This window comes from Buteo buteo, chromosome 10 (genome assembly GCF_964188355.1).
Source record: "Buteo buteo chromosome 10, bButBut1.hap1.1, whole genome shotgun sequence".
Taxonomy (NCBI): Eukaryota; Metazoa; Chordata; class Aves; order Accipitriformes; family Accipitridae; genus Buteo; species Buteo buteo.
This window is the reverse complement of record NC_134180.1, coordinates 21,392,512-21,455,117: the sequence shown is the minus strand read 5'-3', so window position 1 is coordinate 21,455,117 and position 62,606 is coordinate 21,392,512. Positions and strand designations below refer to the sequence as shown.

General features: G+C 36.1%; 1 long non-coding RNA gene across 1 annotated transcript; it reads left to right on the top strand.

The window, feature by feature from the left end:
• Positions 1–10,900: 10,900 nt before the first annotated feature.
• Positions 10,901–61,254, top strand: LOC142036017 (uncharacterized). The gene is made up of 3 exons (XR_012652034.1): positions 10,901–11,138; positions 27,522–27,656; positions 60,806–61,254. It is a non-coding gene; the product is annotated as an uncharacterized LOC142036017 (long non-coding RNA).
• Positions 61,255–62,606: the final 1,352 nt, after the last annotated feature.

Genomic DNA, 62,606 nt, shown 5'->3' with positions numbered 1-62,606 from the left:
AGCATTCCAAGCAATGGGCAACAAACCATCCATTTTCTGTGCTGACTGCATTTTTCTCGGCTATCTACCTGTCCCCCAGTGTTCATCCACGGACCAAAATCCCATCTTTTAACCCGTCCATATACAGGGGACCAAAACTGAACACAGTACTTGAGGTGTGGCCTCACCAGTGCCGCATATAGGAGAACAATCACCTCCCTGCTCCTGCTGGCCACACAATGTCAACAGCTTCCCATTTGATTTTCTCTAAGTAAACTACAAAACAAAACACCAGTTTTTAAAATTTCACTTATTAAATTTGTGTGTACAGCACTTTCACTGAAACTGTTGTGTCAGGGAATCTAGTGAGAGAAATCAAGGTTGCAGGAGGGTCAACAGAAGAAGTAATTCAGCAACTCCAGGCAGCCAGTCTGGTTTTTTACAGAGCAGGACAGCGCTATGAGAGTTAATTTAGAGAATGATGCATGTTAGTTTTCAGTTGTGTCTGAAATGGCTAGTAATTAGCTAGTAATGGCTAGTAATACAGCTCAGTTAAACTCCCTTTTAGGGAAGGACAGCCAGCAACTTCTTGTTTGATTATGCATGACTCAATCTCTTCTGCTTCTGTGTTCAAATGTAACAATGAAGGCAGTAATATAATGTGTCTCCTGTTACTGTGCTGCTTTGTCATGTTGTACACCTCTAATTGTTTTCTTGTGCACGTTTACACATGCATTTAGTGCAACATGGTTCTATTTCATGTGGGCAGAGTTCTGAAGCAAAAAACAATTACCTGTAAATCTAATTATCTTTTATCTATTGTCAAGGTGTCTGATGAAAAATAATCATTAATGGTTGTCTATATTTTAACTTTGCCCAGCTGATATCAGGTAAGCATTCTCCAGTGGTCTCTCTGCTATTGATAATCAACTTCCTGTTTATAATCACATGAAGGATGAATGCATTTATCAGTCATGCTAAAATGTGCTTTGATTGTCATTAACCCTCTACAGCAGGGTGATTGTATTTGTGTAGCAGGGGACGTGACCCATTGGCTCTTTCTAGCGTGGTGAAAAGATAGGCAGAAAATATCAGCTCTGAGGGACTGATGAAAATTCTGAAGAATTTGCAAAAATATTTTATTAGAATTTTTCCTGAATTGTGTTGGTATTTTCTGGCACAAATATATGTTATAAGAAAGTATTTAATATTACACAAGATATCTAGTCTGGTTACAAAACTAGAATATCTGCAAATGTAGGAAATAATATGGTGATAACACAGTTATTCTGCCTTACATGTTCTGTTTATGTTCTTATGATGGGGTGAAGCAAGCCTTTTCCATGGGATATAAAAATAACCAAGAAGGAAATCTACATACTTAAACAAAGCTTAGAAAGTAGAACCTCTGGGTACTTCTTTCAGTGAATGACATTTCATGAGTTGCTACGGTAGTTCCCAGTGTGAAAATCAACAGTGAATGAATGAAAGAATGAATGTAGCCATATTCTGGTTCTGTACCATTGAAAAGAAACAGTCACTGGAAACAACAGCACCTTTATTTCTTCAATATGTTAAGCAGACTTCAAAAGCAAATATGATTTTTTTTTCCCCTAAACCAGAGCTTCTAACTCTATTGGAAGAAGCTCTCTTTCATTTTGTGACTTTTTCCCAGTTACAGGGCCATTAATACATTATCTAAATCTTGTGCTGCACATGAAGGTAAAGACTGTACCAAATCAGGCCCAGGTGATAAGCCAGCTACTGTCTTTGATACCAGTGAACTCCTAAATCACCCTGTATAAAAGGCACGTAATGCTTCCTGGACTTAGTATCCTGTTTACCTAGGAAATTTTTGTAGGACAGCTGCTTTGTCTGTTTCTCAAGAGGTGATCGGTGTCCTGGTGCCTAGATCTAAACAAGGAATGTCAGCAGATTTGCAGGAGGAATCATTAGCAGGGGAGCTGAAAGTAAGAAGAAAGAGAAGAGGGAGCTGCCCAGGGATGAGAATAAGAAATCAGTGGAACACGAATGGGTGTCAGGTATTAGGTGGAGCTTTTTGTCAGGGATAATTTGATAGGGAGAAAAATGGTAGAAAGGAAGGTGAATGTATCTAGATGATGTGTATCATCATTCACAACTTGAGGGCAGAGACACATGATTAAGTCACTTTTCTTGTTTTACCTAAGCAATCTATTCATCACTGCCTTGTTTGTGTGTGCTTAAGAAAATACTAGTATATTATTGGCCACAATAAATGAGGTACCATAAGTATACCTTCGAGTATCCTAAATACAAACTTATTGAACCAAACTCTGGGATTTAAAACCATCTTTGGAACCTGTTTAAATCAGATGAAGCTGCCAAAAAAACCAAAACAAAAAACAAAAGTGAAAATTGTTGTGATGTATATTGCTCTGAGGCTATATCAAGTGTTTTGGTATTTATTCAGTAGCATTTTGCTGTATGATTTCTGGCTTTTCTGTGAGTCTTATCTTCAAAATTCCATTTATTCAAGGGTTCTGTTTGTTGTTATCAGGCTGTTCTGTGAGAGTTTATCCTATTGCTCCCTCAAGATCAAATTTAAGCATGAAAAGAATTGCTTGCTGTTTCTGGAGTGTTAAGTTTTTATACAAAATTCTTGTAATTTGTGTGCTTTCCTTATGCTATAAGAACACCACAAACTGCCTGACAGGTGTGCTAAGAATAAAGTTGATATAAAAGTAGGAAAATATTTGCTAGGACCATACGAATTTGATAAAGTGAAGCTTATTTGTCCACTTTTTCTGACCACTACAAGTTATTACTGATCAGTCATAAGCCACCAGGCTCAGTGGTCTGAAATTGCCTTTCCCTCACTTCAGTAAAGCAGGGTCTTCCAGTTCAATATGCATCTCTCTCACATAACAAGATAGGTACAATTTACTGTAGTCTCTCAAAAGGCAATAAATTCATTAGTAAATATACAAAGGATGTATTTGGCAAAATAAGTGTAATTTTGGAGTTTATTTCAATCATCAGCCAGTAACATGAACGTAATATACAGGAACTGCACTGTACACTTTAACACAGTCTTTCAGATTTTGAAAACAATCTGAACCCTACTAGAGAAGCAAGATGTAGACTAAATATGGATGGTGCATGTAATTAATAACGGCAAGTGCATGGCTCTGCTAACCACATCTCCACTGCCATCCCATGCAGGAGCTCTGGGTTGCAACCTGCACACTGTTTATCACACTCACCATGCCTCCAGCATGGTGACACTTTGCTCATAAACTTCCAGCTCATTGCCTGCCCTTGGCTTGTCTACAACACGCAGAGCTCAACAGAGAGAACAATAATTTCACCACCATCTGTGGATGCCTCTGAAAGAATGGGCATCTGGGCCTCTGGAAGAGCAGGCAGCTCTTTGCATATGTCTTTCCATCATATTATATATGTATTCAAAGAGGAAAAGTTGAAATACTTCTATATACCTTCTAATTTTTTTTATCACTGCCTTATTTGATCCCTTTTAGGTGTATTTACGAGGTGTAATGGAGCATCATGTGTATCTTCAGCATAGCTATTGGCCAGTTTGTACTTCTACACAATATAGCAGTGCCACTTAGTTACAAGCTCAGATTTTGCAAATAGAACCACATTAGTATTGCTATTTAGTGTATTTTGTCTCTTGATAAAGCTTAGTAGCAATGCCAAGCTGATGAGTGTCTACTTCTCTAGCATCTATCATGTTTGGCTCTGGCTTAGGGCTGTCTTCACCATGCGGTGTTGCACAGTGTTTTTATATGAATACTGCAGAGCAATTGTATTACTAGCTGATGAAGACATCCATCAGTAAAAATATGAGCTTTCTTACTTCTGTTTAGGGAACAAACTTGAGTTTACAAAACGTTATACAATTCATTTTACAAAGTTTTCAATACACTGTTGTATGAGATGTGTAGTGTAAGAACTTCTACTCCCAAAGCCAGACAATTTTCTGCACAATTTCTAAAATGTATTCTAAAATGTATTCCAAAATGGCCAATAATTTTGAAGACCTTCATGAAAAAAATTAACATTAACACTGAATGATAGGTCAATACCTATCTCATCAGCATATTTGCTGAATTTCACTTCAGCATGCTTTAGAGAGCAATTTACTAGTAAGTTCAAGTAAATTTTAGCTAGGAAATCATTTGCCTCTATGTTACAAAAATAAAAAATGCAAAGAGCATTATTGTAGTATTATATTGCAAATAATGCTATTGCTTTACAGGACCTCCTACTTCTCAATGCCCTTTCTGCTGTTTCATGCTAGTTACCTTTCAGCTCCAGTAATAAAACATGATGAATTAATTAGTTCAAATGTATGATAATTATTGTCAGATGAAATAAACATAAAACACAAATGGTTTATAACTAATCAATAATTATGTACTATGCTCAATCTTCAATATGCAGGGCATGTCTAAATAGCGTCATTATAATGAAAATCAAATTATTGCACAGCTGTGTTGATTATGAAGCACCATTATAACTTTTATCCTCTTCATTTTGTTCCTGCTTAAGTTATGCTTTTGTGCCCACTTCTTAATTCTGGAAAATGTCTCTCTCTTCTATGCATTGATTTATAGTTAATATTGAGGCATAAAATTTCCTATTATTGTGGCTTTCTCAAGGTCTTTCACAGGTATATACAGACAGGCTCCAAATTCTTTCACTGCAATAATATGGAAGCATGGAAGCAATATGGAAGATTAAAGACAAACTTAAATGATATATGTTCCTGTGTTTGGATTTAATCTGTGCCTGAAGATATTTTGACCTAAATTACCAAATATATTGCAGTTTCATAAGAGGCAGCTGCAGCCAGCTCATTCTGAGCTACTCAGATTTAACTTCATGGAATATGGAACAGGTAAAATTATTTATGACCCATTCAGTCTTCCATTCTTGCTTTGGATTGAATAGAAGTCTATACATTTGTATTTGTATGTCATTTGACTATTCTTCTGCTTTGCCTAAAGAATGAGAGGGAGGGAAAAAAAAGGACGATTAATATTTGACAAATCTCCAAAACTAAAATGCTGTAGGAGTGAAATATTTGTGATATATTCTTTTTGGCATATGTTTAAGTTTGTGTATAAAGTTTAAGGCATTCTCTGATGAAAACACTACAAAAATATGCTATCATTTGAAATCCAAGCCTCTTTCTGGACCTGAAGCTTGCTTGCAAGTGGTCTCTTATTTTATAATGAGGAGTCTACACCATAGCACTGCAATAAAAAACTCGTAAGACAGGGATGAATTTCAATGTTCATATACCTTTAATGTTTGACATGCAAGCACAATAGGCATTTCTTTTAAATTACTGTGAATTAAAGTAATGAACTTGTTATTTCTAAGGTATATAAAATAATTATAGTACAGAATACCAAAAGATCTTATGTTTTCCTGAGAGCTAACCATTGAAGAAGACAGTTAATACTTTTGGTGAGAATAAACAAGCAACATTAATCATTCGGGCTGAAAGGAATCAGTAAAATCAACAGTTTGGCTCCCATTCTGCCCAGCAGATTTGCGTTGGACATGGTAATTCTAACCTCCCTTAAAAATTGTGCTAAGGTGGTGGTTGTTTACCTAATGGGTGACTTTTCATATAGCTTAATGAATGAGGCTGTTGCCCATACAGTATCTGCTTGTAGGCTGCTCTGTCTCTGACTAGAATTGAAATTCATCAGTACTGATCTAGGTGGTAAAAATTTTAGGAAACAATGTGTTACTAAAGAGCTTTCCAGACGTACTAGCTTAGAATTGCTATTGACAAATATTGCTAACACTTTTCAGACACAAAAGTGATTCTTCTAGTGTTTTCAGGTGGGAGAAAAAGAAAATTGAAAAGCCCAAATCCAGATTTTTGTTCTTCCTTAGGTTAAATGTTTGCAGAGAACTTCCCTGCTTATCTTGTTTTGTAACACAAATATTACCTCTTCCCCTTGGCCTTATCCTGTTGCTTTGTAGTGAATAAAACTGTTGAGGTTGATGTTATTGATCTGGCTCCTCTACATTTGAAATATCTCAGAAGCATGATTGTGGAAAGGCCTCTGCTGTAGAAGTTGAACATTGAATTTTCTTCCAGGGTAAATTTGAATTTTATTCAATTAGTTAAAAGGTATCTGGTGGGGCCAAATATGGAGACTGGGAACAGATTAATCTATGGAGGACTCCAACAACCAAGGCTGCCAATTTTCTCTGTACTATATCCACTGATTTTTGGTTTATGTTTTGCCTGGAACTCTCTTTTGTCCTTTTCTGGCATTTTCATTTAGATTTTGGTTGAGACTTTCTGCCTTTGTGCCTTTTCTGTGTTTAATATTCTGTTCCTGTGATTGTCTGGAGGCAAACTTTGGTACAAATCTGGAATGAGGCTCGAGCTCGTAAGTGTGGGTGCTTGGACAGATGCCTTCATGAACCCATGAGAAGCTAGTGTGTTGCTTTTTACTTGAACGCATTTCAATACATGCTTGTTGCTAGTCACTTCACTAGCAGAGTCCTGAGCAGCAGGCGGTGGGCTTTACCAGCATCTCTGTCTCATTCTGCATGTCTCAGGGTTTCCTTTGTGACTCCTTACACTTTCCTCCTATGACCCTTATTTTGTGGTCATTCTCCTGAGGTTTCAAACAGGTAGCTAATTTGCCCACCAGTTTGAGCCTTAGAAAAATTATGACAGAGATGTGCCTAACTTGATTCAGTTAGTCTTCTCTGCCATTTTAAAAAATAGAAATGAAGATGGCTCCTATGGAAAGTATAAATCAAATATGCTTTATTTATGTCTAACTTGTTCATTCAAGTAACAATTTAGGAAATGAATGAAGAAAATTAAGAAACTACATTATCTGAGTAATTAATTGTGTAAATAATTAATTTTAGCATAGAATTTCATATATTAATATGGTATCATGTATTCCATTACACACAAGATTGAGATAAATTATTTGGTAATATCTTTCTGAAAATAAACATCTTATATGGATTTAAGCAACATCAGTTAAAAATCTGAGATGACTGGAAGGCAAAAGCTAGCACTGTTATAGAACTGTTTGGTCTTGAATAGACCAGATGCCAGGAAGTGTCTCTGAGGGGGCATACGTGTCTGCCATAAGATTTTAATTCCAGAAGTGATCTTTTCTGCTCTTATGTACTAAATCATATGGAGAATTCCCTTTAAGCATTCTTTAAGAATTCAGGCCTTAAACTGTAGCAAGATGCTGGAGATGTTTTAAGTCCCTGCATCTTACTTGGCAGAAGTTTTTGATTTTGCCATATTACATTAGAGGCATTTTATATAGGTCATTGATATAAACCAAAACAACCTATGGTTGAGGATAAAATCAAGTTTTGATAGTTTTGGACAGAAGAATCAGGACAGGTTAAAGATCAGCATTCATAAATCTTTTATTAGACTCCATTCCTGTACTTTAATTGAAGCAATAATTGTATTTGTAAGCAATTTACTTGAAATTAGGGATAAATACATTGTTATCAATTTATTAATTTTAAATACTTGACTAATTTATTGCCAAGCAAAACCAAATATACTTACAGAGAAGTACCAAATCCCACATAATTCAAATCACTCAATTATCTTAATTAGTAATAGTTTTACTTAAAGAGTGCACAGTGCTAAGCAAACCTGTATAAGTTACAAGGCAGACAAATGTCTAACCAGGGATTCTATGATTGTAGAAATTGTGAGTGAAGCATCAGTGGTGTTAGAGACAAGGCTGCATGCATTAGTCTATATTCCAGACACCTGTCTGTAATCTTCTAGTTGTCTTTTTGTGCTTAATATTTGTTTTTGTATTTACATGGAATTTAAAAATATTCTTAGAGGAATTTACTGTTCAGCTGAAATAAGCTACAGGTAGTCAAGAATTCAAGAATGAGCAGTGTTTCTTCAAAAGATGTTGAATAGCTGAAATTGGAATATTTTTTCTGTTTTATAGTACCAACTGAATTGCATTTGTCAGGCAAGCACCTATTGGAAACCAGTCTGCTTTCTAACAAACTCACTTGGCAAGCTTCTAGGCTTCCTGGAGCTGCAATACTGAAACAGCTCTACAGTTTGGGCTGCAAGGGCCAGGTATTGTGCATTTGTGCAGCCTCATCATGCAGAAATGCTAGACGCCTGAAAGTCCTGGGAGCTCTGACTTTATTCCCAGCTCCTCCACATAAACTGTGGAAGTGTTTGGAAGAATCCTGATGGGAACTTTGGCTCCCAGATAGCATTGGCTCTTGAAACCACAGCAGTAGGCTCTGGACAGTCTGACAAATGCCCGGTCGTCAAGGGCTTCGTGTTTCCTTTCATTTAGGAAATAGAGAATTGACACAGTTATGCATTTTGTGCAGATGTATATTTTAAAGTTCCTTCCCTTTCATTCCAGGGCACAACAAATCTTCTAGTAAAGCCTGTGTTTAACCGCAAAAAGGGAAATTCAAGGTTTTGATCAATTCCAGTTCCCCTGGGGTGTTCAGAGTTCCTAACATTATGCTCTTTGTAAAGGCATGGATCTGACCACATAAACAGTGAAGTGAATTAAATGGACAAAGTAACAGCCTAGACTTCTTGAACCTATGAATTTGAGTCCATAGGATTTATTTTATTTAACTTTCAGCTCCCAGACTTTCTTGTGATCCCTATGCAGTAGGAATCAGTTTGGGATCATCAAATTCATTCCCTTGAAACACAAAGCTATTAAACAGTATCAAATCTTATACTGTTGTAGGCCCCTTATTATATTCTTCTTTTCAGAAATGTAAATAAATCCGTCTTAAAGCAGGCAAGGTTTTCCCTCTGATATGCCAAATGGAAGGCAGTTTCAAGATGTTTCTCCTGTCATGGTTAAAAACCTACCAATAATTCCAACTCTAAAGGTAATGGCCAGTTTTCATGGCAATGTTTTCATGACCCCGCATTGCCTCTTAGTTATCATATATTCTCTCTAAAGGTACCTACACCTTGATACTTTTGTAGACTTCTTCATGTCTTAGCCTCCTTTCAGCTAAATAACCTAAGTTTCATGGGACTGGTGCCAAACTGACTACACATGGAGAACAGCTAAGCAAGTTGTACCACAAAGTGCATAAAATAAACTGAGAAAATTGATTTTTTTTTTCTTCCATGAATCCTTGCCTGAAATTGCTTTCAGATAATTTCAGGCATTATTAAGAACAATATTAGATAGAAACATTTTATATTTGAATGTGATTTTTTTATTATTTTTTTTATTGACAACTATGCTTTAAAAGTGCTATTTCAGTAGCCCCAGCACATCCTTTCCTAATGTCTTACCTTTCCATAGGGCTGTATCTCTTGCTCTTTTATGTTTACAGTGCTGTTTTGACAGTTAATCCATTTTCCTTTTTATGTCTGATACTTCTTGAGAAAAAAAGGTCTCTCTGAAAATGCTCACTTTTTTTGCCCTGTATTTCTCATACTGCCTCATACCTTTTCAGTCTGTTTCTCTTCTGAGAGCAACCCTGGAGGAGCTGTTTTTGCAGCATGTTCCAAGTGGTATCATTTGTGATGGAGGGATCTGTTCTGAACTCAGCGCTTCATTTCAGCAGTTCTGCTATGAATTCATGCTTGTAAAAACATGTATTTCTTGCTGGCTCGCAGGCTGAAATTTCCATATACTCTTCCGAGCAAACCTAATGGATGACGTTAATGCTTTGTCTGAATGATAAGTCAGCCTGCTGGATAGCTAAAGGCTTGCAGACCACATCCTCAGCTAGGATACAGTGACATAGCTCTATTTGAAGTCAATGGAGCTGTGACATTTCACATCAGTTGGAAATCTCTCCTGTGAGTTTTAAGGGCGGTTGTGTGAATCTTCCTGCCTTGTTAGTATGTGTCATGTAGTGTGAAGCCGACCCACTGGAGATGGTAATTTTATGAGCTGAATAAGATATTACCTAGTGTGAGTTAGGGTATTTTGTTAAAGGAGGGGAAGAAGATGCATACAGCCCAAAGTGCTTCTGTTGACCTTAGGAATTCATCTAGTATACAGATTTGTTCCAACAAGGCTATGTTGGTTAGGCACAGACTGAGATTGCAGTAAAATTTTTCTCTCTAATCCTTTGCTTTAACATTGGCTCTGCAAATTTGGTGTCTTTTTTTTTTTTTAATCCATTTAGTTTTGATTTCAGTGTCCATGTTGATTTGTGTCGAAGAGCAGCAGGTGTGGATGTCCTTGGGAATGTCAGAACTTCAGCTCACCAAGTTTCCTATGATGCCTGAGAGACTCTCCTTTTTGTTTTGTTAAGTTCATCCTTTGTACTACCTTTTAAACAATACATTTTCATATTTCTTCTCTCTGTATGGTTATACAGACGGCTGGGGAGAGGTAAGAAAGTCCCACAACTTTCTCCATAATGCTTCTGGCTCAGGAAATTTGAAAGAGGTGTATATGTTCAGAGTTTGCCAGCAACCTTGCTGGCCTGTATTAGACCCAGGGAGAAGAAAATAACCCTGAAGGAAAGGGAGACAATGCAAACTTAAATAAACATTTTCTAGTCATCTCATTTGCTTCTAGTAATGATAAAAATACATTGTTGCACATATTTTAGTGAAGTTACTCTTGCTTCACAATGAAAGGCAGAGTCATATTTATTTCTGCAATAAAGAAAGGTTGTTCAGAGAATAACTTATATTTTCTGGAAATGTTAAGAGTACAACTTACATTTCTGTGGGTCAGCCTTTCTATAAGCAACATAGATTTTATTTCCTCTTCATATAATAAATAAGCTCTTGGACACTGCGGAAATGTTTACTAGTTGTGTTGGATTTAGAAGCACTTCTGATTTGGATCTGTAAACCACTATTGGGTAGAAATTCCTAAATGAGAGAGAGGGAGGGAGGAATGACTGTGTTGTTAGAGTGTTTTTTACACTATTGAAAGAAATATATGTCTCTTTTCCTAAACAGAAAGTATCTTGAAACAACTTCTCAAACATAACTACCTGGCCACCACTGCCTGGAACAAATAAATCTATGACCTAGATGAAGGGAGGAGACAACTGTGCATCCACGTGATCACAGCAAGATCTGGCACATGATGATATCAATGGAAGGGTAATGCTACACAAAACGTTGCTAATGGGGGATGAAGGTAAGCATAGAAAAGATATAAAATCATGCCTTTAAAAATGGTCTTGTAATTAAATTTTTTTGGTCTGAATTTACTTTCATGTGTGTATGTGTAAGAAATATATAATGAAGGAAAAGCAGGACCATGACACTAAAATGTAGGCACTCCGTTATTAATTTTGTATTGATATGCAGATATTATACACACACACAAATCTATGCTAGTTATTCCAGTTGCATAGAACATTCAGAATAGGTGGCAATAAACCAAACCAACATACTTTGAAGCTATAGAGTAGTTTGGATTCATTTTACTGAAAGCCTTTCTCGAATGTATAATGCTCTTTTGCATATAAATAAGATTTGAGTCATGATTCTCTGTTTTGGCTATCAAGAATGGGGGTATGTGTGAAATGTAAGTTATTCTTTATCTGAACGCCATCAGTTTTGATTTTTAAGGTATGCCTAAAGCCATCTGATTTTGATGGAAGGTTTTAATATTCTTTGGGGTTTTTTTATGTAAAGGCTGCAAGAACAACATATCATAATGCTAGATTATGAGAGCAGTAGGGAGACTTTCAATGAGATGGTCCTAATTGCCTCCAAACACTCCACCCTTTATGACTTTTTTAGATATCAACAGTGAAATCTACACTTGATGAAAGTGAGCAGCTTGACTGTAGAATACTAAAGAACAGCATCAGCTAAACTAATCTTGTGCACTGTAGTTTGTAAGTATTGCCCACCTAGAACAGGTCTTTAACACAAAAACAGTATTAAAGGGGAAAGTGAATTAAATGAAAGTAGTTAGGGAGTAATAATTGTAATGAGTAACCAATAAACAAAATTATGCTACTTTGGCCAGTTCAAATATTCTTGAAACTAGCATCAACACTAGAAGTCATCTGTTAACTGTATGTTCAAAGAGGCTATGATTAAAACAGATTAACTGAGATGAAAAAAATGCATGAATAAGAAATGCATCATCAGAACACAGGGGTAATATGACTATGTGATGAAGTCATTGATACATAGGCAGATTTAATTAGTGCAAGAACATGACTCAAATGTCAGATCAGAATCAAGAAGAATTTCTGAGCTCCTTTCTGCATGGAAGGAATATATTATGAGACACTTAGAGTAGATGCTTTAGTCGGCTCTGAGTAGATTTTTTTTGCCTGTGGTATTGGTTGTGCAAAATTAGCAGATGTGTGTTCTTATCTCTACTGTGACCTTATAATAGAAGGATTCATTTTGAAATACTATTTCTGATGCTAGAACAATAAGGAAGCTCAGGATCTTGCATGTAGACTGACTTGCTCATGAGAAAACATACACATCAAAAGAAGTTTGAAAATAAAGAATATCTATGAGCAGAGCCTTGTAGAGGTCAATACTTTTATTTAGGAAAACAGTTGCTCTACTCAAAATGAAACATTAATATAAGGCTAGTTGTCAGTTTCTAAGTAACACTAGTACAGTAAGTAATATTTTGAGGAAAACCCTCTTGCTGCAGTTTGCTTTGTTTCATGTGCTCCTTACATTAGCATGGATAACCAACCACTATACCATGTTGCTTTCTCACATTCAAGTTACACCTCTCAGTTTCAACCCATTTAGGACACCTTTCATGCAGTCTATCCTTTATTCTCACATCTTTTCCTAGGGTAGTTGGATGAATTTTGTTTTTTTTTTTCTATGCTTGATAAGCTGGCACTATCTCAAATGCTCACATTATTGTTCTCAGCCAGTTTCCTCTCTCTGTGAAATGTTGTTTGTTGCTATGTTTAAAAGCATTGTTTCTCTGGCTGAATGATTTGCTTAGATGGCTCAGAGCAATGCTGTAGGCCAGTACATTTCTGCAGAAGAGGTTCCGCTTTCTCTTGGTGACAGAAAAAGAGAGAGAGATCTGGCTGCTTGAAGCTGCCATCTTCTGCTGTGCTGAATGGGTAGGTAAGGTTTGGCAGCTACAATGGAACTTTTCTTGCACCAAAAGCAGCTTGATCACAAAGGGCTATGTATAATTGGGGTTATGTGTACAGGGAGAGATTAAAAAAACAGAAGACATGTTCTTCCAAACCAAATCTGCCAAAAGCTGCTTATTCAGAAGGACTGCGTGTCCTAACCCCAAGAAATTATCTGAGATCAGGTTCCTTTTAGTGCCTGCAGAGCTAAAGCTTTTGGAATTATTCAGCTCTTTCTGTCAAAATATGACCCCTAGGTTTTGAGCTTGTGTTGGTTATCTGCCTTGCTCAGTATGTATCTCCACACTGAAATCTGATCATGGTAAGTTTGTTTCTGTGGCAGAAGATATTTTTCAGTGCTAACAGATATTTTTTATTTAATTGACACTTGAAGTGACAAAGCTGATTTCTGTCATTGATTAACTGCATGGTTGTTGTGAGGTTTTTTGTTTGGTTGGTTTTTTGATATTGGCAATTATAAATTTGAACATCTTTAGTATAGATCTTAATATTGTTTGTGAAATACTGCTGTGACGGTAAACTTTCTACTGGCATCTGTTGTGTGTTTGTCCATCTGTCCACTCAGCTCTTTAATGCCAAAGCATGTGTACGGTGCTGCCTATGTACCCATGTGAAAAACAGCTGAATAGAACAGAGCTCTTATAGAGCACCTGTTATTTTGTTTCAAACCTTACTGCTATTTTCAGCTATTGTGATTCACAAAGGTTTCAGTTGTTATTTATAGTATTATAATAATAGTAATAATACAAAAGTTCTCATTGATTCATTCTCATTGATTGACTTTGTGGATGCAAGCAGACCGTTTCCTAAGATGGAGAATCCTTTCTACTTTTAAAGACTAGTAAATGAACAAGTGTCAGAAAATCAGCTTGGAACAGCAATAAAAACTTATGTTTATAATGAGACAAATAATTTAAGGAAATAAGCCACCTATAACGTTTGAATCCTGAACAGTTTTGTTACATTTGCATAGAAAGATGTACAGAGTCAGGACTCATGCCTGAATCTTTATTCCAGTTTCTCAGTGAGCTTAAAATCAGATGATAGAACACTTGTTAACAGTGCATTAGTGCTGGTGCTGTGAGGGCACATAGACATATAGGAGAGATCAATCACAATTTAAAACTTGTCCATTTGTACATGTCAATGCATCCATTAAACTTCTACTCTGGTAATTGACTAAGTTTTTTTGCATTTCTATGCCTTTTGCAAAGATGATGAGAATGGGAGGTAGCAACAGCAGGAAGCAGGAGGTGTTTGCTTGGTTCTCTAGTGTAGATATGCTTCAGCTGACTCTAGCTGGAATGGCCAGTGCCCAGCACTTTTGAAAATCAGGACTTCTATTATTGTCCCTGAAAGTGTCTGAGGAGTTTTTCTTCTTAAGTTGCATATCTGAATAAAAGTGTCTGTCTTTTTGAGGCTGCCCATGCATTAGTGTGTCTTTAACACATTTGTACTACGGAGAAAAAAAACCAGAGGGGAAAAGGGATGCTGGAGGGCTCATGCAGCAACTAGTACATGTCATTATCAGCCTTTATCAGATTTTTACAAAGAACAAAAGATAGTAAAATGGGATTTCTCCATGAAATATGTACAGTTAATTGTCACTGGAGAGGAGAATGAGTATAATACTTCATGTGCTTCAGTGATACATTGAAAGGTTCTTAAATATAGGTATAAGCATATATAAAGGGAATTGGCAATCACCAAAAGCAAGATTAGTTACATCTCTATGTGATTAGTGTTTGGCCTCTAGAGCAGACAGTCTTACGTGTTGTATGGGTTTGGCAATAAATAGGGAGAGTGTTCTTCACCTATGGTAAATTTAACTAAATTGAAACTAATGGTAAAAATTCTGCTCTCAGTTCTGCCTATCTAACAGGATTAGATTGAAATCATGGAAAATGTTATGGGAACTAGAATGTGACTATCTTTACAGAGATTTAGCAATGTCTTTCTTGTAGTTAGAAAATAGTCGGTGTTACTATGGGTCACAGTTACTATATTTAGCATAGGATTTGTGGGCATCAAATTTTCCTTTTCCTGTGTCTTAAAAACAAAGACTGGCATTCAGCTTATGGCTTCCAGATTTAAAACACAATTTCCTGAAGGAAAAAAGTCTGCTCGGTTTAGTAAAATGTTTCTGAAATTTATATTCTTTTAAAACCAGTATTATATGCATGCATTCTTTTTAAACTTTCCCTTTTCCTGTGGTTTCTTTGGAAATATTTTTTAAATTCAAAGGCTGTGTTCAAATTTTGTATCTTGGATCAGGCAATTTGAACACAAACTAGGAAACATCAGCCTTCATCTTATCTGTGATACGCCTACTGAAAATGATCCAAGTATCAAGAAGTTGAGTAGAGCAGCAGTAATTTTAACAAAGTAATCTCTTTTTTCCTCAAATGGTCAAGAAGCAGAAGGTCAAGAAACTATGTTGCATGTTCAGTCAGTAAGCTCTATTGTGTAGGTTTGGGGGAGGGGGGGTGTTATTTTTTGTCAGGTGTTTACATTTAATTTTCAGGATCTCCAAATACTTGAGGACCATTTTTGCCTAACTAGAAGGGATGTATATTATGTGTTTGCACAAATGTCTACCCAGCTTCTGACAGGAATATTTGTACAGTTGTTTTTTTTATTGTCTCTCTATTGCAGCTTCCTCGTGTAGGATAGATTTGGCTATATCCGTTAGCAAAGGTTGGGTATTTTTCACAGTATATATAATCATGAAACAGGCTTTTTGTTGTTGAGGTTTTGTAAGTTTTACTAAGAACACCACTAAAATGTGAATGTGTAAAATCTTGCTTTCTTATTTGCTCACATTCTATGTAATAAGATGAAAAATCTTTACATATGTATATAACTTAAAGTTAACAGTTTAATAGTGTCATGAAAAGTCCTGCTTCATTAGTAGCATCTGTACTACTGGCTGTGTTCTATTCAGTTAGAAAGTAATGTTTAATTAATAATGTTACCAATGTTATGAAGGAGGTTTTGTGGTTTATTTATGGCATGGCTGCGAGTCAGATATATTTTGAGAGCCTAAGAGGGAGATATTGGAGTGGAAGTTAGACTCAACAACCTCATAACTTGACTGTGTCTGCAAGAGATGCTTAATGGATAACCAGGTTTTTATTTGCAAGTTGGTTCTTGTTCAGCATTGAAAATTTAAGATGCTCATCCTTTGATCACTATGTCTGGAAGTGTTATCTGCAAATAACCCAGTTCAAAGGGAAGTTATCACACAAGCCTCTACACTTATTTGTGGTTTTGATGTGCCTTACATTCCCTAGTTGAAGAAATGTTTACATGTTGGGGAAACTAAAGAATAATGAGGGTAGGAGTTGCCTAAGGCCATACAATAGAGAACTGATAAAAGTGGGGACAGACACTAGATGTCTGAATAGCCTCATTCTGCACTGAAAACATAGCCTAAAACAAAGTTCATTGAAGCCTGAAGAAATGGTCTCATTGACTCTGACACATAATAATTTAGTTTCATGGTATGTGGCCTAGGTTGCACAACACCCTAGAGATGTAAAATGTTCACATTAAGAGCAGAGTGTATTCTCCAAACATTGCTTTATTTTCATAACTCAGCCTTTCCCTCTCTGGATTTCCTATAATATTAATTTCTTAAAAGACAGTTAAGCCTTTTGAAACATTTGCAGGCATGTGGGAGTGTGTGTAGAATCAGTCACTTTCTATAAGCCTGGTCTCCACTTCTATTACTGCTACTTAAAAACAGGCATTTAAACAAAAGTGGATTTTTTTTTTCTCAAATAAGATTCTGTGCTACTAAATACTTGCTTGTTTGTTTTCCTGTTTCTGATTAATACAGGCCTATCTCAGACAGAAGGGCAACAACAATCATGTTTATAACACCGCATGATACATTGATCTAATCTTGAAGTTTGCCCTTTCAGTTCAGCAGCTTCATTGACTTTTAGATAGTATCCATTTGTATTTCCAGGCATCTTAGAGACATTTTTGCAGCCTAAACTTTTAGGCTGAAGGTGTACAAGATTATATGACAACTTTAGCATTGATTTAGCACTCATTTTAGATAAACCATTGGGAATACCTTGTATTTCATTCTTTTATAGGCTCTGCACCTAGGGAAAGCAATGCATAAATTGTTTAAGAGGAGGAAAAAGCTTAAATAATTTTATTTCATTTTTAATAACTAGAAGTGAAGGACTTCTACAAGGAGTCCTGGAATTAGACGTCTTGAATTCAGCTTCTTTCTCTGACACAGATTGGCTTTATAAACACTGTTTAGCTTTCCTGTGTTCTTGCTTGCAGTTGGTAAAATGAAGGTAATAGAGCCAAATCAGATCAAGCAAACAGTTGACTTTAAGCCTGTGAATGCAAATGTTTAAGCATTTTGCTATAAAAGGATTAACATTACTGATCTTGGAGAGTTATATAGCTAAGCCATGTTGTTATGAAGAGTTCTGGGATCTTCAAGTTATAGAATCAGGCAGTTAAACTGCTGAGAAGCATTATTATTAGTTGTGGAAATTATTCCCTCATATAATTCTGAAATGCCTCTTATCTATTTAAAAGCAACTATTTCTTAAGATAAGTTGCACAGAGGTAATTTGATTATTTTTTTTTCCTTGTAATTTATTAATGACTGCTTGATCATTAACTCAGGTACTTCTGTTGATATTTTAAGAAATTGGAAAAACGTTATTTGAACATTTAGATATTTGAGCTTTATAAATTAAAACAAACAAAATAGCTCAAAAGGGTTAACAAAACTCTTCATGGAGTAGTGTCCAAAAGGGGTTAATAAATCTCTCCTTATATTTGCTCTGTATTACATTAGAAGACAGAAAACGCTGTTGTATATACTGCAGTAATCATGTATATTGTTGAACAACTATTGATTGGTACAGTGTTTGGGAATAAAAAAAAAATCCTTGACAAAGCTAAGGGCAGATACTGTTAATCAAATGGAAAAACCATCTATCTCATTACAAAAGCATTTTCAAGGACATAAAAACTTTAGGCCTGAATGGAAGTGTTTTATTAGGCTGCTAAACTTGTCAAGTTTTCTGCAGATTTTTCAATTTTAGACTTAACTTCCTTTAAAAAAAAGAAAATAATAATCTCTGATCTCAGTGGGATTCTTAAGCTAATTTTTACCTTTAATTTCTGTGATTCCATTCTCTTCCAAGGAAACAGAGTAAGGTATAGACAGAATAAAAGTAATGAGGTTCTAATTCATCTTTAAGTCAGCCTTATACCTTGAGCTGCCCTACAGGGCCTGAGAAGATTGCTCAGAAAACAGTGTTTTCCATGAAAAATCCTTTTACGAATGTCTTTATTCTTATTCATTAACACATGCTCTGGAAATGTAATTATAAGAGCTTTCTTTTTTCCAAAATATTTCCCAATTTTTTTTCCAAGATCATTTTTCTTTTTTAGTTTAGATTTAGCAGGACCATTTTCAATTGGCTTGACTTCCTATCCACTTACTGGGAAAAGTAAACAAGGAAATAGCCCTGCTCCCAGGAGTGTCAGGACTTCTTATTTGTTACTGCATGTGGATGTGCAATGTAAGTCAGTCTAATGCTAGGTGATAGTAGGTAACTCTATTTGGTTCAGCAAATTCAATTGGTCCTGTAAAACTGGAAAAAGGTGTTTGGATATCCCCAGGTTTATTGTAATGTTAAAGTAAAATTGATTAGATCTGGACTCATCATCAGGAAATGGTAATGGATACATGTTTTCTGTTCTTTACAGTCTATTACACACAAGAATGTCATTGCAGTAAGTGAAGCTGTGAGCATGAGAGTTGCATAGGGAGAAAGGGATCTCACTCAATCTAAACACTCTGGCAAATGGCTGGAAAGCAACATACAGATATAAAACAAAGGGCAGAGGTCTCATTCTTCATTCTGCTCAAATAATTTTCTATTGTGCAACATCATGGGTAGCAAGTTCAGCCAGAAAGTTCTTTATGATGGATGAGGTTTTAGAGGTATAATATGGAAGAATATACACTCCAAGGCATTTATAAAAGTGAAAAAAATTTCACATCATGTTTTTACAGTATGGCTTTTTTTTTTTTCCTGGTGAGACAGTGGCAGATGTGCTCAATGATATATTAACTAACAGCACTGCCCTAACATCAAATAGTTATGTTTCATTTATAGACATAATTTTTAGGAGTGTATGAGCTCTGTAAATTCTTCATTGTGCATTAATATAAACAGTAGATTTGCAATAAAGAGAGTGATAAATGCAATGAAGCTTCACAATATTGAGGTTTTAAGTCAAGACAGAGCCCTTGCTGAAAGTCACTGGTATTTTTCCTTTCTAGTCATAGGCACCATCTTCAAGCTCAATTGCCTGGATAGAATTCTCATCTCACTCTTTCTTCAGGATATTCATGCTGCTCAGAATACAAGCTGCTTTCCACTGGTTTTATTCCATTCTACTCTTTTCTGGAAGTATACAATGTGGGACAGCTGTCATTTGCATACTGATGCCACTGGATGTTGGGAGGAGTATGTAGTTTTATGGGGAAGGAGGATTTTATAAAGCACTGATGGAAAAGCTATACAATATATCAGTATTATGGTATAAAAGAAATATTTCTCAGCTTTAAGGTGAGACAGAATAAATTTTGAAATGCTAGACCTGAGATGTATATGTTGAAGATCATTTTTTTAGTAGGGAACAATAAACGACCACAATTATTCCAGAGGAAGCTAGACATATATTGTTATGGAAGCTGAGATTTATAGTGATTATGTAAGTACTGATTACTGGGAGATTAAAATTTCAAGTTTTTTTTTTTTTTAAAATTATTTTCTCTAGAGTAATTGTGTGATAGACCATCCATACAACCAGACTTAGGTACAGAAATACCTTGGTTTGAATTAGGAAAAAAAAATGTTAAGAAATATTTTAAAGTCTGAAATTATATTTTATATACTATTTTTATATACTATTTAAAGGTCTTCCCATTTCAAATGTTATTATCCTTGTCTTCCTATAATATTTCCAGTACTCATAGACATAAATTTGTAGCCTGTAGTAATTTTACCAAGTCATGCATGCAATTATGAACAGATGTGTTGTTTGAATTGGAGCATAAAATACCAAGGGATAAAGTTGTTTGTGTGATGAATACACTTAAGGCTTGATTTTGCTGTCATGAACTTTTCAATTTCCTTTTGTAACAGTTTTAAGATTCAGTGAAGAATAAGAAATAATAATAGCAATAAATTAGAAGTTTAGAAAGAATGCGTATCATGTCTCGGAAACATTGCTATAATGGAAATACCTTATCCACACTAGGGATCTGCTTTATCTCCCACTTTCTTACCAGCTCTCTCAGCAGATAATTATTTTTTTTTTATTGGAGATGACTCCAAGTTCAGTGATAAGTCACTATCCATATCTACATGTATGAACAAGGGTGACATCCATCCTGTGCAATCTTTGTGAGATAAGATGTGTTTATGATTCACAGGGGCGAAAATTGGGACATGGACTTTGTGAAGTTATATTGTGGAGTGAACGCCTTACAGAGATGTAGTACTATACATATAATGCAAGTAAACACACACATGCTGAAGTCCAATTCTGTTTAGCAAGGTACTTCGGACACGTATTCAAATTCTTGTTTTCTTCAGTGAGACATCATCCTTTGCAAATCAAGCAAACCAAGGTGCGCAGTAATTGAGATGGAAAGTTCTTTGCCACTAGAAGAGGAAAGCCATTAAACACAGGCAGTTTTGCCTCTTTAGTGGAAAGGGTGAAGTATGAGGCAGAACAGGATCGATCCTGTTTACTCACCACTGCAGATCTATTATCCATTAATGACTTAAAGGCAATGGTCCCTGTAAAGATAGGGGCCCTATGAGAATTATTAGCAATGAAGACTAGTACTTTGCCACTACCATGATAGCAATGTAATTATTCTTGGGTAGCAACTGGTAAGTTCTATGTGATTCTGCTGCTTTCATGTTCTTTTTATTTGCTCTTCAGTTACAGGCAGGGACTAGCAAGGAATGCACTGTTGTTTACAGTGCTCAATAATTTAATTTTGTAGTGGTTCATCCTAATCTGAAGAAACTTGAGTTGCTCCCTTAAACTGAATAAATTGATAAGAATCAGGTAGAAAGAGAGAGGAAAAAATATGAGTTGGGCATTAACTTATTAAACTGCAACTAATAGGCATTTATGCAATGGTCCTTTTAAATATGAGTCATGCCTCATTTAAAATCTAACTGAAATTACAGTACATTTCATTAGGAAAGATAATTGCCAATCCGTTCCTCCCTAAAAAATTAAGTGTATATTACAACACATTTAAAATCTGCCTTGACATTTAGAAGATAAATACTGCTTCTGTGCTGTTGACAAAAAAAAAACCAAACAAAACGCTAGATGGTATATTATCTTTTTCCAATTTTCACTACTGAAATGGAAGCCTGGTGTCAAAGGAGGGTACAATTAAATATATATAAATTTATTTTCAAACATGATGACAAAATTTCCTAAAAATCTCAAGTTAAAAGAAAAAGAAGGGGGAAGTCATCAGTGTTACCTAAATGATATCACTTCACTGTCTTCAGAATGTCCATGTTGATTTAAGGTAACTAATGACTACCTATTTGCTTGTTTTGTTTCACTCGCACTGTTAAATTAGGCTGAAAAACTTTTTAAAGTCTAGAAATAGAAAAGAGTAGCACACTGGTCTTAAAGAAACTTCAGACATACAGCTGAAATTAGAGACATTCCTACTTAAATTTAAATGTGATAGGAATGTAAGCTCTTCTTTGTGGAAAATGGAAAATAACTAAATATTTGTTCAAACTTTCACTCTGTCATTTCCATGATACCAAGTAAGGAAACAATCTTGAACCATTAAAGTCTGAATACTTGACACTACCAACTTTTACCAGGCCAGCATTGCATCTGCTGTTTCAGGTGCTGCAGATTCTTTCATCATGTAACATCACATCTCCACAAATTCTGTCCAATTATGAAATCCTGGCAGGTTTATCCATATGCTCTAGCCTTTTAAAATAGTTTCAGTAATGTACAAAGACATAGAGAGGGAAAATTTGCTGCTAAACTAAATCCAGAGAAATCAAGGGAATTGTGCCAGCAGGGAGCTTGGCCTGTGGGAATTTAGAAGTTTGTGGCTACAGAGGTCTAAAAAACCTTAACAGTAGTTAAAAGACTGAGCACCAATCTGCCAACGTTTATGGGAAGAAGCTTGAATAACAAAGTTGCTTTTCCCTCCCAACAATTAGGAAACAGATTGTCCTTGGTACTTAGAACCTTTTAAAATTATTGGGGTGTGTGTATGTGTGTGTGTGTGTGCGCGCGATAACAGTGACAAAGGAGGGAGAAGAAAGTCAATACTGAAAGTTACAACAAATATGCCTTGAAGTTGGTTCCTCTGAGATAACAAGGGATGAAAGTGATTTGCTGGTGGAAGGACAGAAACAATTTTTCTGTTTCCCCTGGCATTTAAGAAGTCAGCTGGCAGAAGAGATTGGTAAGAGAGTAGAGGCAAATGTAATCAAATCCCCCTATAAACATTTACAAAAGTCCAAAGGAAAGGACTTGCTGTTTGTAAAGGTAAGTACTTTCGTGATATTCAGTGATATAACCTGGGAAAAAGAGAATTTAATACCTATTTTTCTGTTTATCACTGACTTCCTACAGAGAATATAGAAATATTTTTTTTCCACTTCAAACAGGGTTGTCTTGTTGTAAACGAGTTGTGGCATGAAAATGAAGTAAGGTGGAAAATGTGGTGAATTAGGTATGTTACTTGGCTTTGTAATTTTCTGCAGCTTCAATAAAACTTCTGAAATCAGTCAAGACTGAAGAATTTGTGTTAAAATCTTTGGTGAGCTGGATGAATTCTTTAATTAAAGGCAAGGCTTTCTCAGCCAGGCTGTGAAGGAGATGCAAGACTGTACATGTGAAATACCTCCAGCAACTGCTTTCTCTCTTATTTAGCTGGAAATAGACATATAAGCGAAAGTGTTAATGTTTGGAGAAATCATTACAGTGAATACTTGAGCTATATCCTAAAGTTACACTGACATATTAAACATAAAAAGTTATTTGCAAGTTGGTACTTCTTGAATGTAATAACTGAAACTGGCAAACTGAATGTTTCTGTGAAATGATTTGACGTTATATGTAATCTCAGTTGCAAAGGTGTTTCTGCACCTAAAGCCTTTCTCTGTCTCTGGCCCGATATGTATGTGAGAAAAGTAGGGTATGGTATGGAAAGAAAGAGGGAATGCAGTTCTAGAGTTCGTTTAAATAAAACCTAATCCAGTCTAAAGCTTGAAATTTGCAAAGTAATGAAGATCCGTGTTATACTTCTTTGTATGCACGTAAACACTGTTAGGGCTAGTGAAAAATCTTCTCAAAATATTTTGTCCTGATGTTTCCAAGAAAATTAGCAAAAAATTGAAATAAGGAAAACTAGGAAAATTAAATTTACATGAAAAAAACCTGTAAAATATTTTTTTATGATTGACTGAAATGTTTTATTTACACAGTTTTGGTGAAAAGTTAACATGTTTCTACTGACAGTTCTTTCTCAAATGCCCTGTGGCTAAAAGAAAATGAAAGAGAATGTATCTTGCCTCCAGCTCTTATCTGAGTGTCTGGGAGCACAATATATTTGCTAGAAACCTGACATTAAGCCTAATTTAACAGCCAGGACAGAAGGTGGGGTGACGGTACCATGTAGCAAGAAGATGGGTCCCCTTGCTTGGTCAGAGTGCCTCTTCCTCCACTTAGCACCTCTCCAGCTCTGTGCCTCATCACTATGGACTTACCTGGCCATCACTGGAGCATGGCTGAACCTGCTCCTGGCTCTGGCCTGCTCTGCTCACCTTGCTCAAGAGCTGTGGGACTGCATCCCTGTGCCCCCTTTGGTGGGGGCACAGCCCTGCCTGCCTTGCTGTCACCCTTGACTCCTGGCTCTCCTTCCTGTGCAGGGCAACAACTGCCCATGCTGTACCCTGACACAGAGGCTGCTAAATGAAATGAAAATCCATGGAATTAGCACTAGCTAGGGACAAAATTAACTTGGGAATATAGCTAGCCCTTTTAATTGTATTTTTTAAAAAATACAGCCTTCAAGTACAATAAATGTTTCACAAATGTCTAACTTGAACAGAATAACTGAACTGGTGCTAAATCAGGGTAAACACTCAAAATCAAAACCATGAGACACGTTCTACATGCTTCTGGTATCTCTTCAAAGTTTCAGACTAAAAGGGGAGAAAAAGGGTGAACTGATTTTATTTTCATTTGTAATAGTCCTTGCAACTATCTTGAAAAAATGGTTTCTAGAAGCTTGTGCACTAGTATAGGAGTTCAGAGACTTGAATTTTAATTCTGCTACTGTCCTGCTCTGTGATCTGCAGCTCATTTCATATATCTAGTCCTCACCCACACAACCTTTACCATGCATCTCTGTTAATATACATGAGTGTATGTGCACGTATGTCTTTGTAAGGCTACCCTAACTTGCAGTTTGGAAATATTCTGGCTCTCCTGTAAGGAACAACAAAGACTTCTTTTGGCCAGTGTTGGTGTTTTCTAGGAAAGAAATACAGCTTGTTCACTTTACAGAAGGTTTTGTCATTAAGGTTTTTTTAAATTTGCGAGAGAAATACCAACACTAGGAAGGTCATTCATTTTAGATAAATCTCCTACTTTTAAACAGGCTTTAAATATTAAATGATTATTGGTATATTTAGTAGATCATCCTGACCAGCATCTAAGCTAATTGTGATGTGAGTGAGAAAATGAATTTGCAGTTGTTTAATGTATTCAGCAGCAAAATTAATACAACGACAGTTGTCAGATAATTTGAACATTGAATTTATAGGAGTAATTTTAATTTACATCAAGCACTGTAGGCAATTTTTACACATCAATTTGCATTTCACTGATTATACTCAGCTGAGGCAAAATGGGGGCTTTTAAAAAGTTGCTTGTATTTCAAGATGATGTTTAATGCAACATTGCAGGGACTGGGAAAAAAGATATTCTTTTTGATGCATTTTAAAAACTAAAATTTTCAAGTAAAAGAACAGTTTAACAGTGCTTCATTCATTTCAGCTGGAAATATTAATTGTTTGCATCCCATATTCTATGAACTATCACGATGTTTATCTTGCATTTTTAAACTGCTGCTCAGCTTGTTAATTGCAAATTGGAATGAAAAGATTTATCTAAAATGCAACAAAAATGGTCTGTGGAGTTTGACTTCACACTTAAAATGCAACATTTTAGTACTGAATACATTAATACTTGAAAATTATGGATGGATGGAAACAAATCAATATTATCGATAGCCCATTTGAAAAAAAGCTCTCAAATTATTTCTAAAAAGTTTTGTTATTACACAGCATGATAACATAGAGAATCATATGTCGAGTTGGTGTAAAGTGGTATACCTTCACTTAAGTTAGTGTTACTGGTGAGGATCCCAGTATCTTACTATTGCCAAGATCCTAAAAATTAAGTGTCTCTATATTGTGAGCACAGATGCCTGTGCTAATACAGGAAGTACACATACTGGAAAAATTGTGAAGGTTTTATTGAAATTTTCAAGATGATGATATTGGAAAAAGTCCAAGTTATCTATTTTCAGTTAGCGCTCAGAATACATACATTTGGCCTTTTCATTAAAAATAAGGTTCTGGACTATGTTACTGCAGATACTAACACGCATCTTACAAATGAGACCTATGCTGGAGCATTGGATGACTTGATAGTTCATATTTGCTTTTTACTCTGAAGTCCAAACCACTGTAATACTTTAGGGGATTGCCTTTGATAGATTTAGCTTAGCCTTTAGCCCCTCCTAATCAATCTGGGGCTCCTGTTGGACTGTCCTGTAGAGATAAACCACTATGAAGGCAGAATTGGTTGTCACACTCTAGGACATACGTACTTCCATGACAGCCTTGAGATTTTGCCACAAGGGTGGTAGGGGGAGCACCACATGAAGAAAATCTCATTGGTTCTTAGTGGAGTTTGTCTCAAGATCAAAGTGCATCATGTGTTCCATAGGTCCACATATTTCTCTTTGTGTAGCTTGTAGCTAAGCAAGGTACTTTCTGTGTGACTAACGCTTCTTTCCCAGCATGCCAATTAAACTGAACATGAATTTAGGTACAGCACTTTTCAAGTTTAATTTTAGTAGCCATAACTGTGTTTCATTTTACTTGAATTATGCTTACTGTAGGCACCCCTAATTAAAATGCACTGCTGAGGGGGTCTCTTACTCATATTATCCACTCCCAGCTAGAGACAGTTAGACATAGCAGTCCTGGATGCTCATTCATTTAGAAACATTATATTTCTATCCATTTCCCATAGTGAAACGGAGACATAGTGAAAATGCCCAAGGACACACAACAGGTTCAAGACAGACTAAATAACAGCATTACTCTCTAGTATCCCGTGAAACTGCTTTTATGGTCCCCAAATTTGTATGTGCTCAATTTGTCTATGTGAAGCAATGATAGCTTACATGTTCTCATTTGTGACAACTCCACTCTACAGATCCACTGCAAAAAAGCTGTAGTAAAATCAGAATGAGTTCTGTTTACATCTACAGTTCTTCAAAGAAAATTATGTCATCATGGAAACACCACTACCTTTTATTTTTTTAACTCTATTCACAAATACTTTTGATTTCTTTATATGTTTTGTAAAAGCACTGTTTGTTACATGGCTGTCCAGGTAAGCAGAATACAAAAAGTGACTCTTCTATACCTAATAATTTTTTTCATCCTATTTTCTATCTTGGCTAAAGGAGGTAAAAGAAGTCCAGCAACAAAACCAGTCCAATAATGTCTGGGTACCTAAATACTGATACTCTGTCATTTATCATTCTCTCTTTATTTATAGTCCCTTAGTCAGTTTTCAGTCTGTGCTCATGAACAAATCAATCTGAATTATTACTTTTAAGGGAGATTATTTGACACACAGTTTGATTTACTAAAGTTTGCTATACTGTATATCATTCTAAACTACTCTATATGTTTCATCCAGTAACTTATAGAATTATTTTGGGAATGCATGATGTAGTTTTCATGGCAATGTTTGCTTTTTTGGAAATCCATGCTATATAGCATACACCTCTAATACTAGTAATGCATACATAGTTTTGGAACTGACTTGGTTTATAGTCCCAGTGTTCAATTTGGAAAGAACTGCTCGGGCTATGAAATTTTGTGGTTTTGAATTTTGTATTTATTTTGAACTTAAATATTTTAAGTATTTTTCCTGTTAACAAATGAAGATTTTTTTTTTAAATTATTATTATAATTTAATGTTTTTCTGAGGAAGAAATGCTAGGTACAGAATTTTCAAGCAAAAATTTTTCTGCCTTTCAGAAGCATTTGTTGCTGTGGGATTTGAACGCAGCATGTTCTAAAGGAATATACAGCTGGATTATCTACAACTCAATCTACACTGAAGTGGAGAACCCCTGAGCTTGTACTACCTGAAATAACTCTCAGGCAAGAAAGGTAAATAAAAAGAACTGAACACATATCTAAATATTTTATGGTCTGTACAGTTTTAGGATTTTTTATGTTCTCAAAGTTAACAGTACTAAATATATGTGCGGGAAACTCTTCCACTTCTACCCCAATATTTTCAGCTTTCTCCTGATTTCACAAAACTTCTCCTGGACTTAGTCCCTGCTATTCCTCAGATCCTATTTTTAACCTTACCTCTTCTTCAGTTCTAACCTCTGTCCTAGCCTTTCTATCTTGAATTCAGACTCATTCAGATGATTCTCTTACCCCTTACGCTGGAGACTCTGCTCTCAAATGAAACACCCACTCACTCAGATGCTGATATCTTGTTGTCCTCATCTAATCTTGATAAAGAGATCAATAGCTTGTCTTACTTCAGTGTGCTTCTGTTGCAGGGAGTGGGGGATAATGAGGCTTTCAGATAGCTTAAAGAATCACCTCCAATTGTATTAGCAATAGAAAAATGATTTAATAGAAATTTGTATAAAAGTATGACTTCTTAGGATTCAATGGCAAGGTTCACTCTATTAATTAGTACATGGTTGAAATGCATGCAGGAAAATTAAGTTAGAATCAGACTAAACTTGTATATATAGGGACCAAAAATGTAATAGGGTAAAAGGGAATGTTACAAAGAATTAATTTCTTGTGATTTGTGCAAAGATCATGAATGTGGGAAAGGGTAAGGGAGACCCTCCAATTGAGTCACAAGGTTCAGAGAAGACCCCCTTGCTTTCTAAACTCCTGTCGGAGTCTAGGTGCGGCTGGATCGACTCCCAGTCCCAGACTTAGTCAATGGTTTATATCTAAAGGGATTATAGTAGCAGCCTAAAATTCATTCACAGTTGAATAAAAATCATGACCAAAATTTAAGTATAAATTTGAAAGTAATAACTTATCATATACTTGCTATAACATATGTCTTACAGACTATTCAGGTTAGTACACGTGTGTGCATAAAGACGCTAAGAGACATACATATAAGAGAGTAAAAGAGAGAGAAAAAGATGTATAGCTGTTAAAAATTCCCCTCGAGGTCCGTGAAAATATTTACATTGAATGCTTCGGCATCTTTAATGGGCAAAGGGTCAAGCTTCAAGGGGCAGAGAGAATCAGCCCAGGTCATGTTGGTTTTCAGCAACAGACCTCCGATTTTGCAAACAGGAAAGTTTGCAAGCTCTGAGTGGCGTCTCACCCAGAGGGAGATGCATAGCTCCCTCTCTTAGTTGTGTGAGAGCTCCTGGCATAGTCAAGGGTCACTTAACTGCCTGACTCATTACACTTATGCTAAGGCCCAGAGAGCCTTCCTGAGTTCAGAAATCAGCCTGGAAAGAGGGAAAGAAATGCACCACCACAGCTTCTTTCTGCTGAGTGAGTATATGCATCACTTCCAGGATTGCAATTAATACCTTTGGAATTTATAGTAAATGTTACTTCCAGCTTCCTTTGGGGGAAATCTGTTAGAGAAAACATGGACCAGTATCTGGTTAATTTGTCTGGAGGGTTGCACTTGTCATGTAAGCCAGGGATCGTCCACTGACTCTAGTACAGGGCAACGTAGCCTTATTTTAAAATAGTTGTAACCACTACTATGTTTTGCACTTCTTCCTGAAATAGGTATCCATTATTTCTCTTCTTTTCCTTTATTTGCTTTCATGGTTCTTTCTTGCTGTTTGTTGTCAAATGTCATTATTTGTACACAATATATACAACATGATTAATTTATTTTTTTAGATAAATACTACAGCTCACTTAGCCACTAACCAATTTCTGAATAAAACATGGTCTTTTGGGATGTAAAGAGGTTATTATTTTCACAGAGGAAAGTAGATTCTGTTAGAGGAAGGGTCAAAGTTTCCAATATTTTGCTCTGATGATGCTTAACTTTCTTTTACCATGCTTTACTGCCTTAGTAAGCCAAGAAAATGTTGCTGAAATCCGGAATAAAACTCCTTAACAGCAATGAGAAGTTAAGAAGCAGGCACTCCTTTATTGCAGCGCTGGGCACACAGGGGATCACTCCACCTAGTGTGTGCACCTGTCTGGTTTAATCATGCAGGTTAAATACACACCTGTTATACATATTCACTAAAGTTCTGGGAAATGTCATACATAATCATCAACTGTCCGATAAATCATTAGCATATGTAAATGTCCCTCTACGCAGGCATAGTGAAGTCTCTGGTGGTCTTCAGAAGCCCTCTGGTGGTCTTCCATAGTCTTCCTCACTTTGTCCGATAGTTGACCTTTCTTATGTGATTCTGCGCAATACGATTTTCGCCATCATGTATTAGATTTACATAAAAGTACATTCAATGTTAATTCTTAAATTTAACATTTCTAGTGATTGGCCCTCAGTCACACCACCTTATCAATATTCTTATACTAAAACATTCATTGGTTAATCTTACCTAATTCCACTAACTGGAATCTTGATCAAGGTGGGGTTTCTAAACAACAGAACTAAGGTCCATAACGATCTCTCTCTTAGTTTCTTAGGACAAAACACTACAAACTAACAAATCTGTCAAAGTTTCTATGGTTAACGATCTTAGACAATACTTATTCTTTTTGTGATTGCATACAGCACATTTTGTATGTTCCTAAGTTTCTATAACTATATTGTGAGCTTCAAACCCCTATATTCTACAATCTTTACCCTTTTAACCAAACCCGGCTTATGTAAAATTTCAACTTTTATCAAAATATTTGTAACAAAAATATGAGACTTTATTACCAGAAACATAAACAGCACATAAATATTCTCTAAAGTTTATCAACAATAAGCTAATTCCAGTAACAGGAGACCCTTTTCTGTAGAATAGTAGCTGATGATTGGCTTCTAGGAGTACATGATGAAGAAGAAACAGATATTGGTATTTTGCATCTTGGTCCTGTGCTTATGTGCTTGGTTTTTTTAATAAGATACCAGTATCTCAGTTCACAAAAACAGATGCAAAATTAATAAAAATTTTACTCACTTAGCTTTACAAGACTAATGATCATTACAATTTCATGGGTCAGATGGCTAATGGGGTTGCATGTTTTTATCTTTATTTGTATTCAGAATGTTTTTCTTATGACAATAGGAACAGCATATAAAATAACAGTATGTCAAAAAGCCAGTTCCTGAAATATATAATATGGTAAAAACTGAGTGTTCAATACATGAATCTATTTGCATTCACCAAAACATGTCATATGTGTATGGGTTTGGGGCTGTGTATTGATACACGCATGCATTTATGCCTTTATTTGTTTAGCTGTGTGTCCATTTAGATTAACTTTCTAGCAATTTTAACAGGATAAATAATAATATTTTAAAAGAGACACCTGAGGTAAGTCTCTAGGGGATTTTTTTTTTTTTTTCCTGTGGAACTGCACTGCTCTGCATATTTAGGATTAAATTTACCATTAAATTAACACAGTCGGAGACATTATAATCTCTATTTAAGACGATGATTTGAAAAGCTTCACTATAAAAAGGAAAGTCAGCAACCTAGTCTGGCTGTGATGCTAACATTTTAGTAGTAACTAAACCAAATTGCTCTCAGTAATTCAGGTGAAATCTCTGCTTAAGATATTTCTTCAAAATTGGGTTATATGCAGGAGCTGCAAAATCAGCAACTGCACTCTATGTCTCCTGATGATATAAATTAATTAAACTTAAGCTACTCATCACCAGAAAAAAAATTCTAGCACATATGATTAAAACGTAGATCTGCTTACTGTTATGTTTGAGACCTTTGCAGCATTTTTCTTTTGCAAATAAATGTCCTGTATTCCTCTAACATCAATTAATTAAGAAATTCAGGTACAACAATTAGACCTAAACAAATACCGAGTAAGTGAATTCTTCCCACAGTTACTAGCATGCAGTGTTTATTGGTCACAGGCAGTAAATTTTAGCTCAGATTACTCCTAGGGATCATCTCTAGTTATGGCAGCAACATGGGCAGCTATTGTGTCAGCAGTTTTTGGCCCATAAGGCAGTTCCGTGTGCTTTGTTTGGTATGGACTGTGGCCCAGAGGAGACATAGTTATGTGCTCAGCACCCAAACTCACAAATCTTTATTCTGAAGAATTTTTTTGCTCACTTATACAAGGGTCTTTAGCAATCAAACCTAACTAACAAAGCAGACTTCTTACATCTGTGATATTTACTGAAACACTGGAAAAGTTGGGACAAGTAATACTTTTTTTAAAAAAGCAAACTAGCCTTACTTCAGTCTTGATTTGACTCTGATTACTTCAAACTTGAATTTAGCTTGTAAGTGTGAAGAGGTATTGGTGTGTTCAATATTGCTTATATGTAGTGCTCAGGCCTTTGGACAGAACATGCCCATCTATGCAAAATGATGTTATTCTGTGCTTCATCTGTACTCTGACTAATTTAGTTCTATGAAACTGCATGTAGAAGTGAATAGTAGTTCGAGATATATATACACAAACACACCTAGACTGTGCTACATTACAGTGTTGTTATAGCTTTCCGTTAGGTACATGTAATTCTTGGGAATTTAAACCAGACTAAATACCTTTAGTGTTCATACTGCCTTGTGAGTATGTGATAGGTGTATGGAGCATGGAGTGTGTACATTGGAGAAGCTTTTCTGTAACTTTAAGAATAGGCATAAAGGAAAATAAACACAATATTCTAAACATTTCAAATGCCAAGATTCCCTCGATGTGTCTGGCAGCTCTTCCTGAACCTGAGAAGAAGTTGAAACTTAGCTGCCTACATGAATACTAACTAACTGGGCCTCTTTGGCTTTGTGGTTTCTACTGAATTCTATGGTTCAGCTTTTCCAAGCAGTTTTTCCCTAAATATTTGTTTTAAAATCTGACAGTTAAAGCCAGTTGCAACCATAAAGAAGACATTTTGCAAATTGTTTCATCAGCAGTTTCCCATCCATGTGATTGGTAAGATGTGTTGGCATTTTAAAAGCTCTTTATCACATACTTCTCCTGTTGCTAAGGAAGGACTATGTCTTTGTCCATTTGCTAAGCTGAGTATGCTCCTGCCTGAGTCATGCACAACTAAAGAGAGGGTCCAAGAGAGAAGTGGCAACTGCATTCTGCTTTATCTCTTAAGGAGAGGTCATCTTGCTGCTCTTCAGAAAATCGAATAATCGCCTACATTTTCTCATTACCATTGTCTAGCATGTCTGGAAGACAGAGACAAGCATTTGCTCACATCCTGTCCTCTCTTTATCTTTTTCCTGTTTAAATATTAGCAATTTTTCAGAAATAGTAAGTGTTCAGACCTTGTACTGCAGTTGAACCTAAAGCTCAAGTAGAGTTGAATGGGAGAATGGAAGTGTGTGTGTGTGTATGTTTGTTTAACACCAATTTACTACTTTGCATGGCAAAGGTGTTACCGAAATCTCGGAATAAAAACTTATCAACACCAATTTAGTGTAGATAAGCAGACACTTCTTTATTGACGGCCGGGTGCGTGGGCGAGTCCTCTCACAAACCATGCACACCTGTAACCAAAACAATACCCCTTATATTGAACTCACTTATGCATATTCATAAGATTACAAAGATGTCATTTGCATATTCATCAGATTTCCAGGAAATCATTTGCATATGTTAATGTCCATCACGCAGGCGCACTAAAGGTCTCTGGTGGTCTTCTAGAGTCCTCTGGTGGTCTTTCGTAGTCTTCCTCACTCGTCCGCTTCTTGACCTCTCAGGTGTTTCCAAGCAGCAAGCTGGTGTCCATAACGGTTTCCTTAGCCTTTAAAACAAACACTACAAGACTACCAATCTTTGTCAAAACTTCTGTGGTTAAATGATTTTGAACAATACTTAAATTCTTATGGTTACACATTACACATTTTCTAAGCTCCTAAGTTCCTAAGGCTACATTTCAAACTTAACACTCCCATACTTATACTTCACAATTTTCTACTTTTTAGTCAAACCAAACTCTTTTATAATCAGATTTTAATTTCTTTTGTCTTGTTATCTAAGTTCTAAATGTTCCTACTAGATGATCTTAGCCAATTTCTTCGGCCTTGGTACAGGGCTATACAGGGGATTTCACAACAACACTGGTTGTTGGTTAAATATATAAAATACAACATACATATAATTTTGCTAAAATATTAAAATTAAATATGATTAATTCTAACTAATAACAAATCAATGACAAATCAGTAACAAAGGGGTATTAGGGTAGTTTATGATCATCTTTAATTTTTGTCATAATGTTGGTATGTAACAACATAAAGATGCTACTTCCCATCAAAATATCCTATATCCATACTCTCTGTTCACTGCTGGGGTATATTTTGCGGTTTTATCTCTAAGCAGTGGTATTTCTGTTTGATATCCTTTAAAAAACAATGTTATTTTTGTATCCTATGCCTTTTTATAAGTTTTGTAACATCTTTGGGAATTACACTTTCAGCACAAGCATACATAAGTGACTAATGTTAAAATTCTAAATTTTCTGTACCTAAGTACAGAATTGTAAACTAGTTGCCTCATAATTATTTCGGAGTACTACCTTTCTGCTTTCTGGTGTCCTGTGCAAAAGTTGGATATACATAGCATAGTTGCATTTGAGTGAAATTCAAGAAATGAGCCATGTAAGATTTCATACTATATCATTAGCCTGGGATATGCTTATTTTTCTTGAACACTTTCATTAGAGCCCTTTTCAGGTACAAAATATGTGAAATGCTTTTGTGTCTTGCATTTCTGTGCAATTTTCAGATGACCTGTCTATTCTGTATGTTTCCAGAAGAAATCCCACTTCTACTTCTCAAAAATCCCTCAATTCCCATTCATCTTCATTAGGAGGAAGTAGTGGATTTTGAGTACATTTTCATAAGTTACAGACTCACTGGCAACAGACAACTGCAGTCTGATTTAAAGGAATGACTCCTACTGCATCACGAAGTGAGAACAGAAAAAATCCAGAAAAAGATAATGGCATGCCAAAGAATATAAGAAACAGCAAGGCATCTCATTACAGAGACAGACATACAACCTGGAATGAATAGAAGGTCAAGAACAGAACTGCCACTTAGGACCTCAATTTCAGGAAACAAATCATATATGACCAAGATGTTGTCATGAAAGATTATTTCTTGCCCTTTCATCAAACATTTTATTGCATTTTTGATTGATTGCCTCAAATGCAAGAAACAATAATACTGCACCAGGCAAAATTACTGGACACATATTTAAATACCATATAAATAGGTGTGTGAGTCAGGGTACAGCTTAACCCATCAGCTCAGAGCTTCAAAAAGCAATGGTTCTTTTTCTGTACTTAGGGCTTTCATTACTGCAACTGGAGCTTTCTATTTTCACAAAGGGACTATGAGATCGTGATGGGGGCATTACCCAATTTATCTGCTCTTTTGTTTTCTCCATTCCTCTTTTCTCCCTTTAAGTCTAATGTTGCACTTAAGGATTTAACATGAAGTTTGAAAGCTCAGTGGAAGTAGGGCCTTCACTTACAGTAGACCTACTCTAAGTAAAGTCCTCTTGCTTTTTTTTTTTAAAATTTTCATGAGAGGTTTTATTTACTTTTCTGCAAAGAGATAGAATAACAAACTACTTCTCAGGTTTTTATAAGTCCATTTCTAGAATTACTGCTGTTTCTGTTTTGCCTTTTTTTATCCTAACCTTACAAGTTTTACTTGCTCTGGCTTGTATTGTCTTTTGTTTTCTTTCTCTGTCTCTCTCACTCCTTTCTTCATACCAAAGGTTCAAATAATGATCAGTAATTATTTACATCCCTTTTACACTGTGAATTGTCTTAATTCTCACAGCAGGAAAACTGACGGGGAGGGGAAAAAAATTAACTAGTGTTAAAATGAAGTTTCATTTAAGTGACAGTGAGGTCTTTCTCCATGATGTAAAGGAAATTACTCCATTGCTAGCATACCAAGGCACTCCGCATATGTGTGAGGTTCTGTGCTATTGCTTAGGGAGAAGCTGCAAAGGCTGCCCAAATTGTTAATGACTCAGTTGTGAATCTTTTGTTCACACTAGTGAAAAGTTCATGATAAAAGTAGGGCCACTGGAATGAAATCAACTGTTCAATTATGTCAGTAACAGATATGCAGTAAATCCTCATAGCTGTAATGCAGTGTTATTGCAATAGTTTAATATTGGACACCTCAGTGGGAAAATTTGAAACTTTATTTATATATTTATAGGCTAATAAATTTATGTTTCTTACTTTAATTCCATGTGGAGATGTACAACCTGAATATAGGATTCAGCTAAACAAAAACATTCACTCTGACAGTTTTCTTCAAAAATATTCAGTGTTGCATGCATACTTTACAGGGCAGTATTGCATCCTTATATATAACATATATAACTTTGCTCATGAGAAAGAGGGAGACTTAACAAGAAGGAGATGTGAATGTTGGAAAAGGGAAAAGAAAGCATGAGGAGAAGCAGCAGAGGAAGGATGGTGTGCCAAGTTATTTTCACTGTGCACCTAAGAATTTTTAGAGGTTTGCTTAGTGGAAAGTAAAATAAAATAAAGGCACTAAAACTTAGACTATAATGTGTACAAATATTTGTTTGTGTGAGAGAGAGAGAGAGAGGATAGTAGCAGGAAAGGTGGACTCGCATATTTCAAGCTTTTGTTCTTTTGGGGTCTTTCCCCCCACTATATATTCTGTGTAAAAGCAGTCAGCAGCATAGCTTTTGCTGAGCAGCTCATAATTCAGAAGGCAAACTTGGAAAACTGCCAGTATATCTGCCACTCTAATTTATACCTATGAGGATTAAGATGTCCAGAAAAGCCATGAAAATGACTAAGTATATTCCCACTTGATCAATTACATTGTCTCACAAGAAAACGTAGGGGTAATATCTACCCATATATATTTAATAGATGTCATATACAACCTGGGAAATATGCATCAGCAGTGCGTATTTTAATTTAATAAGTCAGTTAATGTTTTCATTAAAAGTAACTCTGAAAATTATTCTTTAAAATGTGATGTCACGTAAAGCAATAAACACAAGCTAATTCACTCATGGGTCAGACCCTGCCTTTTTGATATAGCTGAGGTTTCTGTAGACCATGTCACTTGTCAATTCTTTGACCTAAGGTGAGCTGAGGGGAAAGAACCTAGTGAAAAGAGAGAGATGGATCCTTTGGTAAAGTCAACTGGAGTAGTTTCATTGACTTCACTCCAGTGGCAATAATTTATATAGGTGAAGATGTGGTCCGCAATCTGCTGCAAAGCATTTTTGTTTTCATGCAATTTTCATTTCTCATCTGCATTTTTTTTTCCTCTCATGTTTTCATGACTTTTTTTTTTTTAGTTCCCCTCTGCTACTTGGAGGAAAGAAAGTTTTTGTGGTTTATTTAAGTTTCTATTTTTTTAAACCATATCTAAAAAAATTAAATTATCATGCTTTCAACTAACTGAGATGGTGGGTATTTTTTTGTCTTGCTTTTTCTTCTTCTTCCACTCTTTAAGAAAAAGGGAAAAAACCTAAAATTGTACTTTACTCGTAACACCAGAAGTATTAAGTCCTTTGGCAGCTATTGCCTCCTTCCATATGCCAATGAGAGCTGCATAATTTATGTGTAGCAAGTTATTCAGCCAAGAAAAAAGTAGGCTGCAGAAGAAAAAATTGAAAACGTTTTTAAAAATGTTTTTTATAAGTTGTTATTATTCCATTGGAGCTAAACTGCCTCCAATTCCAATTTAGCAGACTGGAAAATGACAATAAAAGTAGTAGATTTCAGTAGCCAGATTTAACCTTTTCATTATGTTTTGAGTCAATGCTAAATATGAGAGCTGCTAATACTGTAATGTTTATATATGAAGGTTCCCTATGCTTTTGAGATACTAGCTTGTGGTTACAGGAAGGTTAGGTATTCAAGATAACTTTTTGCAATTTAGGGCTTACTGTCTTCTCTGTCTAGAATGCCAAGAGACACACAGTTGTGTAACTCTGTTAAGAATCTCTTAGTGTCAGGAAATGCTATTTGAGAAATGGAGAAGAGACATTATTATTCCATCCTCCTGCATAGTGGGAAATATTATAGCAGAAAGCTACTGAATAGAGCTAGTCAGATAAGTTTCTAATTTGAAACATGTCTCCATACCCTTGCCAAGACTCCAGAGCGAAATGCAGTTCCTATCAATTACCTGAAATGTGGCAGATCCAGAACTAACAAATGCAAGGTATTCATTCTTTTTGTATAAATTATTCTCTGTCCATAACCTTTATACCATCAGTCTTTATTTCTGACATGATCAGTTCTCAGTGGTACAACTGAGGGGACATCAAATTTTAGTGAAATAGAGTAAATTTGAAACCAGACACAGAATCACCAGCTAGGAAGAGACCTCTAGAGGTCACCTCATCCAACTTCCCACTCAATGCAGGGCTAATTAGAGCAGGGTTGCTCAGTGCCTTGTCTAGTCAAATTCTGAGTATCTCCAAGGGTAGAAATTCACCAGCCTTGCTGGGTGATCTGTTCCAGTTTTGAACATGCATATATTAAAAAAAAAAAAAAAAAAAAAAAAAAAAAAGTTGTATTGAGTTAGAATTTCCCATGTGTACTAACTTGTGTTCATTTTCTCTTTTCTTTCCACTCTGAAAAGCATCTCTGTGCACATCTGAGAAGAGTCTGGCTCCATCTTCTCTGTGCCCTGCCATTAAGTAGTTGTAGAGACCAATAGGGTTCCCTTGAAGTCTTCCCTCTTTAAGACTGAATAAACCCAGTTCTCTCAGCCTTTCATCATATGTCCCGTATTCCAGCTCCTGACAATCTTGGCATTTGCCATATCTCAAAGCTAGGACCATATATATCAAGGTAAGGATTGTGTGTTTCTTGTGTCTAGTTCCCCTTCATCTCCAATTACCAGCTGTTACAATTTGGCTTTTTCAAACCCCTGGTTACTGAAGCATGTAACTATGGCAATTTTTTTAGCAGAGGACTGTCCTAAGGATGTCTCTAAAAGCTCTACCCAATCTTACATGTATTTATTTATTTATTTATTAATTCTATGAGTCTAAATACATGTGAGAGAAGCCCTCTCCCTGGTCAAAGTATTTAAGGTGTCATGCCAAACTCCTCCTGTGGGCACACGTGAAGAGAGGCCTACTGGTATGGCTACAGGATGATCAATCTCAACATTTAAAGCACATTAATGCCATGTAAAATGAAGTGGGATTTTAAATTAATTTGCTACTTCTAAGGCAGAACCTTGCCAAAGTTTGTTTTATTCAATCATTTTTAAAAGTAGGAAAAAAATGAGTATAAGACCAGATGCTTTTCTAATGCTGACTCATTCAGTAACAATCTCTGATATGAAAGAGGTGTTTTGCCATGGTCTATTGGACAGAATAAAGAACAATGCCCTCCCCAATGTCCTTGTTCATTGATGTATTCAGTGATTGCTTCTTTTTGACTGGCAATGTGTTCAATCATGTAGTAGGCAGAATTTAATCTCTCAGAATGAGCTGTTACACCGGAGGTTTTCCATTTACCTAGATTCAAGAGCAAGTCTCAGGAGCTTTCAAAGAATGAGTAAAGTGGGTACAAAAAATCTGTGTACTGGAGAGTAATCTTTTTGCCCTCTTATGAAGTATTGGAAGAATAGTCTACGAAGTGGACAAACTGATGTGAAAATTATATTGTGAGTCCTAGAATACGCATACTGACAACCCTAAACCACTATAGGAATAGCTGATGTTGTGGAATCACTAGTCTAATTTTATAGACAGCCAGCAATACGCACTGATTAGGTAAGTCTTCAAAAGTTTAAGACTTCCATCAACCAAAACCTTGTGAATTACTAGTGTCACATTTTTGGAAGTATGTGTGTGTCAGATAAATTTTCATGCACCTTTATTTTACACATGCTAATTGCAAGACAGTTCCTCATTAAAGAAAACATAAAAATATCTTTTCCTCCCTCAAACTTTCCTATTGTCAAGTCAAATCTACCTGCTTTGCCTTCAATTCCAGGATTTTATTTGTCTTTCTAAATATAAATCCTGACTTCTTTCTGGAGGCAGGCATAAAACAAATGGTACTTTGTTTGTATTTATTTATACATTTACATATAAAATGATAAGAAATTTATATGTAGAATTTTGACATTGACATTTTTGTACACATGAATTACATATAGGTCTAAGTTGTCATTCGAATGCCCTATCTGGACAACACATACATATAGTGTTATTCATACTTGTTTTCTGTGATTACCGCTAGAAGAATTAGCTTTTGCAAATGATTATGTATGGAAACAAAAAGTAGAAGTACAGCATGGATATTAAAAAAAACTAGATTTTTGACCTTCTTAAGAGATTTGGTCTGGATTCATTGTGGAAGACTGCTGCAGCTTTTTTTATCTTATGTGGCTTTCTCATCTCTAGTTAATTGGACACTCTGAGTGCAAATTTGGATAAAAAGGGATCTTAGAAATAATCATTAATTCAAACAAACTGGTTGGTTTTTTTCCTTTGGTTAGTTTTGTCCTACATTGAAATAAAAGGTTATTGAGCTGATAGTGCTGTGTGCACTCAACTGCGTTAACTGACATGTGGGGAGGATTATAAGAAAAATAAGAATTTTATTCTAAAATGAGCTCCAACATTTAAGATTTTTCTGAGGGAACAGGAGAAAGGAAGGGAGGTGTTTATGACTCATTCACTTTATCCTTCCTTCACTCAAGGTTCATGCTTGTGTTTCTAAATATGGCAAAAGAGAAGTCTTTCTTCACTTGCAACTTTGTGAACCTTTTATTTGCAGTAAACACTGGTACATAAGCTTTATATGAGGTTTATGATATCTGGAAATTATGTACACCATGTACTACTGGATTCTGCACAGAGGTACAGTAACTGCAGGCTGTATGGTGGGCTAATTGTGCTGCTGCTAACATCCATCTATGCCACTGTCTGCAATTTAGCTTTTTTTTTTGACTGAAGGCCTTTTTCCATTTGAAATAATTAAAAACAGCAGAGAACATAATACCAAAGTACTCCTCCTAATCTCTAAACAACTCCTCTGTATTAGTTCTATAAAAAATTCATGTGAAAAGTGAAGGTAGAATTAATAAAATTAGAGTGCACTATCCCTCACAACTTGTATAGTGAACAGAGCATTTCAGCGTTCAGGAGTGCTTATATTTTTTCACATCTTTCACTTATTTCAATTATTAGGCAAAAATCCTGCGACAGTACCAGGGCTTTCACCTACCAAAATTTCTTCCTGTTGTGTCTCCAGAAATTTCTCTGACAAACCAGAAACACAAATGGTGTGCTCTTCCACAGATAACCTGAGGGCATATTTGGAGGTGGCTATGCTGCCTGACTGGGAGACAGTGATAGCTGGCTCAGAAATAACATGCTATAGCCTTCCAGCCAAGAAAAGTTGCCACAGCAATGGTGATGCCGTGAACAGAATTTATGGGCTATTGTGTATTTATCCACTGTCATTGCTAAGCAGTGCAAGCAAGCTAGCAAAACTCCCATCAGCCATAGCATCTGTTAAGCTTTAAAGCATAACTTCAAAATTAGACCCTGTGTTTGCAAATCCAGTGCCATGCAAAAAGTGCCATCTCACCTAGATCTATCTGAGGGTAAATCAGTTTATTTTGTGAAACTGCAGAGAGACAGACCTAAAAAACTACAAGGCATTTGCATCGAGAATTTGCAATACTTGACAGACCCAAGTATCAACCATTTCTGTGTGATAGGATAGTGCAAAACAGTGCACTTGATCACACTATGACTCCAGAATAATCTCGGCAAGAGGGAAGAAGAGGAGTCCCTATCGGACTTTTCTAAAGTTTTAACAAGGCATAAGGAAGTTTGAAAAGTAGATGGATTTCTATAGGGCATAATAAAATGAGACATGGGTCCTAAAGTATCCTAAAACCACACGATTAAACTAGGTACCAGAACAAATAAAGATAGAATATTTCTGGAAAAAAATGGTCTCATTTTACCTTCTGTAAGACCTGCAAGCTGGATTGATTGCTTTGTTGTGGGAAAAGAATTTTCAGGCAGCACAAAAGTAATCTCTGATCCAAAAGCACCTAGCTGTATCAAAAAGATGTCACAGCTGGTCAGTGGTTAGTTCATGGTGATACAAACAGCTTCTGGAGTATTGAATGGGTAAACTTTATTTGATACTTTTGGAAGGACTTCAGATATATGCCAAGAGCCTGGAAAATAACAATTATTCTAAACTACAGTTAGGAAAGAAGGTCAGAAATTTAAACTGCTGGTCAACTGTTTTTCTGGATTCTGCGTGCACAAGTGAGAAACCTCAGAGAGAGTACTCAAAGATACAGACCCAAGGACTGACATTAAAGGGGTGAAGAAATAATACACAAGTTATCAGTCACAAAATATTTCAGACTTACAGAGTTTTTAACTGATAGTAGAGCAATGCCTTAGGAGGCGGCCTAGAAACAGCACTGATACAAAGTCAGAATTTTTCAAGTGAAGCCCTGAGTGATACTGAATGCAGCTGTGCTGAGAGGAGTAGTTGTGCCTCGCTGTGATCTTTGGAATGGGACAAGTCAAGCCATTCTGGGGGCATGGTGGCTGTGCAGCCTCACCCAAAGTTAACAGGATGCATCTTGAAGAAGCCTCTGCTGACCAACTGACCACTTTGCAGTTTTGGGGGCCTTTGTATTGTGATGAGAGGAAAATCATGTGCTAATGGAAGACATGTTCAACTTCTGCCTTCCAGAGAGAAAGCAGAATCTACCAACTAGTCACTTCTGGATATCTGAGTAGCCATTCCAGGCACTCAGTACTATGTTCCAGGCAAACAGACAAAAACCCTGCTAACAGCATGTGGTAAGGTGGGCACTAAATTAATTTATGCTTCAACAAGTAGCACAGTCTGAGGTTTGTAAGAAATTAGGATTTCTTTAAAGCAGACCAGGCAGTAACGTCAGCAGAAATCATGAAGTAGATGCATGCCCTACAGCTGGGAGCAGAGCATCCTGGAATGAAACCAGGACTTGTATTTACAAGTCAGATACAAGCACCTGAGAACAGGTGTTAATCAGAGGAATTAATGTACAGTGGTTGATAATGGGAAAAAACTCTTTCCTCAGCAGCTCTCCCCTTAATTTCAGGAATTTTTAAGTCATGTTAAATTGTCTCTTACAAATCAGAAGTGTCATATGGAAATGGGGGGCTCATTTTTCATTTTAGGTTGCCATGTTTCTGAGTTTCTGCATTCAAACAATGAGACACTGCGCTACTGCACAGTTTCTCTGGTATGCTAATAAAGTAAATGGGAAGGTGGTCTTACCAGCATAGAGAATCTAGCACCTGATGGAAAAGGGAAGAAGAACAGGAAGGGATCCAGAGCTTGAAATGTTTATCCACTGTCGGATATACAGATTGACTAGTCAGCAAACCAAATGACAGATTAGTGGGGAAAGAAACTGTTGAGAAAGAGCAAGGAGATGAAAATCAGATGACTGAGAACCTAGAGTTCTTTTCTGAGGTGGTTCTTTTGATTTTAGTAATTTTATCTCTTTGTATTTGTGAAGCACAGCCTTTGTTTATTCATGTTAAAATACTTGCTGTTGCAAGACAGGTGTTCTTGATTTTTTATTAACATGGTATGCTATGGAAGAAATATCTGAGCAACAGCATCAAGACAAAGGTAGGGCCATGGCACAGTACGTGTCAATATTACATAGCAGGATGAGGAAGCCAGTGGATTCCTGGGGAATTCCTAGGCAAATGTCATTTGTGCTCATACCTTGTGAGTCTGATGATGACTAGTAAGCTCCTGCCATGCAGCAGAGTCCTGCTACTTACCTATAGTATTACATACCTATGTTTAAACGTAACAAAGTTAACAATTTTAAAAATGTGAATGCCAAAGGAATTTCTTTGCAGTGGGAATTGAAGTGACACCCATTTTAGACTTCAAAAAGTTACTAATAAAAAGAAGTTTGTTCCTAGTACTCTGAAAAATTTATGGAGACACTTATCTTCAGACATGTGCCTACTTTTATTCTAGTTTAAGGGTGTAAGGATTTGGATCTTATTTTTAAATACAATGGGTCTTGCTTATGGAAGTTTTATAAAATTTAGAGAAGATAGCAATTGTACTATGTTAAAGATTATAATCTTGTGCATTATAAATTACTATTTAAAGTTGCAGTAACAATTTTTTTTTCACATTATTTTTATAAAGCTCAGATCTAATATAATTTTAAATCAAGCAATTTAAAATCACTGATTCAAATCCCTCCCCTACTGTTTTGGCGTTTTCAGGAGAGACATGATTAAAGAGTAGGGTTTTTTATGAGAGAAATGTTTGAAAATGTTTATATGTGACTGCTTGGTGAGGAACTAATGATTTGTAGCATTAAGGAAAGAGGAAAAAAAAACCCTTGCAGCAGCGTTGTGGCAAAGCTTTTAAAGACAGAACAGTCAGGGTATGTGAAACTGCAGTTACTATAGTAACAGGATCTTTGTCCTTTATAAATGAATGTGGCGAATTTGGGGATGTACAATCTGCAATAGCAGCACTGTGAAAATAGTCACATTCATCACTTACCATAAATGTGTGTTAAAGTAGAATGAAAAAAGCCACATCTGCAGTGGAGCATGTAGAGAGGGGAAAAAGGATTATACTAGGGATTATGCATGTGTATGAAAAGAGAGAGATTGTTTTAGAGTGGATAACACAAATGGTCAATGCCTTGGTGTGATTTCCTCAAACAAGACTCCTAGATTAATTGATGGAATCAACAGACTCATAGATAGGTGTTTTAGGAGATCCTGTATAGAAAGGACTCAGATACTCAAATAATACCTAGGCAGAAAATTAGAAAGACATGGAAAACAATCCTATTCTGAAGCTTGCATTTTGGGTTAGATGCATTTTGGATACACGTTTATCTCCACTAGGTCCATTTTAAAACAAAGGACTTGCCCTTCTCTTCTGAACCATTTCTAGCCTAGGTTAGGTGAAAAGAGGTTTGTTTTGTTTTGTTTTTTTGAGAGAGTAGCATTTGTTATATTACTCATATTTTCTCCTGGGGGCATGTCCTGGTTTTGGTTGGGATAGAGTTAATTTTCTTCTTAGTAGCTGGTACAGCATGTTTTGGATTTAGTGTGCAAACAACATTGATAACACATTGATGTCTTAGTTTTTGCTAAGTAGCGCTTAATCTAAGTTAAGGATTTTTCTGTTTCCCATGCTCTGCCAGCAAGCAGGTGTACAAGAAGCTGTGAGTAAGCACAGCCAGGACAGCTAACCCAATCTAGCCAAACGGATATTCCATACCATAGAATGTCATGCTCAGTATAAAAACTGTGGGGGTTGGCTGGGAGGGGCAGATTATGGTTCAGGCACCAGTCAGTAGGTGGTGAGCAATTGCATTGTGCATCACTTGTCTTTTCTTGGTGTGGTTTTGTTTGTTTGGTTTTTTTTTTTTTTTAAATTATATTCCTTTTCATTATTATATTTTATTATTATTATTGTTAGTATTACATTTTATTTTACTTCAGTTATTAAATCATTCTTACCTCAACCCATGAGTTTTACTTTTTTTTTTATTCTCTTCCCCATCCCACTGGGAGGGGGAAGGAGTGAGCGAGTGGCTTTGTGGTGCTCAGTTGCTGGCAGGGGTTAAACCATGACAGGCTATGAGGAGAATAAAATTGGTGGGATTTTCATGGGTTGTCAGGTGTTCTGTTTTGAAGATGTCTTTAATAAATGTTAGATAATAACAGACACTCATATGTAAACTACGTAATGAAGTTAGAAGCCTGAAGCTATGATTTTATAATAAAATCTTTATGATAAATGGTTATTAGTTACTAAGTCTGCTGTAACTGGAGTCTCCTATAACCTTCTAAAGAAGGTTTGAGAACAGAAATCTGTTCTGCCCCAGATTTCCTTGTGCTGCATGAACTTGAATTTACAACAGTTCCTCTGCATAAAAGGAAGAAAATAGTAACACTAAAACACAGGGTGCTACGAAAAAAAATTTATTATTGAATCTGAAGCACTTTAATAACATGCTTACACAACATGCTTAGAGTAGTTTAGATAAGCTTAGGGATACCCTAAAATAAATGTAGTTCAGGTTTTTTATGCCTTGGAAATGTTTCCTGTTAATGGAAACGTAGCTGTACATACCATAACAGTACAGCACTATGTAATGTTATGGAAGGAGGGAGGGAAAATTAAATTTACTTTCCTATTCAGTGAGTTCTGCCAAGGCAGGAAGAGAGAGGAAAGAGGAGAAAAATAATACTTTTTGTTTTCTTTATGTGGTCTCCATTCTTTCAAGTTACTGAGTTCCTAGGTTTAACAGGAATCTGCTGTGAAGGTGGATGAGAGGTTCACATCAGGAAAGGCATGAATGTGTAGATTTAAAGGGAATTATCTACTTTATAGTCAATATGTTGAACTTAATAAAAAAGGTTTCATTAATTTAAGTGGATTTTTATTTAGAGTTTTACCCAATTAATAAGCAGTAGCATTTCAGAAAGTTATAACTATTCCTGCTCATTTTCCCTCCTATCAGAGTTTCACAGTATGAATGAAGCGTGTAAACTTTTCACAATAAAATACTACTTGAAAGCTCAGGGGGAGTCCTTCATCCAGACTGGCTGCTGGGAATCTTCATAAAGAGCCATTGAGAAGATGAATATTAATTACAAGCTTGAAAACAACAGCAATATTGCAGTGATATGTCTCAGAGGCAGACGTGAACTGAGCTATTGTGATGACTTGCCATAGGTGAATAATTAAAGGCACATGTTAAATAGACAGGCTAATTGAACTGTAATGCATATTATTTTGCACATCTGAGCAGTGAAGTATGGTGTTATAGAGCCCATTGGCCTTCCTTTCTCATCTTCTGTTCCTGGTCTTTCTCTAGGTACAGCATGCAGCCTGTCATTAGTGTTCAAGTGCTCGTTGTGGACTGTGAAACTGAGCTAGGTTAAAAATTCACTTGCATAGATGGAGCATTTTAGTTATACATTTACTAGTAGAAGTTTAAGGATTCATAAATCTCTGCCATATAGTTAATATGAAAAAAGAAGGGGAAAAAGAAAGAAAGAAGAAAAAAATTCCCTTGCTACCCATTTAGATAAGGTTGAGGAAGATTTAAAGTAGTAATAAAAAACATTATAAGCTATTGTATTCTGACAACATAGTTACTTAAACTTCAGTATGACTAGAGTGAAAAGCTTAAAATAATAAGGATGCTATTTGTCACCAAAAGTAGGAACGTGCTGATAATTTTGTAGAATTCAGGTTGGCCACCTCTCAGCTAATGAATGCAACGGGTATTTTAAACGAGCATTAAATTCATATACATTAGTCAATTGAAGCTACTGTTACTTGCTTGTTAAAAATACTGTACAGACTGTGGCCTCTAAGTATTCTGGGATGGATCTTTCAAATTCTTCCTGTTCAAACTGTTTCATAGTCTATAAATAGAGCACGTAGAGAATAATTACGACTTATGCTAAGTGGCTCCATTTTCAGTTATTTGGAAATCTCAGCTTTACTATCAAAAGGAAGATACATAAAGGTGATATAGGTCTGACGCATGGAAGATCCAAGTAAGTATTTTTAAAATAAAATATTAATTAAAACTCAGAATTAAAACAAACAATGTTTTTGAAGGGCTTGAGGAGGATTCAGGCAATGTAGTGTCTGATCTAAGAGGAAATATCTTCTGTCTTACTTTTCTGAATGCCCTAGAAATAAATTCATCTTATGGATTTATTAAGGTTTCAGATAATAATGAATACTAGAAGTCTGAGGACTGCAACATTTAGTCTTCCTGACAAAAATATAATAATGTCTCATAAGAAATATTAGAAAGCAGACAGGCGATATACTAACGCATATGTAAAATCACTACTAGATGAAGTACTGTTAAAGATTGCAGGATCTATAGACCAGTTCATAATGAATATATGATCACATTGGAGCTTGCAAAAATCTTTCTGGGAATCATTTATTCATTAAAGAATTGAATTTCAGTGCAGTACAAACTGTTTGCCATCTTGACCCAACTTCAAGGAACAGATTTAAGCAAATGAAAGTAATACATCTGGAAAACATTGAAACAGCATTACTCAAAATGAAATATTTTGATTTTTTTTTTTTGAGAGCTGGTTGTCCAAGAGGCTTAGGTACCATTCCTAGAACTACAGTAGAGATAGTGGTATTCCTTCTACTCACACTGCTTCTCAGCATCTGAGAAATATGAATTCAGCTTTGCTGTCTGCCAAATTCAGCAAAGGGACAGGAACTTAGGTATATTGCTTTTCCAAGTCAAGTGATATGGAGTATTTGAAGATGACTTTCTCTTAATCTTTCCTATTTAAAGTGTTTCTCTTTGCAAAAATAATGAATTATTCATTGGACAAGAAAAATAGAGAAAGTAAGAACTCTGAACTGAAGCATCAATTATTCATACAACTTTAGATCCCATAACTTTGAGTGGAGAGGTGAATAGTAGTCGAAAGTTTTTGACAAAAATCTTCTCAAGGATTATCTTTTTCATACCTTTGTCCTAATTGCATATATTATATGTGAAAATTATCTCATTATTTGTACAGAAAAGGCAAGATTCATATAGTAAAAATATACTTTGGTGTTGTCACTTTCTCCACTCCTTCTATATATGTGCTTTTTACTCTTTTTTTATTCTTAATAATATTGAATCTTTCTATGCTTTCTGCTCTTGTTTCCCAAATTTCTGTAGATCATTCAGTAACTGCTTTTTTCCCCAGTTATAGACATTCCAGATTTAGCTGTATAGCTGATTTCAAACAAAGCTTTGGATCTGAACTAAATCAAGCCTTACAAAAAGTTTCTTTAACAGGAGAAGAGAGGAGTGAAAATCATACACAGTTAATCGTTTGATTTTAGGTATTCTTTCTTACAGGCTTACTGTAGTTTCACAGCCTGCCAGAACCCCACAGAGTATATTAGCCAGGATATTATACAATATAGTCACTCTTTCCAGTAAGTCTCATTGTATAAATTTACCATTCCCTTATGCTGTGACTTAGTTATCAACTAAAACGTGGTATGCATGGGAGTTTCAAATGACTAATGGCTTTGTGTGATGCAATCATTTGAACATGCACCAACTTTTTGAATGGTTTTTTTTTATACTGGTACAACGCTGTATGACTTACAAAGGATTAAAAATATATATAAATATATGTTAGTAGTAGCACAACATCTGTAAAATGTTAATACGTATTTTATGGTGCATTCGCAGTACGATATGAATGATAAATAGGTGACAATAGATGCTTTTATAAAATATTTATCATGCACTCTGGTTTTAGTTATGCTATAAGCTGCTCAAGGGCCATCAACAGAAAGTGAATAGAGTTATCGAGGTTACAGTGAGCTATTTATAATGAAATGCGCAAGCTTAAAATTTAGTACTGCAAATGACGACAAAAAGTTGACAGCTACAATTATACAATAAAATGTAGTCTGATACAGAATAGCCCCCTGAGGTGTTCCATCTTTCTTTGAAACATGGCATAAGGAGCACTTGTATCAAATTTTCAGCCTTTGGAGTATAGCAAAATGAAAATGTATCCATCACAAATCCCTTAATGAGTCTTTGGAGACACATACGTAGTAGGTGTGAAAACATAATTTTGGAAAATCGAGAAGTATTTATGTTGTTAAATGGCTGATTGATGTCCTACATACCATTGTGATACTGACAAAACAACTAAAAATACAGAATTTTTCAAATATGAATTTCTTTTCTTTATCCAAAAGTTTTAGGTATCAATTTTCTAACTTTATGTAACCTAATTCTTTTTGCTCCTCCAAACAAGCAATATAAATTACAGTATAATTTGCTATTCTTAAAACTTTCTTTCACCTTACTCCAAAGTGATAGGCTTTAAAGGAATTTCAGATATAAATATTAGAAGAGCAGTGTTAAGATGAAAAGAAATGGTAATACTAGTTCATATTTAAGTAGGAGACAAAACTAGCTCTTGTTATACATATATATATGCCTTTTGGAACAATGACTATTAAAATATTCCTTGAGAGATAAGACTGTAGTCTAGAAAAAGTCTACCTAGATTTTAGAGAGACTTTAATCTACAGATATTAGGCTAAAAATAGCCTTTTTTTTACATCACAGTTAAAGAACAATACTTACAAAAGAACCTTACCTTGCGAGACTATTTCCTGCTGTATTGATCTGGGTTCTGTACTGTAGATTCTGTGGTATCCTGGGAAATTAAAAGTTATTTCTAAAGGAAGAAAAAAATTAGTTTCTGCGTATGATAACTGATGGCTTGATAACATCAGAAACTGAATTTTTGCTTAAAAATTCTAGAATGGTCACTGTAGTGGAAACTTACCTACACTGAAAAACAGGTTGTCCACTTTTCCATGCCCACTTAGCTTTTGACATGTCTGCAGAAACTTCCATTACACCCGCAGAATAATTCAGAAATCATCAGCAGGGTCTGATGTGTATATTCTTGTCCTGAAGAAATACCAGAAGAGTCTGAAATACCATTTAAAAATATTCAGAGTTAAGTGTCCTAAATCTCTCTGAAATCTGGAGCAATCTGAGCATCTAATTTTCTTGGACTCTTGTAAAACTCTGGTGTCACTTCATATACAGTATCTTAGATAAGTTTTTCTTATTTCCTGCTGTTACAGAGATAAAGTCAGCATTCTACCACTGTTAGGATTCCCCTATTTTTTAATCAGTATTGTTCTGTAAGGCTGGATGGCTATAGATTCCTAAAATATTTACCATCTTTTCTTCTTTCTATGGATACAACTGGAAACTGGTAAAGTTTGTAGAAGAGCTGGGCAGCCCAGCTCTTCTGCAATAGTCAAATCAGAAAGTCCTTGAGCTGAAAATTGTTGGAGCTTGGAGAGTACTTAGGTATCAAATATACTTCTCCCACTCTTTTATTCTCTGTATATTTTTCTTGTAACTGTAAGGAGATGGTGTTTGATGTTAACTGGACTTCTGTTTTGGCCCAGCAAGATTATTCTTGTCTTCTTCCCTTATGTTCTCCTTGCATCTACAAATACAAATAATTTTTAAAAAGAACTTTTCTTCCTGGCTGTTTAATCCACCATCCTTATAACTAACACTGTAGCACTATAGTTACCTAAAGTACTAAAAGTAGGAATTCACCATGACTTTCAAATTTTATCTCCCCTGTCATGATTTAATATTTCTTTTTTAGTAGCAACATTTTTTCCACCTAAAATTATTCAGCTGGCAAAAACTAAAATAGTAGTAAGCTGTTAGGAGTCTGGATCGGGATCTGGATTTACATCAGCTGATATGAATCGTTACAGCTCCACAGTCTTCAACTGACATGCACCAACAATCCTGACAGGGAGTTTCTATTTATGTTTGCTTAATGAGATGTACAATTTCACAAGAGGAGAGTCTCTTCTTCTCTGAATGCCATGTTTGTTTCTAGCTTGTTGAAATGTTCATGAACTATATTAAATTAGAATTACTTAGTCTTAAAAGATAGTCCTATTGGTAATTGCCTGACATAGAAAAGGCGTCATAGCATTGCTTCCAGGCACTGTATTTCCAGGAGTATTTTAATATTCATTAGTACAGAAAGACTTTCTTTTAAATATTATATATATTTTAAAGTGTCTTGATTTATAGTAAATATAGGCAAGCAGTCTGCCAGACTGGAAAGGTAAATACAGTGAGCTAAATTCATATCCTATCAAACTCATACAGACAGGCCCTTAGCTGGTGCAACAAAATCATATCAATTTTCCGATTGTTTTTATTTCTTATTTGTTCCCAAATGACCTTCAATAAGCACTGCTTTCCTTCCCATCTCCTCAAACAGAAAGAGGTCAGTAAAAACATGGCTGTCAAATATCTGTCAGCACAGATTTATTGTACTGCTTAAACCTGTTGAAGTAGATTTTTTTTCTCCTCTCTCCTGTAATCTGACCCAGGGGTTAAACTCTCAAGTATATTATTTTATTTTTTTTTTTTTCTCCTTCTTCTTGACAACCTACATGAAACAAAACAGGTGTGATTCAAATCTCTGGGGCATGGAGTGTTTGAGTGAGTATGAAGCTGCTTAATGCTGGCAAAACTGGCTTTAAAATACTACCTGGCCCCAGGTATTTTCACCAGTTGACTAAAAATAATTAAAAAAATTTCCCATTTTATCCTGTAATTCAATTCTGCTATAAAACTGATGCTTCAGACAGGATCCACTAAAGTCACAACATGTGCCATGAGCTGAATTTGCCATCCCACCCAAGTGGGGTAAACTTTGGGAGGTTTTCCTGCCCTTCCATCCCCTCCTCCCTCAAGGAGACCTGGTGCAGAATCAAGTCTTTGCCAGGTTAGCACTGCAAAATCTAAGATCCCTACACTTGTGTATATTTTTTTCCTCTGTATAACTAGGATAACATAGTGAAAGGTAAACAAAATCCTATTGAAACAACGTGGTTGGGTTTACCAGTAACTTAGATCTGCCATTTTTCCATGTTAAGCTAGTACAAAAATCAACAAGCGCTTATAAAATACCTCTTTCTGAGATGTAAATTTAATTCCGTTATCCCTTTTTTCAAGCATACATTGCATTTAGTAGCTGCTAAAGACTGTCAATTTGCAGAAACTCTTGTAAAACAGTTACTTAATTTCAGGGGGAATGATAACATACGGTAAACACAGAAGAGGTCATTAGCACAGCTACATGGATATTATCTCAACTGCCACATGGCTGGCAATATGTAGAAGTTGTTTTGCAATGTGCTAAGCTTAGACAAAGTATACAGTAATGTGGTGCTGAGAAGACTCATGATGGCAGAGAGCAAAAGAAGTCTAAGTTTATATTTGCATCTTTAATATTCCTTAGAATGATTCTGAAATGCAAGGGCTAGATGGTGAGCTACTGTCAATGAGAACAGCTTGATTTTCTTCACTGGTTTACTGGTCTTTATTACCAGCTAGTAACAATCTGGCTCATTCTATTTTCTCTGAGACCAATGTTTTTTTTTTCTAATGGAAGTGTTCCCAGTAAGTATAAAAAGGATAATAACATCAGATGGTCACTGTGAACATGATCACCTTTTCCAGCAAGATTTTGGAAGAAGGGAAATCTGCCCATTTGTCCAGGATGTCAACTGCCTGAAAGATATCTGGAAATTTAACAAACAGCTGATGGTGCACTCCACAGTGCACATGCAACACATCCAGTGTGCTGGATTTTGAATGAAAGGTAGCTTAGAAGACATAGTTACAGAACATAAAAGAAAAGGGGAAAACACCGACACGGATAGGAAAGCAAATACTGACTTTCTAAGATAACAAGGGTTAGTTAGGTAGGATGCTTCATCCAGCCCCCGGAATGGAGAGAGACTACAAGCAGAATGGGATGCTTCAGCATTGATGTTTAGATGTGCTGGTGAGCACTTACAAGAATAATAAGCTATACCTGTTTCAGTGCTTTCAAAATAGACTTTGTATTTTTAAGAAATTAATTTTTTTGTGTTTCAGAGGGAATGCATTCACGAGTGAATAACTAAATTTGCACACCAGAAGGAGGAGGTCTTGAGACCTGACACGGTGAGGCACTGCAGGGCCTTGTGGAAAGACAGCAATGCAATTGGCCTGGTAACTGCAACAGCCCCTGTACCAGAGGGCTTTTACCTCTGGGATTGCACTTTCTTTGGCACATGCACTGCAGTTTGCTCTCCCGCCCTACTTCCTCATTCCTGCTCTAGCCATGTTGTGCTGTTGTTGCCTATAAGAACAGTTAATCCTGCTTCTTATCTAAAAGCTTCTGAACCACTGAACCTAACAGTATCCACTGAAGATGTAAACATCAACTGGACTTAAAATTAATTTTTTTAATCTGATTAGGACTGTAACTCAGATATTCCTTAGCCACATGTTATACTTACCTACATACCTAGTATAAAATAACTTCTTAAAAATACTAACTGTCCTTATAAAAGGTGCAGTTAGAACAAGGATCATTAAGGTGGATTTTACAGTAATTTGGTTTACTGCTTTACTCAGTATATATGTATATAATGTATCAGGTGGAAAATCTTAGTCTGTTTGCCTGTATTTGTATTTTGTACATTAGGAAAGATGCAGAGGAAATATTTCAAATCAACCAAACTTTCCAATTACCACCTTCCCCCAAAATAAAATGTGATAAATAGATGTACAAAACACACTGACTTACATAAAGAAAATTGCAAGCTCAAGAGAGCTTAAGATGCAAACATACAGTGTCTGAAGAGTGCTTTACTGCCTTCTGTTGTGAACTGCTTGTTTGCAATGCCAGTAAAGCAATGCTCACTTGTTGATTACTGACTTCTTCAGTACAGCACCAACATGGACAAAACCTCTTTTTTTTTTTTCCTTCTTCTTGGGCTAAAATTTTAATTAAAATAATCTCATTTGTAGGGACTGATGTTCACATGTTGGAAGCACAAAAACAGTTTTATATCAACTATGTAGTATATTTGATACTGTTGTCAGAACAGCATTTTATGGAGTGTTCTTCATGAAGTAACTTGGCATACTATGCAGCACATGAAAATTTCATGGATATTTTTATAGTACATAGGACTGAAAAAGAAGGCAGAGATTGTAAGATAGATGAAGCTGTACAAGTAAAAGAATTACTGTGAACTGTGGTAAAACAGGGTCAAGGGACAAACAAGGTCAGGTTTAGAGCAGAATTAATGGGCAAGACAGTAGATGGATCTGAGATCAGACTTATAGTGAAAAGTATAACCAGCTGCACAAATTGAAAAATTTTGCAGTGTCCCACATGTCAGAAAGAACCTTTTGCAAACCTAAGGGCTGTTCTGAGGCTTAAGCAACTCAGGCTAAATCCTCCGCTAGGCTGAATAGTGCAGTCCAATTGACTGCAACAGGACTATTCCAATTTACCCAACTGATGATCTGACATGCAGTTTCCCCTGGTAAAGGGGATCACACACCCTTTTACTCTACTGAAAGCACCAACTATTCTCCCTCCCTTTGCTTCCCCCTTTGCTTCCCCCCATCTCGCCCCCCCCCTCTCTCTTTTTCTCGCTTTACCGTGCGCTCTCTTTCTCTCTCTCTTCCCCTTTCTCTCTCTCTTCCCCTTTCTCTCTCTCTTCCCTTTCTCTCCCCCTTCCTCTTTCTCTCTCTCTTCCTCTTTCTCTCTCTCACTTTTCCTTTCTCACTTTCATTTTCTCTTTATATCTTTCTTGCTTTATATATCCCTCTCTTCCCCCCTCTCTTCCCCCCCTCTTCCCCCCTCTCTTCCCCCCTCTCTTCCCCCCTCTCTTCCCCCCTCTCTTCCCCCCTCTCTTCCCCCCTCTCTTCCCCCCTCTCTTCCCCCCTCTCTTCCCCCCTCTCTTCCCCCCTCTCTTCCCCCCCTCTTTCCCCCCTCTCTTTCCCCCCTCTCTTTCCCCCCTCTCTTTCCCCCCTCTCTTTCCCCCCTCTCTTTCCCCCCCCTTCCCCCCCTTCCCCCCCTCTTCCCCCCCTCTTCCCCCCCTCTTCCCCCCCTCTTCCCCCCCTCTTCCCCCCCTCTCTTCCCCCCCTCTCTTCCCCCCCTCTCTTCCCCCCCTCTCTTCCCCCCCTCTCTTCCCCCCTCTCTTCCCCCCCTCTCTTCGCCCCCTCTCTTCCCCCCTCTCTTCCCCCCTCTCTTCCCCCCCTCTCTTCGCCCCCTCTCTTCCCCCCCTCTCTTCCCCCCCCTCTTCCCCAAACAATGATAGAGAAGGCTGTTTCACTGAATGTGTTTCTGTCATCTTATTTACTCTTAAAGACCAATTGTCAGAGACAATTGCCTGAAATCTGAAGCGTTAGAAAGAAAGAACTAGATAGCTTCTCACTGAGTAATGCCTGTGGCTCTTGGAAAAACTTCTATGTAGAAACATGGATTGAGTCAGACCAAGGTCAGTCTAGTTCAGCATCTTGTGGCTGTGATGGTGGCCATCAAACTATGCAGGAGTACAGGGTAGACTAGGGGCCTGGGCAAACTGTAGAAGTATATCCTCTGACTATTATTCTAGCTTTGAGTGTTTTCTGAGTCAGACATATCCTCAAGCAGAGATTTTTTTATTTTTTTTTATGGGACTCATGGAATTTCTTTAGTGATTTTGTCCAATGTTTCTTTCAACTCATATAGTCTTTTAGCATCTGCTGAGTTCTTTGGAAAATAATTCGTAACTTAACCACTTAATACATGTTATATGAAGACATATCTCACCATTCTACATTGTGCAAAGAAGTTTGCTCTGGTCCTAGCCCTGCAATTTTATTTGATTTCTTCCTCTCTCTCACTCCCTTCCCTCTTTGTACTGGAAGAAGCAGTGAACAATCAATCTCTATTCACTGTCTGCTTTCTACTCACAATATTAAAGACCTCTCTCAATTCAGCCTTCAGTTGTCTCTTTTTCAAACAGAAGAATATTAATCTACTCAGTTTCTCCTTTTACAAAAGCTATTCCACACATTTGATCATTCCTGTAGCCTTTCCCTGTACCTTTTCCATCTCCACAGTATGCTTTTTTGAGAGGAAGCAGACTGCAATTTATGCAGTGGCATAATAACGTTGGCTGTTCTAGTCTTTATTGCTTTTCAGTCATTTCTAACACTAAGTTTGCTTTCTAACCACTACTGAGCAGTGAGCTGATGTTTTCACAGAGATATTTATTGTAATATGAAAATCTCATTCCTATGTGACTGCCAGTTGAAAGACAGTCATTGCATAATAATGTTGGGATAGTTTTTCTCCTGGCTGCATCATCTTCACTTACCTGTATTGAATTTTATCCGTGACTTCCTTACTAAGCAACTTACTGCCCAGGGTCTTCTGCAGCTCTTCAGAAGCATTGGCTTGACATCCATCCTTAATGCAGTATAAAAAAATCACTGTAATACATGCACGCACCATCCTTTTGGGATAAAAATGATTTAATGGCAGCTCCATTTCTAGAAACAAATGCTACCTGCTGACTGCTCATTCTGTGGGGATTCTTTTTATTTGACTGAAAAACATTACTTTAAAATGAAGTGAATGCTTACCTGAACACTATGATGCAGAAGCATGACATAAATTCCAAAGATGGTAAAGGAAACGTACAGTTTCTCTATGGACAATGACCTCTTCCCCAGTGATTCTCTAGTCTAGTATCTAAAGCAAGAGATGAGGAATTACAAAATCTGAATTTGAATTCTGTTGTTCTTTGTTGTCCAAAGTTTGGATAAATAGTTCTCTCATCCTCTGCTTTCTTCCTGTTTGTGGACATTTGGTCATTTATCTATGAATTAGTCTGAGGTCTTTAGAAAAGCAAGCATATATTTATTCTGTTATTTATTTTACTATCCAAATAATGCATTTTTCTTATTCTGTAAATAATAGAGAGATGTTGCTGGAGGAGAAAGGCAGGCTGAATTGTTGTTTAAGATATAAGTTTTTGTTTTAGAGGTGTATTCTCAACATCATTAAGACACAAAATGATGGCATAAGCAAAATGCATGATCAGGTTCAATAACTGGATCCCACAGAAACAATACTGAGGTACCCAAATAGTCTCCCTGCCCAAAACTTTGAATTTTTATTCTAAGGTAAATTACAAATTGCAATTAAAATTCTGAATTTATTTGAAACCAAATTAAAAACTAAATATTGGATTTTTTTTTTTTAAAGGAGGACGTTTAATTTGGACCTCATTAACTGTCTCGTTGCAGCTTCACTGGAAATATTGATTTTTCTGTGGTGATTTTGATAGTATTACTTCCTTTTTTAGCCTGGTTTCCTAAAGAAATATGTTAATCATCAGCCTGTAAATTATTTTTTAACTTATTGGTGATTTTAAACTATAGTTTGAAATGGATCAATAATTATGTATTCCCACAAATTTTGTGAAATAGCCTGGCAAATAACATCTTTAAAGGAAAGTATGAAGTTTGAACTCATTGTATGTTATGCACCACAGAATCCACATTAAAGAAAAATTTAGGAATGCCCAAATCTTGGAAAGAGCTTTGTTTATGATGTTATTTTTAAAATTTTATTCTCTGTATTAATTTTCTAACATTTTCTTTAAAAAAAACAGAGAATCCAGTAAATCTGTTAATTTTTCTCTCATGTTAGGATCCCATACTGGTTAATGAGAGACATGTTCACAATGCTTTCCTTAGTCTCCCACAAAGCATAAATGCTCTGAAAAACCTTTCTGTTAGTTCCAATGCTCATGAAACTGCTTGTTACATTGCATTTTGCAATATAAAATATATAAAAGGTGGAATGATTAAGTCAAAATGAAGCATCTCTTCAAAGTGTTTCCATAGTTAGTAATGAAAATTTCAAATAAACTGCTACTCTGTTGAAAGACACTGCAATAAAAAGCCTCTCCACCAGAAAATTTTTGAACCACATTTTGCAATAACTTTGGCAATACTGGCATTCTCTGCCCAAACAGTGCAATTCTGAGAAAGTGTAAATACTTCCCTTGAGTGTCATCAGTGTCTGTGTTAAATATGGAGTACAGAGATAGGAAACATAAATTCCTTTTTGGCTCAGGAATAAGGAAGACTGCACAAAGTTGGAGACATGGAGGATATTGTTATTAAATACCCCTGAAACCAATTTCCCTTGGAATCATAAAAGATTTCTATTTGATACATGCTCCACTGCAATGGCTCAGACACTATGCTGTCTATGGGTAAAAGAGGAGTAGTAAGTATGGAAGCACGAAAGTCTTACAGAGAAGACAGGAGATACCATTTTGATTTTCTCATTCAAGTTTTAGTAGCTACAATGCACAGATTCTATGAGACACATCAAGGTAATGTAACTAGTCAAATGATACAGGTAGAATTAGCCATCAAGTTCTCTAGATCTTTAGGTATCTGGAGTATTAAAATTTTGTCTCAGCTTTCATATCCAGTAGTGTAATTTGCTACTGCATTTTCATGTACTGTGTTGACCAAGTGCATTATCTGCTTTTTACTGTTTTAGTAGCTAAAAATGTGACAACTTCAGTCTGAGCAATTTGAATGAGATCACACAATATATTTGGTTCCCAACTTTGGGATACACAATTGATAACAAATGTCAGTGATGGGAAAATACCTTACAGATTTAAAAATCAAAGCTAAACAAAGCAAGCTTTACTAAAAGTTATGTGATCTGTTCTTTTCCAGCTCTTTGCTTTGTTTACCACCCAGTCTGTAAAAAAAACTTATAGTCCTGTTCATTAAGAAAAGGTCATGCTAATCCTCCCTAGTCACCTCTCACCATGCACAACTGCTGTGCTGCAGTATGAGTGGTAGAAATATTCAGCTTGCCTCAGCAGGCTTTTATTTGGCTTTCAAACTCCTAATCAAAACTGGCATTTTATTGCCCCTACTGATTATGTCTCTGTTAAAACCAATGCACTCACGTCTTGTGTCTTTCAAATGTTTACACCTATCCCATCTCCTGCACCAGCACTCAGGAAGAGTGTGGCTATACCAGTTACTGTAACAGTCAAAATGCAGTAATGAGCTGCATAGCTAAATGAATTCATTATTTCAGAACCACATATACCTGTAAATGTGTTGCCGTTTGTGAAACACATGAAAAAGAAAGAGATGAGAGAACTTGACAAAGGTAAATCCCATTAAAAATAGCTTAGAGCATTTAAAAAATGAGAATTTTATACAGCAAAATATGTTTCTAACCTCTAGCCCCCATGGGGATCTCACCATCCACTGCTTTCATTCTAGCCCAGTGAAAGTTTTTCTATCAACTTCAGTGAAACTTAGAACATTCCTTTACTTCTTATTGCTAGATTTTGTTTTCTTTTAAATTAACGTCGACAATAATTAAGTTCCAGTAAAATTAATTTAGAGTGGCTGCCCTTAAAAGGACTCTGACAGCTTAAGTGCATTACTGTCAAGGTGAAAGATAGCCAAGAAAATATTGGAGCATTCAGATACCATTATCAAAGATTTTCACTAAACAATATAGGCTGTCTAATTTGGATGAATATACATTTTTTCCCATATAGTAACAGATGCCTTTCAAGGCTTTGGCAACAAAATACAACAACAATAAACAGCTCTTCTATCTTCTCATTTCCCACTAGGTAAGTTTAAGGTAAGAGCTCCTTTCAGGAGCTCTGCAGCTGACAAGACCTGATTGAAAAAATATAACCTAAGAAACTCGGAGTTATGGTCAAGCTGAAAAGGACTTATATTTTCTGAAATCATGGACATCTAAAGGACTTTAACTAAAACTTAGAGAGTTTTCGATTTCCTACATCCCTTTTCTTTAACTAGAGAACCAACAATGTGCACTACAAGAGTACTGATTATATAATTTCCTTTAAACAAACTCTTACCCGTGATTAAATATGATGCATTGACACACTGTTTTTATCTCCCCAAGAACTACAGATATTTGCATATAGTATAGGACTGTTTTGCACTTGGAAGTCTGCAGATTCTGTGTAGAATGATTACCTGGATGCTCTTGGGCATGCTTCTTAAAAGTTCTGAGCCTAGGGACATGAGCCTGAGAAAGACTGAGAAAATGGTTATTTTTAGTATATCATTTTGAAATCAGGAGTTACGGATTATTATAGGCTTTCTTGTGCATGGTTAAAGAAAACATAAATCGATGTAAACAGATGTGGTAAATACGCTTTTAATGTACTGTCAGGTTACAGGTGGTTATGCACCCTGACAGGTTGGATGGATTATGTAGTTTCTGATTTTTGTGGGTGTTTTTGTATATGCTCTGAATTTGATTACTGTCTATGCCTTTCTATAATCCAAGCTGAAGCAAATCAGAGGAAGAGTAGATGGTGGTTTAAAGTCACAGCCTGCTTCAGAAATCTTTCTTTTTCTTTTCTAACTCATAGGAGAGTTTCCTTTGCACTGACTTACTGGTCTCTTCATTCCCTATGTCTTCTTTAAATCAGTGTGCAGCAATTTTAATAGCTGAGTATTTTAAAAATATATGTCAGAATTTAATGTTCTGTCCGACAACTTTGCACATATTTGAATTATCATTTAGTTAATTTGGAAAGAGAAGAGCTCCATCAGTTCTAACAGAAATTATATTTCTTTTGTTTCCTGATATTGTTATTACAGAGTTGCAGACCTGAATTTCTGACTATTGCTGGATTAAGAAATTGTCAGGCTCTTTAGCTGTTGGGTCAGAACAAAAACTAGCACCACACTCACAAGGTGTCTCACCCCTGACTTGGAAGAATACCGCTGGGGTGAAATAATCCATCTACTCATTCAGTTTTTGGAACTTCTTTTGAAACAGCAGAAAAAGCTGCTAATTAGCACTAACAGCAATGGTGCTTTTTGTGTCCTGGAATCCTCTCCTCATGAGATTTCCTTTCAACTTGCTACACTGCAGTGCCTGTATGAAAGTGTTTGGATGATGCAGCACATTTGAACCTTCATTTTGGAAAAAATCTTCATTGAAGTGACAGCCCCCCCAACCACAAAAATTGAAATTTTGAACACTAAGTGAAATATTAATGGGATTTAATGCAAATTAATTGATACAGAGAGATTAAGAGCTTAAAACCCCACTTATTTTGGTGACTGTTTTACTAGTTTATTGGAGGGAAGAGGGGGTGCCCTATTCCTTTCAAAAGAAAATCTCTGGGATTTCTCTTTTATATTTCACATACGTGCTGTTTCCTGTAATATCAATTATATAGTGGGTGCATTTTCAGAACATTTACTATCACTTGTCTGCAACGGAAGATATCCCATAAATAAACTTGCTGAATTTTAATTTGATGACCAATATGCTGCAGTGCAAACCCAACAGTTAAAGCTGTCGTAGAAAGAAAGAGGCAGAAAAGCAAGGAGTGCGACAGGTTTGCATAAAGCCTTCCAGGATTGCTGCAGCATTGAGGCAGAACGACCTGCTGCAGGGAAGGGACTGTGTGACATCTGCTTATGCTGCTCTCTTGATGCAGTCGATGATGCTGTGAATGGGGAAAACATGGAGGTTTTGTTTTGTAGTTCAGGTTCTCCAAGGTTTGCATATTTAGAGCTTTTGACTACCTAATGAAGTTGGAAATGAAATGAGGGCTGGAGTTTGTTAAAAACAATATGAACATGGGAAGATTGATATCGTACTTTCCTTCTAACTTTTCTGAGGCTTAGGAGCAGACAGTGTCCTATGTCAGTTTTCTGCAGCATTAAACAATGATTTTGTTGCAGTACTGACATAAAAAAGCAAACCTCAGCCATTTAGTTCTTTTAATGGAATAAAATCCTTTACATACTTACACTGATATGTTCAAGACCTAAAAGCTGAGTGTTCTTATCCAACCATTGTAATATTAATCAGTGATAAAATAATTATAACAATGTATCATCATACAAAACTAGGGTTCTTAACTGATGGTAAAACAGAATCTGAACTAGTGATCAGAATAAGAACTTCTTTAAAAGTTAAGTTGAAAATATGCATGTATTTTAATAAATATATTAATATATGTTCAAGGACAGACAGAAAGAAGAAATGCCTCCTTTTTCAACAAGTATCCAAAAACATTGTGAAAATTGATATATGCCATTATGGAAGTACCACTGTGTTAGAATTATGAACAATTTAAGAAAACTCTTGATTAATTCTTACTTTAAGAAATCTTTTTATGGTTTTGGTGAAATCTCCATGTTTGGCCCTTTAAATCTCCTTTTCAATTGTTTAAGATACAGTTCAACTATGAAAAGCAGCACAAAAAGGCATGAGATTGACACAGAAAAATGTGGATCACTGAGTCTCATGAATTTCCACACCTCATGTCAGCAAGTTGCTCTTGAAAATTGGTTTTTTCCCAACTGCCAACACTTCAAACTCAGCTTAGACTCTACCAGTCATACTGGCTTCTTTCCATCATATACATGCTCACCACAAACA